Source organism: Asparagus officinalis, chromosome 4 (assembly GCF_001876935.1).
Source record: "Asparagus officinalis chromosome 4, Aspof.V1, whole genome shotgun sequence".
NCBI lineage: Eukaryota > Viridiplantae > Streptophyta > Magnoliopsida > Asparagales > Asparagaceae > Asparagus > Asparagus officinalis.
Genome location: NC_033797.1, coordinates 14,265,146 through 14,336,571, shown reverse-complemented (window position 1 = coordinate 14,336,571; position 71,426 = coordinate 14,265,146). Strand labels below are relative to the sequence as shown.

Sequence of the window (71,426 nt, the reverse complement as noted above, 5' to 3'; positions counted from 1 at the left end):
GAAGATCGACGTTGAGAGGATCGCTAGGGCTTCCCTTGTATCAAATCGACCTTGCTCGTGGACTCGAAGAAGAATTCTAGGGTTTTCGAAATCGAAATCCAGGTGAAGAGAGCGGAGATGAGATTCAGTGATGAGATCGATGATTATATGTTGATCTTGGCCACAGCGATTTTAGGGAGCGGGAAATTTTGGCCATCGTGATTTTTGGGAGCGAAAAATTTTACGAATTTCGTTAAGCGGTCAGGGCCAAAAGTCTTCGACAGTTGAGGGAAATATTTCGTTAAGTGGTTAGGGCCGTGGGCTTTAAAAACTTAAGCTCCAAAAGCCAAGGAACAATTATTAGATCCATGGATAATTATTAGGCCTATAGCAACGTTTTTTTATAAATTGTTGCATTAGGTATTCTAAACCGTTGCGATAGATATCTAACGCAACAGTTAAAACCGCTGCACCTTAACCGCTGCAATAGATCAATTATGTGGTAGTGCTTGCACGTCCTATGTATATGTGATTGTAATAATATAGGATTTGTAAGGGAGCTAGCACTGCAAGGAGTTGCAAATTGCTTGCCAAAATATAATTAGTGTAGTTGCATTTTATTCTTTTAGTTGTCAACTATCATTCCATATTGCTTGTTGATATGTTGGTTGTGCCCTAATTATAGATGTCAATACAATTTGGTGCTATATTCTGTAAAGTTTATATCTCTATCTCACTAGAGAATAGTTCTTTATATATAAAAACCTTATTTTAAACTTTGTGAGACATTACAATAAGAGTTTATTGACCATAGAGTGGTGAGACCGACATTAACATAGCGTTAGTGTGAAAGAAAAATAAACCTAAAAGAGTTAAAAGAAATGTATTTAGAACAAACTTTTAACTAGTGTCAAGGAAAGTAATTATGAGATATAGCTCATGGGGTGATGCCCAACTTAAGATTAGGGGTGATGCCCAATCTTTCGCGCTATAGTCTTAAAGAGCGGTGGTTACTTAATTAAGGTCCAATAAATATTCTCGGTGAATATCTCAGAACCCTCCCACCAATCTTGTACTTACCTGGTTAGTTTAATTGTTGCAAGTATAAATATAAAGCATCTTTAAACTATATCAAGTTTGATTACGGTAAAAGATTTATGAAATCGTCCGTAGCCCTCCATCATTTCAGTTGAATACTACTAAGCTTATAAATACTTTGTTTGTTGGCTATCGTCAAGATAATACTATTCTATGGCTAAGTAGTATTCATCTGTATATAAGATATAATGATAGCTTAAGTTGGTTATGCAACTTTGTTGGCCTTCGTCAAGAGTATGCATAAGTTAAATTTAAGCAGGTCAAGAAATGATTGGTCCAAACTTAACTAGTTTTTTATGATTTGTTGGCTATCGTCAAGGTCATAAAAGACTAGAGGCAAAATCATATCAAGAATTACAAGAATGTAAAAGACAAAAATTGTCTACCAATTATTGAGTATATCGATTTGTTGGCCATCGTCAAGGTTGATACATTCAATGATAATTGGATCTTGATCCCACTTGAAAACAAGGGGTTGTTTTCCGATCACCTCTTATAAAGGTTTTGAGGGACTCAAAAAATAGTGGGAGGCATAACTTAGATAAAAAAAATAAACCAAATCTATTTTATGTATTGAATATCTGCTAAAACATTTTTTCTCTCTCTTTCAGGCCATCATGTCTGGTTTAAAACTCATACTAGAACAGAACAAGTTAACCGGTCCTAACTACAAAGACTGGTTGAGGAATGTTAAAATTACCCTAACTTATGACAAAATAGCATATGTCCTCACAACACCGGAACCCGTTCTAGGCCTAGAACCCACTGTAGTGGACAATGAAATCCGCATAAAGTGGGATAGAGATTGTTTACTTGCTCAATACCTCATAATTTCCTCTATGGATTTGGTCCATCAGAGGCAACATGAGAATATGGATGTCAGATCCATATTTCGTAATACAGAAGAACTGTATAGCGAGCAACCGCAATAAATGAAGTACGCGTCGTCTAGGAATTTGTTCCAGACGAAAATGACTATGGGGTCTTCTGTTGGGGACCATGTCCTCAAAATGATCGTCTATGTCAATGAGCTTGAACTTTTGAACGTAGACCTAGATGCAGATAGATATACAGATATAGTTCTGTAGTCCTTGACACCAGCCTACTCCCGATTCATATCACAGTTCTTGATGATGGATCTGGAGCCCATTCTTCCTGCCCTGCTTAATTTGTTAAGGCAGGAGAAAAGTTCTATGAAAAAGGGACAAACACCAACGTTGGTTATAGGGAATTCTTCTTCCACTTCTAGCCAACTGGTTACCAAGAAAAGGGGAATGAAGAAAAGTACTAAACCAAAGAAAAGTGTTAAGAAGGCTGTCAAGAAGGACAAATGGAAGGTAAAAATGACGACGGTAAAATGCTTCCATTATCATAAGTCAGGACACTGGAAAAGGAACTGACCTGAATTCCTAGCCTCACTCAACAAGAAGAAGCAAGTTGTTGCTTCATCTTCAGGTGCGTTGGTTACTAAGAAGCAAGTTGTTGCTTCATCTTCAGGTGCGTTGGTTACTCAGAATTGTTTTTCTATAAATCCTACATCTTGGGTATTAGATACCGGATCAGGATCTCACATCTGTAATTTGTTACAGGGGCTGAGAAGTTATAGAAAGCTTGGTGCGGGAGAGATGACCCTACAAGTTGGTAATGGTGCAATAGTTGTAGCAGTTGCGGTTGGGGATTTTCGTCTAGCTTTACCAAATGGAAACATTTTGATTTTGAATAGCTACTATTTGTTTGCGTCGAAAATTGTTGTATTCATTGCGATCGAATCTATTACAACTTTAGTCATTACAATAAACTCGAATAAAATAAAAAAAGTTGATCTTTTTATAAGATCTCCTTACACAATAAAAATAAAACAAGTTTATAACTTTATCAAACAAACGCAGGGAGATCGTTTATCGGTCTTCTGCTTGCGTGGGATCTTTGCCTGTGCCGGGGTTTATCCGTGGACCGCCTTTGATCTGGATCCGGTTGATGAAAAATTCGGCAGAGCTTCGTCTTCACCGAGGAAGTATTTGATTTGAAGCATTGAGATCGACCAAGCGATATCAGTGATCTTCTCGAGATTAAGACCAAGCCTAATCTCAAGGGACGGACGGGAACGGGCGTCGGATCTCTCGAACTCTCCTTCTTTATGCCGAAGAACTCGCCAAGATCTGTCAACCCTCGCTGAAATTCGTGCTCCTTTGACTCCACAATCCGGCAACACCTCCTCGTCTTGATAATCAATCCCCTTCCTGAAAGGAGGCCCTAGGTTTGTATTTATAGGGCTTCGGAAACGGTTATTTGGATGAGAACAAGTAATTTGGCCTTATCTTTAGTCAATAACAGCCTAACCACGTTTGTAGATGATATCAAGTCAATTGGGAACCTCTGGAACTGAAAAGATCTCGAGAAAATCGTCAAAACCGTCGAAAAACACATCAGGGGGTCAAAACAGCGCGACGGGTCGATCTGACCCGCGGGGGCGCGGGTCGGCTTCGGCCGACCCGCGCCTCCGCGGGTCGGTTTGGTCCGTACCGCGCGGCATGCTTTTGGGCTTCGCTGACTTTCGTATTTTCCGGTTCTTCCGTGACTTGTATTTTTTTTTCCGTTTTACATATTTGATCGTCTTGTTGACTTGCACGCTTCGTTGCGGGATTAACTGTAGAACGCGCATCGGTTGATACACACGTGTTGATTGACGCACGCATGCTGATTGGCGCGCACGAGCTGACTGTCGAGCGTGTAGGTCACTTGATTCGCCGTTTTGCTTCAGGCGCTTGTCGGCGTCAGATAATCCTCTTAGACTCGGATAACGATGTTCGTCGTCTTCTCTCTGTCTCAAGCTGTGTACGGACACCTATAGGCATTTTTAGACGCCTACAGATACCCCCTCAAAAGTATTCCAGACTCATTCTTTTATAGAGGAGTCTGGAATGCTTTGGATAAGATAGGCCATCTCCTCAATTTCGTAGAGTGACCTTGAACTATCTCAATTCTTAACTTCTTCAGTCTTCAATCTATTCATTGTTTCGTCGAATAGGTGAAGTTCTTCTGGCGCTGCGTTTATCGTCTGACCGCTGTCGAAATCTTGAACTGAGATTGGTGTATAACTTTCTGAACTTAGCTCGTACCATTGAGTTGACTTTGAACTGATCCTCTCCGTCGGGAATTTGTATCTGATTGTAACTGGAATCCTTGGAGTCATCTTTTGCCTTATTTTGGCGAAATTGCTGATGCGTTGAGCCCCAGACTGGATTCTGGTGTCTTTTTCAATCGGTGAAAGACTAAACCGGCAACGCGTGTTAGGTGTTGACTTATCCCTACTCAGGATTCGGGATAAAATGCCCCAGACTAGATTATGGTGTCTTTTTCAATCGGTGAAAGACTAAACCGGCAACGCGTGTTAGGCGTTGACTTATCCCTACTCAGGATTCGGGATAAAATTCCCCGTACCTGTGAGGCACGGATTTTGGGAGTTGAAAAAGTGTTGTCTTCTCTTGGGGCAAAGACGAACCCGAAATGTAGTTGGAAAGGAAACTTGAGGTGGGATCTCCACCCCCAGAATCCGGAAAGATGAAACTAGGAGTGGGATCTCCACTCCGAGAATCGGAAAGATTTAAGTAACCCTAACTTTTATAGGATTGGTTGCTTGATCCAAGAAAAGAGTTCCTTATTTATTGAGGGGAAATTCCAATTTCGACCCTAACTTTTATAGGTTTGGTTGAAAAAGAAAAGATGGAAGTCTTTCGTTTATCGAAAGGGATGACTCGATCTTTGTCCTAACTATCTGCAGGTTTGACTAAGTGAAGTTGGAGACAATCCTAACTTTTATAGGTTTGATTGCTCTTGAAAGTGGACCTCTCGTTCATGGAAGGAATCGAGAGGGGACTTTGGTTGTGGTCCTAACTATAGGAAGGTTTGACTAGGTAGACAGTGAGAGTGAGAGGTTTGAGATGATCTTACCTTTTACAGGCTTGATCGTTCAATTTGAAAGTGGACCTCTCATTCATGGAAGGAATCGAGAGGGGACTTTGGTTGTGGCCCTAACTATAGGAAGGTTTGACCAGGTAGACAGTGAGAGTGGGAGTACAAATCACAGTGGGGGTTTAGTGTTTATCACTTTATTCGTAATTATTGGGTTATCCCTAAGAAAATTACATATAGCATTTTTCTGGGAACTTCCCATTACATGAATCATCCACCCCCACCCAGCTTCCTTTGCGAAACCGGGTCTAACATTGTACTTAGTTGGATGACTGAGAAGCGGTTTATACTCGTATACTCTTTGGAGTATTAGAAGGAGCAGTTTATACTCTTATACTTGTCGGAGTGTTGAGAAGCAGTTTATACTCGTATACTCTTCGGAGTGTTCATTCGACTCAATTGAGCGATATAACGCCGGCTTCAACCAAGGTTTGGATGCTATTCTTAAGAGCGAAGCAAGCCTTGGTAGGATGAAGGATCCTCCTATGGTACGCACAGTACCTCGGATCCGCAGTATTATCAGCTTCCTCCTGATCTGGGATAGGTGGTAGCTTGATCTTGTTATTTTCAAGGAGGGACTCGAAAATAGCCGGAACATCTTCGTCCTTGAAGGAGTACTCTTTTTGGAGTCTCGGATCCGAAGTCTTTTGCTGCCTTCGGGGTTGTTGCGATGTCTGATTAACGTCTACAACCGCTGCATGTGCCTTTCCTTTACCACGGGAGGTGAAGTTTGAGTTCGGAAGATTCGCCGTCGGTTGGCTCCTCTCGGCTTTCTTCCTTCGGAGGAAGCGTTCGGCCCGCTCTCCGCGCGTCTTCAACTCTTTCCAAGTGTTGGACGGTGCGACTCCCATAACTTCTAATATCTCAATAGATAGGTTGTTATGACATGTCTGGAGGATGAAGTCCTCCGTGATCGGATCTCGGCAGTTCATTGCTTTATTCCGAAAGCGCTTGACGAAGTCGTCGACTGTCTCGTCATCTTCTTGTTTCTCATCGAAAAGTGTCCTGATGGATACCTCGTCGTCGTCATCAAAGAAGTTACCAAGGAATGAGTTCTCCATATCGTCCCAGTTGTTAATACTTCCGGGCTTGAGACGGCGGTACCAATCGAAGGCCGGCCCGCGAAGGGTACCAACGAATGACCGAACCATCAAGGCTTCATTGCTGGAGATCATGCCCAAGTGGGACTTGAAGTAGATCAGATGTTGTGTGGGCGAACCCAACCCGTCAAACGGCGTGAAGTTAATCAGGTTGAACTTCGCCGGATACGGGATCGAATCCCATTCTCTTGGATAGGGATATGGAATGCCGGTCCTTTTCACCTCTCGAGTAGACATTAGAGCGTTGATTTTGCTCTCGAGATCTTTCATTTTCTCATCCTCACTCGTGTCGGGCCTCGGACGATTTGAAAGAGGAATAACACGGCCACCCCCGGTATTGTCATTTTTGGTGGAACCACCCCCAGCGTTGTTATCTTTAGTGGAGTCAACCCCAGTGTTTTGGTCAACGGGAGGGTTATCAGGATTGAGGCGTTCATCTACATCTGAATCGCTACCTACTTGGTTAGCAGCGTTGCGACGGCGGGATTCGCCCATTTGATTGGAAAGAGCCCGAATCTGTCGGTCGTGCTCTTCCTTCATCCGCTGCATAGTCATTTCTATTTCGAATTTAAATGCTTGCTTCTGCTTTGCTAGAGCATCCTCAACCATTTTAGTTGCTTCTTCGGTGTTAATCATAAACACTTCACGGGATTGCCCTGGGCTAGATACCGTATTGTCAGAAGCGACTGCAGAGTTAGCATCCGATGCTTCATCGTCCGAGGATAACCCTCTCTGCATTCTTTGGTAGTCCCTGGGTCTAGTGGTCCCTGATCGCAACCGGGTTAGACGATGAGATATAAGCGGGTTAGAGCTAGAAGGTCGAATCGACTTTCCCTTATCAGCCATATTTATTGTGACTTCCGAGAGTTCGTCACCTTGAACAACCGATCTCTTTTTACGGAGACGCTTTGGTTTGGACTTAGTCATTCCGTTGGAGATCCTCTCGGATACGGAGACCCTCTGCGGAGCGGTCTTGGGGTAACTACACGCTGATAATACTACCCTGATTAGTTCGGCGCACGGGTAGTGAGATTTGGTTTCTCGGGCATATCTCTTCCGAGACTCGTTCATACCCCCAGCCCGATAGTACAACTCATCGATCAGATGACCGGAGCAACCTATCGTGTGTTGACATGACTCCCCTGGTATAACGTTGTCATCGTCAGATGAATACGTTTCTTTCAGGGGATTTGCCGCTTTATTAGCATTCTTAAGAGTCACGTGTTTAGAACTACGCTTTTGGGAGCGCAGGATCTCAACAGGCTCTTGGTTTTGGATACACACCCCCAGGCGGGTAAAAACTAGAGTTTTCCCTTTATACGAAGGCTTGAAATTGTTGTGAGGGCATGTGCAACCCCCAGCTCGACGAGTCGTTCGGGGTTCAATCATCGGACCCAAGTATCCTTCGATCAAAACTTTGCCTCGATCCTCGTGCAAAGGACCCAGGCGATCAACTATCCTCACCTTGAATCGGGACAAATCCATGTTGTCGTGGGGCTCCACCAGAGGTAGAACGTCTTCTGTCTCGACCCTGGCGCGGGTCAGATTTAAGTGACCGACGGGTTGGAGGGTCGGATTCAAGTGACCCGCGATTTGGAAGGTCAGATCCAAGTGACCCGCGAAGTGAAGGGTCGGATCCAAGTGACCCGCAAAGTGGAGGGTCGGATCCAAGTGACATGCGATTTGAAAGGTCGGATCCAAGTGACCTGCAAAGTGGAAGGTCGGATCCAAGTAACCTGCGATTTGAAAGGTCGGATCCAAGTGACCTGTAAATTAGCGGGTTGGATTGGAGTGACCTGCAAATTAGCGGGTCGGATTGGAGTGACCTGCGTTTTGGCGGGTCGGATTGGAGCGACCTGTGTTTTGGCAGGTCGGATTGGAGTGACCTGCAAATCGACGGGTCGGATTGGAGTGACCTGCAAATCGGCGGGTCGGATTGGAGTGACCTGCAAATTGGCGGGTCGGATTGAAGTGACCTGCAAATTGGCGGGTCGGATTGGAGTGACCTGCAAATTGGCGGGTCGGATTGGAGTGACCTGCGTTTTGGCGGGTCGTTTTGGATTTTGGCCTCCAAGTTTGATGCAGTCTTGGTTGTTTCTTAGCTATGTCCTTCTTCTGCATCTTTTGTGCTTTTTGCACAAGAATTCGCGTGCGCGCAAGCGCGCGGCGCTTTTGAATTCGCTCCTCCAGAGTTGAACGGATTCTTTTGATTTGGATCCATTCATTTGCTATTGGTTTGGAGGGGAGGACATCTGTCCGCTGTTGGGGTGCTTGGCGTTGCCTAATTTTCAGATCCGCCTCGTAACGGATCCCGTCAATTGACTCCAATGCTCTAGCGAGTTGGCGCGCACAGCGTTGGCGCTGCCTTTGACGAGTTCTCTTTGATAAAATAGGCGTGCCTTCTGTACTCAACTCCTTGATTGAGGAGGAGTTCAGATCCGCAGATCCGGACTCATTGGAGGCCGGAAGGGCTTTGTAAGGTTCAGCTACCGTAACAACGGGGGCGTTGATCTTCCTTCACTTGCGAGAGGCGGAGGATCTGGAGGAGGAGGACGACAGATGTTCATCGAACTTCAGTTGGTCAAACTCGTATTCGACCACTTCTTCAACCGGGATACAGATTCGAGGTTGCGACACGACAGCTCCGGCAGCGAAGCTGTTGGCTCCCACTGTGGTCGCCAGTTTGTTTGCGTCGAAAATTATTGTATTCATTGCGATCGAATCTATTACAACTTTAGTCATTACAATAAACTCGAATAAAATAAAAAAAAGTTGATCTTTTTATAAGATCTCCTTACACAATAAAAATAAAACAAGTTTACAACTTTATCAAACAAACGCAGGGAGATCATTTATCGGTCTTCTGCTTGCGTGGGATCTTTGCCTGTGCCGGGGTTTATCCGTGGACCGCTTTTGATCTGGATCCGGTTGATGAAAAATTCGGCAGAGCTTCGTCTTCACCGAGGAAGTATTTGATTTGAAGCGTTGAGATCGACCAAGCGAAATCAGGGCTCTTCTCGAGATTAAGACCAAGCCTAATCTCAAGGGACGGACGGGAACGGACGTCGGATCTCTCGAACTCTCCTTCTTTATGCCGAAGAACTCACCAAGATCTGTCAATCCTCGCTGAAATTCGTGCTCCTTTGACTCCACAATCCGGCAACACCTCCTCGTCTTGATAATCAATCCCCCTCCTGAAAGGAGGCCCTAGGTTTGTATTTATAGGGCTTCGGAAACGGTTATTTGGATGAGAACAAGTGATTTGGCCTTATCTTTAGTCAATAACAGCCTAACCACGTTTGTAGATGATATCAAGTTAGTTGGGAACCTCTGGAACTGAAAAGATCTCGAGAAAATCGTCAAAACCGTCGAAAAACACATCAGGGGGTCAAAACAGCGCGACGGGTCGAGCTGACCCGCGGGGGCGCGGGTCGGCTTTGGCCGACCCGCCGACCTGCGGGTCGGCCTTGGCCGACCTGCCAAAACGCGGGTCGGCCTTGGCCGACCCGCGCCTCCGCGGGTCGGTTTGGTCCGTACTACGCGGCGCGCTTTTGGGCTTCGCTGACTTTCGTGTTTTCCGGTTCTTCCGTGACTTGTATTTTTTTTCCGTTTTACATATTTGATCGTCTTGTTGACTTGCACGCTTCGTTGCGGGATTAACTTTAGAACGCGCATCGGTTGATACACACGTGTTGATTGACGTACGCATGCTGATTGGCGCGCACGAGCTGACTGTCGAGCGTATAGGTCACTTGATTCGCCATTTTGTTTCAGGCGCTTGTCGGCGTCAGATAATCCTCTTAGACTCGGATAACGATGTTCGTCGTCTTCTCTCTGTCTCAAGCTGTGTACGGACACCTATAAGCATTTTTAGACGCCTACACTATTTTGTACCAACTATGATGTGTAATATAATATCCATATCTTTATTAGATAAAGATGGATATATGTTCAAGTTGGAGAACAATGTTATGAATATCTTATATAATCAAAAGTTGATTGCTTATGGAACATTGTGTAATGGCAAATGGACGTCAAAACTGCATTTCTAAATGGTGATTTAGAAGAGTGTATATATATGTCTCAACCAGAGGGACTTATAGTCAGTGGGTGCAGTGAAAAAGCATGTAGGTTGCTTAAAGCCATTTATGGACTGAAGCAAGCATCACGGAGATGGAACATCTGTTTTGATGATGCTATCAAAGAGTTTGGTTTCATCAAAAATCTAGATGAACCATGTGTGTATAAAAGGATAATTGGGAGTATAGTATCATTTATTATTTTATATGTAGACGATATACTCTTAATCGATAATAACATACCGTCATTACAAGCGGTTAAAATTTAGCTATCAAAAAGATTTTTCATAAAAGATTTGGGTGAAGCATCCTGTATACTGGGTATTCAGATCTATAGTGGGTGAAGCATCCTGTATACTGGGTATTCAGATCTATAGAGATAGATCTAAAAGGATATTAGGATTATCTCAATCTAGATACATTGATACTGGGTATTCAGATCTATAGAGATAGATCTAAAAGGATATTAGGATTATCTCAATCTAGATACATTGACAAAGTGCTAAAGCGATTTAGCATGAAAAATTCCAAGAAATGTTTTGTACCTGTATCTCCTAAAAATTCGCTCTCTAAAAAGATGCCCCCCAGACTGATGAAGAGAGGAAATACATGAGTCTAATTTCTTATGCCTCGGTAGTAGGATCGATCATGTATGTCATGTTATGTACTAGACCGGATATCGTTTATTCACTCAGTTTGGTAAGTATATACCAATCTAATCATGGAGAAGGGCACTAGAAAGTGATCAAAAATATACTTAAGTACCTGAAAAGGACTAAAGAGTTATTTTTGATATACGGTAAAAGTGACCTCCAAATAGAGGCTTTTTCCGACTCTAGCTTTCAGAGCGATATTGATGATAGTAAATATGTTTCAGGATATGTTTTTATCCTCAATAGAGGGGCTGTAAGTTAGAAAATTTCCAAGCAGGACACAGTAGCAGACTCTACTATGAAAACCGAATACATTGCGGCAAATGATGCAGCCAAAGAAGCCGTCTGGATGAGAAAGTTCCTTTTAGAGCTGGAAGTTGTTCCCACCATTAAAGATCCAGTACATTTATACTGTGATAGTAATGCTGCAATAGCTCTGACAAAGGAACCCCGGTCTCACCATAAGTCCAGACACATTCTGAGAAAGTATCACTTGATCAGGGAGATAGTTGATCACCAAGAGATCAAGATTGAAAGAGTTGACATAAAAGATAATATAGCAGATCCATTCACAAAGGCAATTGTTCGTACACAATTTAAAAAACTTGTTGAGCTATTGGGTATTAGATACTACAATGATTGGCCTTAGTGCAACTCGTACACAATTTAAAAAACTTGTTGAGCTATTGGGTATTAGATACTACAATGATTGGCCTTAGTGCAAGTGGAAGTTTGTTAAGATACTACAATGATTGGCCTTAGTGCAAGTGGAAGTTTGTTAGATATAGGTGCCCTGCAGGCAATAATTATACATTGTAATAGGATCTATATGAATATAACATCCTTGTTCAAAATGATAGTATGTTATTTTGGTCAGATTTATCTGGTATTTTAAGACAGATAAATTCCTTAGAATGATACTAGACTATCAGATATTTCGGATATGATCGTAATGAAGAGATCTGATTTGTCACTAACGTATATTCTAAAATGTTCCTAGTCGATGAAGTGTTGAAATAGGACATCATCACTTTGGGAAGACTAGTGTATACTCTATTTCTCCTTTGGTAGAATGATGATCCATCTCTTGGATCATTGATGTGAGACATCAAGATATAGTATACAGGTGACTCATTAGTGAATGAGTTGACTGAATGACTCACTGAGAACATCTAGTTGGTAATTATACTTAACTGTCAAATAAAAGTTCTCAAGTGATATAGTACATAGTAGTCTCTTGACCTGAGGCATGAGTGTAATATCTTACATATCAGTATAGGTGTACTTTGACTTTTACCTAATCACAGTTCTCATTGAGTTGTGCATAACAGTTCTTGTTGGGTGCATCCTGAGACATAAGTAGATATTGAGATGCCAAGATGAGATTCGTCTCTCCCAGTATAAGGGGTTGATGTCATAAGATTGTTTGATATAACTATAGCCAAAAAATCCTTGGCCGAGGTAAATAAGATATACTGAGTGTCAGTTTGATTTTATAGATTATGAGTTTAATATCAACAAACACTAATCGAGCTATTAGGGTTTGACAGTTTTCCATATCCTAGGCTCGATAGTTTGACATGGTTTGACGAAGAGACCGGACTATATAGTATTATCATTGAGTGGTCCTGATATAATTGTGTTAGCATCTTGCAGACACTTATCACAACTTATACCCGGGTAGTCTTCATGTGTATCTACCACCTCTGTTGTACTTGTGGATATCATCCACTGTCGAGTTCTTAAGTTGGGCCCTAGAGTCACACCAAGCGCGTACTTAAATCCTATGAAACAAACTTTATAGAGTGATGCGTATGATTAATACGCATATATGATTTTACCGGATACACATAAACGGTTATGTATATCGGTAAAATCGGAATGCTATGTGCTTAGGAAATGAATTCTAGTATATTTTTTCCATAAAGTTAACTTTTAGTCAACTAGTTGACTTTTTAGTCAATAGTTGACTTTTGGTCAACTCATTGACATTTTTGGTCATATGATGACTTATTAGTCAATTATTGGAAAATTATAAAATATCGTATTTATGAAATACCATATTGATGTGGCATTTTTATTTATGAAATACACACTTTATTATACCTTGATTAATGAGTCATGAGATGAGTAATTAAGGTGGTATGGTTTGGGCACATGGTTTTAGCACATAATTTTGATTCTTCATGACTCTTTGCATGACTCATGAGATGAGTCATTGGATGACTCATGAAAGGAATCATTACATTTAGATGACTCATGAGATGAGTCATGACATATCTCACTCTATATATATGAGATCTCTCTCTTATGGAAAAGTTAATTAAAAATTGGGGAAAAATGTGTCCAGACCCCAAAAGCAGAAACTTCATGTGACGAGACCCCTCATAGTTTCCCCCATGTGGATCAGCCCCTTGAAGTGTGACACTTTGTACTGCAGCCCCTTTTTATCAATTATTACATGCCAGCTAAGCTAAAATCCCCAAATTATCATTATCCTCTCTCCTCAATCTCTCTGACCCAGCACTCATATCATCTCTCTCTCTCTCTCACATCTCCTCTCTCTCTCTCTCTTACCTCTCTCTAAAACTAAGAGCTTTCTCAAGCTCGGCGTCCTGGCCCTCGCCCTCCTCCTCATCGTCGTCGTCGCCTCTGCTCAGGCCCCAAGACTCCCATCGAGTTCGCCACCGCCTCCCCTCCCCTCCTCCGCCCGTCCTCATCACCGTAGATCGCCACCGCTTCCCCGCCGTAGATCGTCGCCGCATAGCTTGAGGAAAACACTCGAAAAGCTCGGGCAATTGAAGACTGTTGAGGAGTGCTGAGAGATGATCCGAATGTATGATGTTAATGGAGACGGTGTTTTATGCTTTGATGAATTTAAGAAGATGATGCTACGAGTAGGTTGGTTTTTGAGATTGATATTTACCGTAAATGATGATGTTGTTGTGACCCGTTGAGATTTGGACATTACTTTTTCTTTTATTTTTTTATTTGAGATGATTTTGATCAATTGAGGGTTCATGTTAACAATATATCTACGTTTTTAATTTCTCACATGACAGTGCATTTATCCTTATGAGCTTCTGTATTTGCAAATTGTGATCGATTCTGTTGTGGATGTTTTTTTGGTTACCAGGCCGAGACGCACAGAGCATTAATCTATTAGCTAGAAGAAGAAAAGAAAAAAAAAGAAAAAAAGAAAAAAAGAAAAAAGAAAGGTAAGGAGAAGTAGAGTAGAAGGGGAATGAAGAGAAATGCCATAATTAAGAAAGAACGAAAAGGTGTATTAATGTATCTCTATGAATGAAATTGCCACGGTGCCGTCGAGCGATATTCAAAGCAATATAACGAGAGATAGAAAATGAGCCCAAATTAAAGGAAGATACCGTGTGATATACAATATAAAGGGCTACACACCGGCGAATACAGTAGTGAAAACGGAGACCGGAGGTGGTCGTAAAACACGCGCGAAGTCGGCACGGCGCTGCTGTTTTCTGCTCGCTGCTGCCGTCGAGCGATGTTTCGGACGTTACCGAGAGAGATAGAGAATGAGTTAGAGCGTGATACAAATTGGAGGTGATAAGCAATATGTAGGGCTACTCACCAAAGAAGAAATTGGCAGAAACGGAGATTGGAGGAGATCAGAAAATACGTGCGAAGTCGGCACAAAACTATAGTTTTCTGCAGTGCAGTTTCTCGCCGTTCGGGTTTGTTCTTCGCTGTTTGGAGATTTTCGCCGCTGTCTGAGCTTGCCAAAGGTGGGAGGAGGTTGCCGGGGTCGTCAGGATGTCTCGGTGGGCTCCGTCGGAGGTGGGAGGAGCTTTTCTTCGTTCCCAAGAGCCTAGAACTAAGATGAATTAGAGTTAGAACTAGCTAGATCTAATATAGATGTGGTCTAGAACTGGCTGTATACAAGCTAGAACTAGGACAATAGAAGCTAAAACTAACGTAGAACCAAGAATTAACAAGTATACATGTAAAAAACCCTTGTTGGGTTTATAACTAGCAAGATAGAAGCTAGAACTGGCTGTATACAAGCTAGAACTAGGGTAATAGAAGGTAGAACTAATGTAGAAGCAAGAATTAACAAGTGTGCATGTAAAAAACCCTTGTTGGGTTTAGAACTAGCAAGATAGAAGCTAGAACTGGCTGTATACAAGCTAGAACTAGGGTAATAGAAGGTAGAACTAACGTAGAAGCAAGAATTAACAAGTGTGCATGTAAAAAACCCTTGTTGGGTTTAGAACTAGCAAGATAGAAACTAGAACTGGCTGTATAGAAGCTAGAACTAGGACAACAGAAGGTAGAACTAGGGTAGAAGCAAGAATTAACAAGTGTGCATGTAAAAAACCCTTGTTGGGTTTAGAACTAGCAAGATAGAAGGTAGAACTGACTGTATACAAGCTAGAACTAGGGTAATAGAAGGTAGAACTAACGTAGAAGTAAGAATTAACAAGTGTGCATGTAAAAAACCCTTGTTGGGTTTAGAACTAGTAAGATAGAAGTTAGAACTGGCTGTATAGAAGCTAGAAATAGGGCAATAGAAGCTAGAACTAGGGTAGAAGCAAGAATTAACAAGTGTGCATGTAAAAAATCCTTGTTGGGTTTAGAACTAGCAAGATAGAAGCTAGAACTGGCTGTCTTGTTGGGTTTAGAACTAGCAAGATAGAAGCTAGAACTGGCTGTATACAAGCTAGAACTAGGGCAATAGAAGCTAGAACTAGGGTAGAAGCAAGAATTAACAAGTGTGCATGTAAAAAACCCTTGTTGGGTTTAGAACTAGTAAGATAGAAGCTAGAACTGGCTGTATACAAGCTAGAACTAGGGCAATAGAAGCTAGAACTAGGGTAGAAGCAAGAATTAACAAGTGTGCATGTAAAAAACCCTTGTTGTGTTTAGAACTAGCAAGATAGAAGCTAGAACTGGCTGTATACAAGCTAGAACTAGGTGTTGGCCTTCTTGTTTTGATGATGTTTAACAAACAATTTATTACTAATGTTGTTTGTCTAGTGTCTGTGCATTCCTATGTATTGTAGACAAACAACGTAGTTGGAGGATGGATGGAATCGAGCCTTAACGATCATATCAAATGGAGGTTGGCGGAATTGTAGAGTGAAGCAACGTCAATTCAAGTTAAAGATCCAAACAATGAAGATCAAGACCAAGCTTGGGTAATCTAGTTTAAGGTTTATATTATGTGTGTTTAATACTCTAAGCTCAATATCATATACACACACAATATTGGATTTTCTCACAAAATGAGCTATTTTGAGAAAACTTTATGATATTATTTTATTGACCATGTTTACTTTATATTCATGTGTTATAATGTTTATGAAAACATTTCATAAAGTTTTAATATGCGTTTAAACTTTTTTTGTCAAAAACATGTTCTTAACAAATTCATATTCATGCATGTTTTTACATAATATGCGTTTAAACTTTTTTTGTCAAAAACATGTTCTTAACAAATTCATATTCATGCATGTTTTTACAAAATAATGAGTTTTCACAAATTCATATTCATGCATGTTTTTACAAAATAATGAGTTTTCACAATTGAGAAATGAAAATTGAAATTTATTTTTTGTAACATGTTTTCTTTCATGTTTATAAACATTTTGCAAAGTTTCATCAAGTTTGGAATTGATTTGTTATGTTTAATGGAATTTACAAAATCATGTTTTTGTTTGTGCCCATGTTCGTGCATGTTTTACAAAATAGATGATTTTTTATAAATGGGAAGTGATATTCAAGAAATTCTTTCTTTGACATGTTTATCTACATGTTTAGAAACTTCCCTCAAAATTTTACTATTTTTGGAGTTGATTTACTATGCCTAATTGATTTTTTAGAAACTTCCCTCAAAATTTTACTATTTTTGGAGTTGATTTACTATGCCTAATTGATTTTACAAAATTGCGTATGTCAGCAGTTTTTCAGAAACTGTAAATCTGTGTTCAAACATTTATTTCTCTCAACTGAGAAATTATTTTTTATAAATTCTTTCTCTAACATGTTATTCTACATGTCTATAACCTTCCCACAAAATATCATACTTTTTTGAGCTGTTTTACTATTTTTAATTGATTTTACAAAACTGAAATGCAGTGCTACAGTACCAGCGGTCGACCGGTGCGGTCGACCGCCAAACTCTCTGGACGTGGTTACTGTAGCACAACGGTTATATTTTCTAGATCTCTTTGTGTTTATAGAGAAGTTTTCTAACTCTTTTCCCTAGCAATTTCATTATTGATTTATCATATATTAATTATTGCTAGTTTGCTATTTGAGTTAGATTTCATTTTACTCATTGTTACACACACCCACATTGAGCTTTTAGTATTTACATACATAGTATAGTTGGGTGGTGAGAGTTTGTAACTTTGGGTTGTGCTTAATTGTGTTCTCATCCATAGTTGAGAACAATCATTTGTTATATTGTGCTTATTGTGAGAATCACTTTGTAATACACTTGTACACCGAGTGAGGAGTGTGTGGTGAGAGTCGGGGATCGTCCCAAGAGGAGTGGCGTCGGTTGACGTGCCTAGGGAGAGGTTGTAACCGAGCACTTGAGGGAGATACGGCTAGGTCCAACACTTAGTGGGTGTAGAGTGGGATTACAATAGTGTGTTGATTGTAAAGTTTTCGGTTAGCTAGAAAACCGAGTGTGAGGTATAAACGATATTCGGGTGAACGTAGAAAACCCGGTTGATAGTGGATTTCTCCCCGGGAGTGGGGAGCGGAGACGTAGGACGGAAGGTCCGAACTCCGTGATCATTTGATTGTGTTTGAGTGTGCTTTGGCGTATTTATTTTTGCATTCATCTTATATCGCCATTTGTGTATTGCTCATTTATTTCATCCACTATCTTGTTTAGATTGTTTACCCCTTGTGTTAGTTTATATATCCTTGCATTATATATTTTTATCATATAGGATATATATCTTGCTGTTTATATTGCTTATCCTAGATAATATATATTGTTGTATTTCATACTTGCTAGGATAACTTATTAATTATTTTTAATTAGCATTTAATTGGATTAGATTAGCATAAGACCCTAATCAACCCCCCCCCCCCTCTAGGGTGCCTAGCTTCTATTACCCTAGTTAATTCTTGCTTCTACGTTAGTTCTAGCTTCTATTACCCTAGTTCTAGCTTGTATACAGTCAGTTCTAGCTTCTATCTTTCTAGTTCTAAACTCAACAAGGATTTTTTACATGCACACTTGTTAATTCTTGCTTCTACGTTAGTTCTAACTTCTATTGCCCTAGTTCTAGCTTGTATACAGTCAGTTCTAGCTTCTATCTTGCTAGTTCTAAACCCAACAAGGGTTTTTTACTTGCACACTTGTTAATTCTTTCTTCTACGTTAGTTCTAGCTTCTATTACCCTAGTTCTATCTTGTATACAGCAAGTTCTAGCTTCTATCTTGCTAGTTCTAAACCCAACAAGGGTTTTTTACATGCACACTTGTTAATTCTTGCTTCTACCCTAGTTCTAGCTTCTATTGCCCTAGTTCTAGCTTCTATACAGCCAGTTCTAGCTTCTATCTTGCTAGTTCTAAACCCAATAAGGGTTTTTTACATGCACACTTGTTATTTCTTGCTTCTACGTTAGTTTTAGCTTCTATTACCCTAGTTCTAGCTTATATACAGCCAGTTCTAGCTTCTATCTTGCTAGTTCTAAACCCAACAAGGGTTTTTTACAAGCACACTTGTTAATTCTTGCTTCTACCCTAGTTCTAACTTCTATTGCCCTAGTTCTAGCTTCTATACAGCCAGTTCTAGCTTCTATCTTGCTAGTTCTAAACCCAACAAGGCTTTTTTACATGCACATTTGTTAATTCTTACTTCTACGTTAGTTCTAGCTTCTATTACCCTAGTGCTAGCTTGTATACAGCCAGTTCTAGCTTCTATCTTGCTAGTTCTAAACCCAACAAGGGTTTTTTACATGCACACTTGTTAATTCTTACTTCTACGTTAGTTCTAGCTTCTATTACCCTAGTTCTAGCTTGTATACAGCCGGTTCTACCTTCTATCTTGCTAGTTCTTAACCCAACAGGGATTTTTTACATGCACACTTATTAATTCTTACTTCTACCCTAGTTCTAGCTTCTATTCCCCTAGTTCTAGCTTGTTTACAGCCAGTTCTAGCTTCTATCTTGCTAGTTCTAAACCCAACAAGGGTTTTTTACATGCACACTTGTTAATTCTTGCTTCTACGTTAGTTCTAGTTTCTATTACCCTAGTTCTAGCTTGTATACAGCCAGTTCTAGCTTCTATCTTGCTAGTTCTAAACCCAACAAGGGTTTTTTATATGCACACTTGTTAATTCTTGCTTCTGTTCTAGTTCTAGCTTCTATTGCCCTAGTTCTAGCTTCTATACAGCCAGTTCTAGCTTCTATCTTGCTAGTTCTAAACCCAACAAGGGTTTTTTACATGCACACTTGTTAATTCTTGCTTCTGTCCTAGTTCTAGCTTCTATTGCCCTAGTTCTAGCTTCTATACAGCCAGTTCTAGCTCTATCTTGCTAGTTCTAAATCCAACAAGGGTTTTTTATATGCACACTTGTTAATTCTTGCTTCTACCCTAGTTCTAGCTTCTATACAGCCATTTCTAGCTTCTATCTTGCTAGTTCTAAACCCAACAAGGGTTTTTTATATGCACACTTGTTAATTCTTGCTTCTACGTTAGTTCTAGCTTCTATTACCCTAGTTCTAGCCTGTATACAGCCAGTTCTAGCTTCTATCTTGCTAGTTCTAAACCCAACAAGGGTTTTTTACATGCACACTTGTTAATTCTTTTTTCTACACTAGTTCTAGCTTCTATTGCCCTTGTTCTAGCTTCTATACAGCCAGTTCTAGCTTCTATCTTGATAGTTCTAAACCCAACAAGGGTTTTTTACATGCACACTTGTTAATTCTTGCTTCTACGTTAGTTCTACATTCTATTACCCTAGTTCTAGCTTGTATACAGTCAGTTATAGCTTCTATCTTGCTAGTTCTAAACCCAACAAGGTTTTTTTACATTCACATTTGTTAATTCTTGCTTCTACGTTAGTTCTAGCTTCTATTACCCTAGTTCTAGCTTGTATACAGCCAGTTCTAGCTTCTATCTTGCTAGTTCTAAACCCAACAAGGGTTTTTTACATGCACACTTGTTAATTCTTGCTTCTACGTTAGTTCTAGCTTCTATTACCATAGTTCTAGCTTGTATAAAGCCAGTTCTAGCTTCTATCTTGCTAGTTCTAAACCTAACAAGGGTTTTTTACATGCATACTTGTTAATTCTTGCTTCTACGTTAGTTCTAGCTTCTATTGTCCTAGTTCTAACTTGTATATAGCCAGTTCTAGCCCACATCTATGTTAGTTCTAGCTAGTTCTAACTCTAATTCATCTTAGTTTTAGGCTCTTGGGAATGGAGAAAAGCTCCTCCCACCTCCGACGGAGCCCACCGAGACACCCCGACGACCCCGGCAACCTCCTCCCACCTCCGGCAAGCCTGGACAGCGGCGAAAATCTCCGAACAGCGAAGAACAAACCCGAACAGCGAGAAATTGCACTGCAGAAAACAATAGTTTTGTGCCTACTTCGCACGCACTTTCTGATCTCCTCCAATCTCCGTTTCCACCGATTTCTTCTTTGGTGAGTAGCCCTATATGTTGCCTATCTCCTCCAATTTGTATCACGCTCTAACTCATTCTCTATCTCTCTCGGTAACGTCTGAAACATCGCTTGACGGTAGCAGCGAGCAGAAAACAGCAGCGCCATGCTGACTTCGCGCGTGTTTTACGGCCACCTCCGGTCTCCGTTTTCACTACTTTCTTCGCCGGTGTGTAGCCCTTTATATTGTCCCTTTATATTGTCTATCACACGGTATCTTCCTTTCATTTGGGCTCATTTTCTATCTCTCGTTATATTACTTCGAATATCGCTCGACGGCACCGTGGCAATTTCATTTATAGAGATACATTAATACACATTTTTGTTCTTTCTTAATTACGGCATTTCTCTTCATTCCCCTTCTACTCTACTTCTCCTTACCTTTCTTTTTTCTATTTTCTTTTTTCTTTTTTTCTTTTTTCCTTTTTTTCTTTTCTTCTTCTAGCTAATAGATTAATGCTCTGTGCGTCTCGACCTGGTAACTAAAAAAACATCCACAACAGAATCGATCATAATTTGCAAATACAGAAGCTCATAAGGATAAATCCACAGTCATGTGAGAAATTAAAAACATAGATATATTGTCAACATGAACCCTCAATTGATCAAAGTCATCTCAAATAAAAAAAGAAAAAGTAATGTCCAAATCTCAACGGGTCACAACAACATCATTATTTACGGTAAATATCAATCTTAAAAACCAACCTACTCGTAGCATCATCTTCTTAAATTCATCAAAACATAAAACACCATCTCCATTAACATCATACATTCGGATCATCTCCCTGCACTCCTCAACAGTCTTCAATTGCCCGAGCTTTTCGAGTGTTTTCCTCAAGCTCTGCGACGGCGATCTACGGCGAGGCAGCAGTGGTGATCTACGGTGACGAGTACCGGCGGAGGAGGGGAGGGGAGGCAGCGACGAACTCGATGGGAGTCTTGGGGGCCTGAGCGGAGGCGGCGACGAGGAGGAGGAGGAGGGCGAGGGCCAGGACGACGAGCTTGAGAAAGCTCTTAGTTTTAGAGAGAGGTGAGAGAGAGAGAGAGAGAGGAGGAGAGAGAGAGAGAGAGAGAGAGAGGAGATGAGAGAGAGAGGAGAGAGGAGATGAGAGAGAGATGATATGAGTGCTGGGTCAGAGAGATTGAGGAGAGAGGATAAGGATAATTTGGGGATTTTAGCTTAGCTGGCATGTAATAATTGACAAAAAGGGGCTGCAGTACAAAGTGTCACACTTCAAGGGGCTGATCCACATGGGGGAAACTATGAGGGGCCTCGTCACATGAAATTTCTGCTTTTGGGGCCTGGACACATTTTTCCCTAAAAATTGACTAAGTGGTTTTTTTTCATAAGAGAATAAAAAAAAGAGCTCTACCTCTTATTAAACTCTAGCAATCTTTGAGTAAGAGGAAGTAGTAGGATTTTAAAATACCCAGAGGTGGATATCTTACCTTGTGTCTTAAGAAGACTCCGATTTTATCAAGCTCACTTGAAGACTTGGAGATCCACTACAAGGAGGTTTACAACAACAAGGAGCAAGAGCTAGGGGTTGTTCGATCTTTCACCGAATCACACTTTGAAAGTAAGCCTTCAAATCTCTTGGTTTCTCTCTTTTTTATAGGGATCATGTTAGATTTAATTAGGATGGTCCTAACTTGTTTTTCATGCTCTCTACATGCTTAGTATTATTATACATATAGTCTTCCGTTGCGTATTTTGCATGTATTTAGCATGAATTTCCAACATGTACTCCATGCACTTCGCTAATCGGAACCTTAGGTTCGCATTTTCTGTTGTGCGTAACAGAAATTTCGGCAGCACCTCCGGTGCGCAAGGTGCACAACAAGAGATTAGATCATAATGAAATTCTCGTTTCTCAAAAGAAACAAGAACCAAAAGCCAGATATCTCATCAAAGTGAGATATCAGCTCTTCCTCTCGTCAGCTCTAGGACTGCGCGTCGAGGGAACCTACAAGCTATTACAAATCACGACAAGAACACAACTTTTACGTGGTTCGGTAAATAGCCTACGTCCACGGGGCAAGGAGGGGGAGATCTACTATTAGAGGGAGAGATACAATTAGGGTTTACAATCTCACAAATAAAAACCCTCTCACAAACTCTCAGATCCCTCACACAAATACTCTCTCAAAGGGGGTGCTAAAAACAAAGAACATCTACAAAAAACTTGCTTTTCCTCCGTGAATAGCCACCAAAAGCACTGCTTTTTGTTCTCTGTCCGCAGCAGCCGCCAAAAGAAAAGACCGGCCCTGCACCTCTTCGTAGTCGCCCAAAGAAAAGAACTCCTGCAGTTGCAAAAAATAATCCCCAGCCTTCCTTCGCACGCCTACCTAGGTCAATTAACTAGGTTTATATATATGCACAAAGGACAAACGGGTGGGCCGGTTATTGTCCAGGAAACAAAAGAAACCCTTAAGCACTCACGTGCTCTTCACAATTCTCCACCTCGGCGAAGTTCTCCCAAAACTGAGCCAACACCAACCAAAACAAATGTCTCACTTGTTGCATCCAGTACGCCACGGCAACAGACTCATGACAACGGACTCCATCCACACAAGTCGAGACCCAAATGGGAGTACGAATACTCACCCAAACGTCGGTATCTACTCACCAAATCGATCTCACCCCCATCAAAATCTAAACCCGGCTGCATCATAAAGACTGCCTACGTATCCTCTTGCCCAAGGAATCAAGCCGAACGTAGTTCACCCCAATGGCCTCCAAAGGCCTCAACACCGAAGAATGTTCAAAAGCTCTAAACAATGACCAAACTTCACTCCTGAAACAACTTTGGTCAACATATCCGCAGGGTTATCCTTCGTGTAGATCTTCTCCAACATGACGTCTCCTTCATCCAAAACGTCACGAACAAAATAGAATCTGACATCGATATGCTTTGTGCGTGCATGATAAAGCTGGTTCTTTGCCAAATAGATAGCTGACATGCTATCACAATATACCCGAAGGGTCTCCTGTGCAATCCCCAAGTTCTCCAATAATCCCTGCAACCACAAAGCCTCCTTCACAGCTTCAGTCAACGCCATATACTCTGCCTCCGTAGTGGAGAGAGCCACTGTAGACTGAAGTGTGCATCTCCAACATACCGGTGCTCCTGCTAGTGTAAACACATATCCGCTAGTGGACCGGCGTTTGTCCAGATCCCCCGCATAATCAGAATCCACGTAACCAATACAATCATGTCCTGTCTTCTCATTCTTCTGAAATACCAAACCAACATCCACGGTACCTTTAATATACCGTAGAATCCACTTCACGGCCTCCCAATGACCCTTCCCGGGGTCATGCATGTACCTAGATACCATGCTCACGGCCTGTGACAAATCTGACCTTGTACACACCATCGCATACATCAAGCTACCCACAACATTGGCATATGGAACTTTAGACATGTATTCCCGGTCCTCAACTGAAACAGGTGACATCTTAGCTGATAGCTTAAAGTGGGGAGCTAATGGAGTACTCACCGCCTTGGCATTACCATCATAACTGAATTTCTTCAGCATTTTCTGTAAGTAACTCCTCTGTGTCAACTTCAACCTCTCCTTCACCCTGTCTCTCTCGATCTCCATACCCAATATCTTCTTTGCTTCTCCAAGATCCTTCATCTCAAATTCAGATGACAGCTCCTTTTTTAACTTTCTAATAGCTGAAGTATTCCTGGAAGCTATGAGCATATCGTCAACATATAATAGCAAATAGATATACTCATCATTCTGTAGCTTGTGCATGTAAACACACGGGTCATATGGGCTCCTCGTGTACCCTCGGCCAATCATAAAGCCGTCGAATCTCTTGTACCATTGTCACGGCGATTGATTCAATCCGTAAAGAGACTTCTTCAGCTTGCATACCAATTCTTCCTTTCCTGCAGCTTTGAACCCCATAGGTTGTGTCATGTAGATCTTCTCTTCTAAATCTCCATGTAGAAAGGCTGTTTTCACATCCATCTGGACCAAATCCAAATCCAGCTGTGCCACCAATGCCAATAAAATACGAATCGACGAATGCTTCTTCTAAATCCCCATGTAGAAAGGCTGTTTTAACATCCATCTGGACCAAATCCAAATCCAGCTGTGCCACCAATGCCAATAAAATATGAATCGACGAATGCTTCACAACATGTGAAAATACCTCATTGTAATCAACGCCCTCTAGCTGTGCATATCCCTTGGCAACCAATCTGGCTTTGAATCTAATTTCCCCAATAGAAGATCCCTCTTTCTTTGCATACACCCACTTGCATCCAATAGCCTTCTTACCTTTCGGTAGCTTTGCAAGTTCCCAAGTGTCGTTCTTATGAAGAGACCGTATCTCTTCTTCCATAGCTTCCCTCCACCTAATCGAATCAGAGCTTGACTCTGCTTCCTTGAATGTAGAAGGAATCAAATCATCAATAACTTCTGCTGATAAAGCATATGCAACCATGACATCGTCATATCTAGCTGGCCGACGAATGTTTCTTCTTGGTCTATTAGTTGCAATAGACTCCTGAACATAACCCTGTTCCTGAGTCCCAACATCCACTGTATCCTCTAAATGCCCGTCTGTCATCTCATCTCCTCCCAGTGTCACCTCTGTAGGAGCCTCAATGGATACAATGTTATCTGGAGTTGGTGGAGTCACATCATCCTCCACCTGCTGCGATATCCCAACTGTCTGGTCTTCCTCCACCTGCTAAGAAACTTGAGGCTTCATCATGTACGCCTCGTCAAATGTGACATCCCTGCTAATAACTATCTTCTTGTCCTGTGGATCCCATAACTTGAAGCCTTTAACTCCATCTCTAAATCCCACAAAGACTGCTTTCCTCGCTCTCGGATTCAATTTACCATCACTGACATGGTAATAAGCAGGGCACCCAAATATCCGAAGCGACTCATAGTCACTAGCTACCGAACCAGACCAACGCTCCAACGGAGTCTTCCCCTGTATCGCAGTGCACGGCAACCTATTCACGAGATGGCTTGCATAAACCAACGCTTCGGCCCAAAAGGATCTTGACAATCCACTCCGCGTCATCATACATCGCACCTTCTCCAGCAAGGTACGGTTCAATCTCTCAGCCACCCCGTTCTGTTGCGGTGTCTCACATACTGTGAAGTATCGCCTAATGCCGTGATCCCGGCAAAACTGTAGAAACGGATCACTCTTATACTCTCCACCGTTATCAGAACGTAGAGTTTTTACCTTTCTACCTGTCTGCAGCTCTACTTTCTTCTTCCACTCCACAAAAATATCCAGGACCTGATGTTTATGCTTCATCGGGTATACCCAATTTCTCCTGGAATAGTCATCAATGAAAGTGACAAAATAGTTGGCCCCACCAAGTGATGTATACTTGGAAGGGCCCCAAACATCTGTGTGAATATAGTCTAATATACCTTGGGTATTGTGAATAGCGGTGTCAAATTTCACTCTTGTCTTCTTCCCAAGTATGCAATGTTCACACAGCTCCATCTTGCAGGTCTTCGCACCCTTCAATAGCCCCTGCTTCGCTAATACCTGCAGGGACTTATCACCAGTGTGTCCCAATCTCATGTGCCATAAGCTGGTAGTATCTTCCTCTGTGGTAATCGATGCTGTCAGACCCCCTGTTACTATCTTGCCCTTCAAGTAGTAAAGATTGTTTTCCCTGACACCTCGCATCACCACCATGGACCCCTTTGTGACCTTCAGAGTAGCATTCTCCAAGATCACCTTATAGCCAGCTGCCTCCAAAGTTCCAAGCGAAATGATATTCTTCGTCAACTGATGAACGAATCTCACTTCCTTCAGCTCCCGAGTCACCCCGTCACACATCCGGATCCGTACTGTACCAATACCACCAATAGGGCATACGTGATCATTACCCATGAGCACGACATCCCCCCTTTCTAACTCCTCAAAGCTGGAGAACCAATCCCTCCTAGGGCAAATATGGTATGTAGCACCAGAATCCATCATCCACTCCGTAGAGTCAGCGTAACAAACTAACGGTATTCACCAAAGCTGAGGTCACCTCCTTGTAGCTAACCGTAGTTCTTCCATTTATCATAGTGAGAACAAACGTTCCAAAATCATCCTCCGGCAACGAACACAATAGTAGCATCGCCTTGTCTTCATCCTCAACCATGATATCTACATTGGCCATATCCGAAATTAGCTTCGTGAAGTTGTTAACATGCTCCCGAATGGAAACTCCCCTCTTCATCTTGAATTGATAAAACTTCTTCTTCAAGTGAAGTCGATTCTCAATGCTCTTCGTCAGATACTTCTCATTGAGTGTTTCCCACATTCTCTTCACCGACGTCTCGTTCATTACGTCATAAATAAGATCCGGCGTCAAGCATGACCGAATAACTCCACAAGCCCTACTATTCATTTTTTTCCAAACCTTGTCCTCCATATCAGCGGGTTTCTCTTGTAACTCAAGAGTCTCCTCCAAATTTTGTGCATCCAAGGCGTCCATCACCTGACACCTCCACAAACCGAAATTGATCTTGTCGTCGAACTTCGGAATATTAATTTTTGTATTATTGATGCTCAGACTTTGTATCGCCTTCGAAAGAGACGATCCCGATGTGCTTGTTTCTCCCCAATGAAAAATACTACAAGCAAGCAAACACCAAGATTTAACGTGGTTCGGCAAATCGTTGTTGTGCGCAGCGGAAATTTCGGCAGCACCTCCGGTGCGCAAGGTGCACAACAAGAGATTAGATCACAATGAAATTCTCGTTTCTCAAAGGAAACAAGAACCAAAAGCCAGATATCTCATCAAAGTGAGATATCAGCTCTTCCTCTCGTCAGCTCTAGGACTGCGCGTCGAGGGAACCTACAAGCTATTACAAATCACGGCAAGAACACAACTTTTACGTGGTTCGGCAAATAGCCTACGTCCACGGAGCAAGGAGGGGGAGATCTACTATTAGAGGGAGAGATACAATTGGGGTTTACAATCTCACAAATAAAAACCCTCTCACAAACTCTCAGATCCCTCACACAAATACTCTCTCAAAGGGGGTGCTAAAAACAAAGAACATCTACAAAAGACTTGCTTTTCCTCCGTGAATAGCCACCAAAAGCACTGCTTTTTGTTCTCTGTCTGCAGCAGCCGCCAAAAGAAAAGACCGGCCCTGCACCTCTTCGCAGCCGCCCAAAGAAAAGAACTCCTGCAGTTGCAAAAAAACAATCCCCAGCCTTCCTTCGCACGCCTACCTAGGTCAATTAACTAGGTTTATATATATGCACAAAGGACAAACGGGTGGGCCGGTTATTGTCCAGGAAACAAAAGAAACCCTCAAGCACTCACGTGGAAACAATCCCTCAAGCACTCACGTGCTCTTCACATTTTCCTGTGCTTTACATAGGAAAATTTGAGTTGGACTTCCAATCTCATACTGTTCTAGTGCAGTCAGAATGGTTTACTCTAAAATCTAAGTTCTCAGTTTCGTGACTTCCTTGTCATGAACACATGTTCATTTTTTTTTTAAAATCAACACGAACTGAATTCCTTTGATTGGCTTTATCCATTTCGGATTAGTCCATTTTCTTAGCGTTATTTTGTTTTGTACTTTAGGCCATGCATTGTCCCATGTGAAAACTGTTACTTGTGATGGATGAAGTGTGCCACTTTCCTTTAGTTAAATATACAGGATTTAGAAGAGATCATCTACATGTAGCTTGCAAACTCTGAGAAAACTGGAATCCCATGAATCACAGAGCAGTGGACAGAATACCGAGCAGAAATTGGGATCGCACGGATCACGACGTAGACATCCGAAACGTGCGCACCCTTTTCTCAACGGAGCGTTCTCCTTATTTTGACTGGCAAACTGTAGGGCGGCTTATGCATGGCTTCTACTTGAGAGTGGCCAGCCGGATAATATCACTCCCTTTCTGAGTTTTACTGATGAAGACTCGAGGAAGTATGAAGGCCACAACTAGTGCAACGTTAGCAGCTTCTGGGGTTCTTCTCTGAAAAATCTCTCTCCAAGACATCTGAAACTTTTTCAAAGTCCAACTAAGTCTGCATTTTCCCGAGGGGTAAAAAAGAAACGTCGGACTGCTCCTCTTCTTGGTCTTCACGTTATCCGTGTGTGTGTCTATATATACGACAGAGGAGCTTATGAGTAATCATCAGTAACAAATTTTCCCTCTCCCCTCCAATTAATCCATTATGTTGCTTGATTGTCAAATAATCTCCAGAAAAATCATTAAACCATCATCCCCAACCCCTCAACACTCGCAAAGTTTGCGACTCTCTTTGCTTGACCAATCTGCACCCCAAATCTACACTCACATAATTCTCTTCTACTCCTTCAATACTACAACTCATCCACTTGATCAGATACCCCTCAAACTTCAAAACTCGCTGTCACAAATCTTAACACACTTCTATCCGTTAGCCGGAAAAATCAAGCAATCTCCCTCCAACACTCTCTATGTGGACTGCAACGACGAAGGAGTCGAATTCGTAGAAGCTAGAACAGAGTCTGACTTAGACTCATTTCTCCTCGACCCTCCAATCGGCGAACTCAACAATCTCCTGCCCATCAAAGTAACTGAATTCAGATGGGTAGATGACCCTCTTCTAGCAATTCAACTCAACATATTCAGAGGCAAAGGCCTTGCAATTGCCATCTCCATGTCTCATCTTATAGCTGATGGCATATCCATCGCCTTGTTCCTCAAATTATGGGCTGATGTAACTCGAGGAATCAACCTGAACATCTCTGAAACCCCGAAATTTGATGCATTTGAAGTCTTTCCGCCACAAAGTAGATTTATAAACCGACCATTGCCAGAATACACTACTAAACACGATAACGTGGTTATCAAGAGATTTGTCATGTCATCACAAGCTATACAGAAGCTGAGAAAAGGCGATCATGACCAAACGCAGGAACCAACGAGAGTAGAGGCCGTGTCAGAGTTGATCATGAGGTGTCTCAAGCGAATGCGGATGGATGCAAATTGTATGATGATAACAGTGAATCTCAGAAAAAAGATGGCGTCGTCGAAATTATCTGATAATTCTTTCGGGAATTTGTGGATAAATGTTGATGCCTCTGGACAGGAGAGAGTAAGGAGTGCAGTGAGGAGGGTAGATGAAGGATATGTGAGGAGAAGGGAGAGGTCAGGATGGGTGAGTGAGGGTGCGCAGATAGTGGTTGGATATTTAGCAGTTGGTGTAGGATAGGGTTCTATAGGAGTGATTTTGGGTAGGGGGAGCCAATTTGGTTGGGGTGTGGGATTAGAGACATGAAGGATGTTTGCATATTGATGGATGCAAAGGATGGGGAGGGGGTTGAGGTTTGGTTGTGGTTGGAGAGGCGGGAAATGGAGATGGTTGAGAGAGATGAGGAGTTGATTCGGTTTGTTTCTGTTGAGGGAGAAATTTTTTGATTCAATTTGGCATGTGTTTGGAGTTGATTCAGTTTGTTTCTGTTAAGGAGAAAATATTTGATGTTAATTGATGCGTATTTATGTCTGTACGAAAAGAATTTGATGTAGTTTTTAATGATGGACTTTTAATGTGAATCATCACTATTTTGGAGAAATACTTGAGATGAGAGATGGTGTGAAAGAAAATTTTATTCTTTTTTTTTTTTTGCTGGCAAAGGAAACCTGGTCACCCAGCTCAATTTTACTCCCTTTGGGAGTCCTGCCAGCGGCCCTTGATCGATTCCCCGTGGTCCCCAATTTCCTGCAAAGAGCTACCCTGGCTATCAGGGGCTCATCCCCACAGTGTGAGCGAACAGGCAGTGGACCACAAGGACGCGACCTGGTGAGCATATAACGGGCTGAGCCTGAGTGACCAGTAAAACCCCGGGATTCTGTCCCCACCCTTAAACCCACAGGAGCCAGGTTCTTTTTGCACTTACAAAATGGTTCGGAAGTAATAAAATATCCGACATATGCATAATAAAGAGGGTGTATATACAATTAACCTTTTCTTCTATTCTCAAGTCAAGTGCATTAGTAATCCTCTTCTCCTCTTCTATGCTCCATTTTTTATGGTACTTATTAATAATCTTCCAGTTTATTTTTTTTTAAATATTATGGCTAATTTTAGCTCTAGAATAGTTTCACAAATAGCATGTGAAAATATTTTGTCAACATTTTTAAACTACTGGAATATATCCGAAAGATGAACGCAACTTCTAGTTTGGGACTGCATTCAATCACCTAAGCTACTCATCTTTAATTAGCACAAAAGGTAAGGAGAACTATATCAAAACTCCAAGTAAATAATAAAAACAATTCTAGCAAGAATCTAATAACAAACAATAAGAAAAGTCATTGTTCATTCTGTTCTATTCTCTTGCGCTTTCTTTTTGCACTTTAACTTTTATTATTCACCTATATTTACTTTTATTTACTTTTTGCTCACGTGGAAAAGTCTAAATTCAATTCAAAATCTAGTATGTCCTCAAACATTGTAATGTGACATCACATGGATATATTTCACAAGATTCTATATGGGCAATTATTGAAACATACACCAAGTCAAAACCATGTTCTATTTTGTAATTATGCATAACTCTGGCAAGAACCCAAGTAGGGGTGAGCATGGTTCGGTTCGGGTCGGTTTTTACCAAAATTTGAACAACCGAACCGAACCACCTATAATTCAAAACCGAACCGAACCATTGCAAATCGGTTCGGTGCGGTTCGGTTCGGTTTGTTCGGTTCTAACTTCATCAAGTATAACTTCATTTCAATTTATCTTTTATATATTCTTATTACCCTATGCCAGCATGTATTTATTTTTTAACTTCACTTCAATTTATTATTCTTGCTCATGTATGTATACTGTTTTTAAGTAAAGTAACTTGTCCTTTTGGATTAAATACTAGAGTCTGACGTTGTAATTTTTTAGTAGCGAGCTTGTTTTGTCTTTGGGTAAACGGGTAGGGTTTGAGGCAAGGGAATATATTCGGTTTGTTCGGGTCGGGTCGGTTTGAAAAATTGTCAACCCGACCCGAACCGTCTTACTCATAAAACCGCTTTTTTCGGGTCGGTTCGGGTCGGTTCGGTCGGTTTTTTCTATTTGAACCGAACCGTGCTCACCCCTAAACCCAAGGTTCTTATCCAAAATTAATCAAGAAAATAATGAGCAAAACCCTGTATAGTTTAACGAAAAATAAAAAAGAAGTCAAATTGTCCATGCTGTCATCAATTAAACCTCAACCCAAACTCCTCCTCCCCCATCAACTTCCCATTTCTTAATGTACCATATTACCTTCAAAACCCAACAACCGCAAAAACAAATCAAAAACCGAAATCAAACAAAACGAAGAAAGATCCCAGTTTTAACCCATCACCCAGTCTCCCCTCTTCTCCTCAAAACCCATGTAATTTAGATCTCTCCACCCAAAATCACACCGACCCAGATGGCGATTTCAGCGAATTCACCATCTTCACCGGCAAAATCCATGGAGGCCATGGCCATGGCCTTGCTGTTCTCGTCGCTGGTGGTGGTTTTGGCTGAAGAGGGAGAAGCCCAGAAAGCTCCATGGAGGATTCACACTCTCTTCTCTGTGGAGTGCCAGAATTACTTTGATTGGCAAACTGTGGGCTTAGTGCACAGTTTCAAGAAAGCCCAGCAGCCTGGGCCCATTACTAGGTTACTGAGTTGTACTGAGGAGGAGAAGAGAAGGTATAAAGGAATGGGCTTGGCTCCAACATTTGAGGTGCCTTCTATGAGCAGGCATCCACGGACTGGAGACTGGTCAGTTTTGACCCTTGTTTTAGGTTTTGAGCTTGTTTTAATTGGGCTTGGTGCTGAATTTTGAGAGAAATGTCGGTTTTTTGTTGGGTATGCTTGAAATGTGTTGCATGCATGAATGACTCCATTGGAGAGTGGTGTTGATTGATCAGAGCAAAGGAATGTGTCTTTCGATTCGCATGTTTAAATTTTTGCTAGATGATTTTCGTCACAGAAGGTAACTGGGCTGCTGGAAAGCTATTTAGGATTAGAAAATGCTATTTATGGAATGGATGTGGTGTTTAATATTAAGAAGCTGAAAAACTTGAACTTTGAAAGAAACATATGCAATTTTTTGTGTGTTAAATTTCTTACATAATACCCACTTAATCACCAGCAGAGTACAAAAAACTCTCAACAGGGGATGGGATAGTTCATTATGTTTCGTTTTTATTCCATAGGCTGCTTCTTTCTTAATATGTTTTTTTTCCCTCTCCTACATTCACTTTATACCCTTTAATTGTGTCCTGATCTGAAAATTAAGAACAATGGACGTGAAGATGAAACATAGGGTACAACCAAACATGGAAACGGGTCAAGGTAATTCTTACTCAGCAGGATATGGGGATATGTTGACATGACACTGTAATATCTGCATATATGTAGGCGTGTATGTATGTGTGCGTATCCATATAGAGTTGGTAACCTTGTTTGGATATGCATTCATAGATATGTGCATGCACTTGAGCATGGAAATTATTTCTAAAATTTACGTATAATGTGAATAAAGCAAGTGCGTGAGAAATGTAGGACAGATGTCTAGGAAGTGCTTAAAAAGGGTTCTAAATTAGAACATGTACGCTATAGTTAAGGACATGTTTAAGAAATGTCTGACAAATATTTGAGGAGTGTCTCACATGTACAAGTTCATAATTCAAATACCTGTGATAAATGGCCTAGATCCCCTATGGTATGATTTATCTTCAGATTTCTTGTCATACTCCATAGGATTGAGCTGAGCCTAGATTTCCCCTCCTTTTAAGTCCTTAATGCAAATGTACAACTAAATTCACAAAAGCTTCACCGTCTCAATACTGAAATGATAGAAGAAGCTGGAGTTTGGACCTGCCGTTTCATCTTAAAGGCGGCCTCCTCTAAATGTCGAGTTTCTGCACAAGAACATAGGAACTTGCTGGCTTTTAGAGAGCCTTAACCTTACAAGGGGTCCTTCCAGAAACTACTGCTGCAGTTCCCTCTAGTGTTGCATATTCCCTCAAGGACTGCTTCTTGGCTCTCATGAACACCCTCAATGTTGTAGTAGGATGATTTCTTTCTTGATCAGATTTCTTCTAATACTTTCCATTATGTTTAGAACTATTTACATCTTGATACTAATTCATTTTGTTTGAAGGTTTGTATGCAATATTTTTGCTCAACTCTTGTACATTTTCCCTGATGTTTTCCTAATGTATCATTGATGTGTTTCTTTTTTTTTTTTTTTGTCTGGATTTCAACACTCAGCCTCTTCATTTTTCCTAAAGGTATTTACACTCCTTGTTGTGTGTATAGTTACCAAACTTGCATATTAAATTTCCTGAGCATGTGCATTTTATCGTAAAACTTATGTTGTATATCTCAGTTCTTCCTTCTCTTTTTCTTGGACTTGCTGTCATGTTCTTGTTATTTTCTAATGACTTCTTCATCAGCCATGATTACCAGCAATTTCCTTTTCGATTTCCTTCAGGTACCCCGCCATCAACAAGCCAGCAGGTGTAGTGCATTGGCTTAAACATAGTAAAGATGCAGAAAATGTTGATTGGGTTGTAATATTGGATGCGGATATGATTATTAGGGGTCCAATCATTCCATGGGAACTTGGAGCAGAGAAAGGAAAGCCTGTAGCTGCATTCTATGGGTATGAATATCCTGTTGACATCAAAATTTTAATATATCTGTTTTAAGGCATCCAACTGGAAAGGAATCATCTTCAAGCATTTAGTAATTACCTTCTCATCCCTTGGGTCTTCAGGATTCAGATACCCGAGGCTTATGATTGTTAATATAGTTTTGACATCTCAGTCAAACTATCATCATCTACTAATCCAAATGCAACTGTGTATTCTATACACTTCTCTAATAGGAGCCTTAGTTTCTCATTTTCCTGTGTTTTATATAGGAAACCTTGAGGTTGACTTCCAATCTCATATCGTTAATAGGTGAACAGAACATAGAGGTTAGAATGGTTTGCTCTAAATTCTCAGTTTTGTGACTTCTTTGGCATAAACATGTGCTCTTTTTAAAAAATAAATAAATTAGATGTTGTTCCAATTAGTCCACTCACATTACCTGAATTCCTTTGATTGGCTCTATCCCTTTCTTATTTTGGTCATATTTTGCTTTAATTTAGGTCATGTATTCTCCCACGTCAAAACTGTTCTCGAGACAGATTGTGTGAATTTCCATCAGTTAATTATCCAGGATTAGAAAACATTTCTATGATCTAGGTTATCCCACATATGCTTACAGCCTCCGAACTAGGATCAGATGATGTTGGTGAAGAACTTGTTTTTTTAACCCGTGCATTTCATAGTTAACATTTAGCACTTCATTTTGCGAACTGTTGAAAGTCTCAGAATTTTGATTTTCTTTATTTATATTTACCATGACTTGCATGCTCAACTTAGGTACTTAGTGGGATGTGACAATATTCTTGCGGGTTTGCACACTAAGCATCCGGAACTCTGTGATAAGGTTGGTGGCCTTTTGGCCATGCACATTGATGACCTCAGGGCTTTAGCACCTATGTGGCTCTCCAAAACAGAGGAGGTGCGAGAGGATCGTGTGCACTGGGGAACAAACATAACTGGTGACATATATGGACAGGGTTGGATTAGTGAGATGTATGGCTATTCATTTGGTGCTGCAGAGGTTAGAAGATAGTATTTCATTATGCTGTCACCTATTTCTTATGTCATTTTAAGATCTCTATAACAAGAATTTATTTTCTTCTCATGGTCTACTTTTTTCAACAGGTAGGCCTTCGTCACAAGATAACTAATGATTTAATGATCTACCCTGGTTATATTCCAAGACCTGGAGTGGAGCCTATACTCATGCACTATGGCTTACCATTTAATGTTGGCAACTGGTCGTTTAGTAAGTTAGAACACCATGAAGATGGCATAGTCTATGAGTGCAACCGTCTTTTTCCAGAACCCCCTTATCCTAGAGAGGTAGGAAGAAGCATTAAGTTTGACATTTTGTTTGTCACTTATGCAACCTTTATTTTGAAGTGTGATTCCTCATAATTTTGCTGACTAACATGTGCAAAATTGCAGGTAGTCATGATGGAAGCTGATCCAAACACAAGACGTGGCTTATTTTTGAGCATCGAGTGCATCAACACTTTAAATGAAGGACTTGTCCTGCACCATGTTTCCATGGGCTGTCCAAAGCCAAAGTGGAACAAATACTTAAGTTTCCTGAAAAGTAAAAAGTTTTCAGAGCTCACTCAGCCTAAGTATTTGGATAGCCATCGAACAAATGGACAGAATATTGAGCAAAAACTGGAATCACAAAGTAGTGGACAGAATATTGAGCAAAAACTGGAATCAGATGAATCACGAAGTAGACATCCAAAAATACATACCCTTTTCTCGACAGAGTGCTCACCATATTTTTGGACAGAATATTGAGCAAAAACTGGAATCACAAAGTAGTGGACAGAATATTGAGCAAAAACTGGAATCACAAAGTAGTGGACAGAATATTGAGCAAAAACTGGAATCACAAAGTAGTGGACAGAATATTGAGCAAAAACTGGAATCACAAAGTAGTGGACAGAATATTGAGCAAAAACTGGAATCACAAAGTAGTGGACAGAATATTGAGCAAAAACTGGAATCAGATGAATCACGAAGTAGACATCCAAAAATACATACCCTTTTCTCGACAGAGTGCTCACCATATTTTGACTGGCAAACTGTAGGGCTTGTACATAGCTTCTATTTGAGTGGCCAGCCGGGTAATATCACTCGCCTTCTGAGTTGTACTGATGAAGACTTGAGGAAATATAAAGGCCATGATTTGGCCCCCACTCATTATGTTCCTTCTATGAGTCGACATCCACTCACTGGAGATTGGTAATTTATTGTTCCCTTCAGTTGCTGATGCAAGCTCTTTAGCATTTCACATATTTGTCACATAGGATATTTTCCTTTATCCAACAACTTTTCGCGTTCTAGGAAAATCTGTCTCAATAAGGCATAACTTTATTTGTAACGTAGGACTTCTATTGTATAGCTAGCTGATTGAGTTCTATACTTCTATGTATATATCCATCCGCTTATGGTGTGGTTTTCTTTTCGTATATGTTTCTACTTATTATTGCTTTCCTTTGTTCCTCTGCTCTTACTCATTTTACTTCTGCAGTTAAACATCATTTTTTAATAATCTCTATTTGCCTTGGCAGGTACCCAGCAATCAATAAACCAGCTGCTGTTCTCCATTGGCTTAATCATGTGGATACAGAAGCGGAGTTCATAGTCATTCTAGATGCTGATATGATACTCCGGGGTCCCATAACACCATGGGAATATGGTGCAGAACGTGGTCATCCTGTTTCAACTCCCTATGGGTAAGACGTGAAAACAATGAATGTTCTTTTTCTATATATACCCCTTTATATCATGTGTATTTACAAAACTACCCATCAAGTCTCAATAGTTGAAACCCCCCCCCCCCCCCAACCCAAAAAAAAGCACAAAAATGTCATCAACTATGGAAAAAATATCCCTCAAATCAACAAATCATAGTAACTATCTGACTATTTCATTGACATTTTTACATTGTAGTTACAAATTAACCTTTCAAAGTTGATTTGTTTTGCATATATGTGTGATTAAGGGGTGCCAAAAAAATGAAACTATTTTATAACTAGGGTTCAAGATGACCAGTGTTGGATAAACCTTTCTTTCTTTTATTAGATACCTAATTGGATGTGACAATGAACTTGCAAAGATCCACACTCGCAACCCGGGAGCTTGTGACAAGGTCGGTGGCGTCATAATTATGCACATTGATGACCTGCGAAAGTTTGCTTTACTGTGGTTGCATAAGACGGAGGAAGTTCGAGCTGACAAAGCTCATTATGGGACTAATTATACTGGGGATATATATTCATCTGGATGGATAAGTGAAATGTATGGTTACTCCTTTGGTGCAGCTGAGGTATGTTTAATTTTCTTATACATGTTTTTTGCTTGGTTGACGTCAAATTATATATGGCATTTTGCATTAACTTCAAAACATAACTTCTAGCATGTATAAACAAAAGTCTGTCAACTTCATCAATTTATGGGACTGATAAAGAAATAAAAATTATACCGCAAGAACTGTACTAAAAGAAAACTCATATCATTAGCTATGCAACGACTCCAAGCTTGCGCAAATGTTCTCCCGGTGAAGAAGATGTGGGTGAGGTAACTCATTATTGATAATTAGTATTTACAAATCTGAAGTTAGAAAGACTTGAATATTGGGCACTTTATAAATATTCGATATAAAGCCACTAGATTTGAAAGTCTTACCCAGTTGAAAATGACACGAATGATCCACCTCTGTAAACAGAGTGAAGATCTTGATTGTAAAAAATCAAAAGAAAAAATGCCAACAGTCTGATATCCAAAGAAATCTCCTTTAAACCCTATAGCAAGAAAAATAATCCTCTAAAAAAAAGAACCTAAATTTAGACAACTCAGAACTATTAGAAATTAGAAATTTATCAGTTCATGTGGGCATAATATCAATAGAACTCCTGAAGTTTATACTGAGGATATAATGATATTTCTAATAGCGATGCCAGTCTTGTAGCTAACATGTGACAAATTCTTCATGCAGTTAAATCTCAGGCATGTCGTAAAAAGCGACATATTAATTTATCCTGGTTATATTCCTGAGCATGGAGTCAAATACCGTGTCTTCCATTATGGCTTGAGATTCGGCGTTGGAAACTGGAGCTTCGATAAAGCTGACTGGAGAAATACTGACATGGTAAATACATGCTGGGCGAAGTTTCCGGAACCTCCTGATCCTTCTATGATCTCTGATACAGATGATGAAAATAACCGACAAAGAGATCTTTTGAGCATTGAATGTGGCAAAGCACTGAACAGAGCTCTCTTTCTCCACCATCAAAGGAAATGCCCCTCTCTGGATTCCCTTACCAAAATGAACACTCCCGAAAGATTTCATCCATCAAGAAAGATATTTGTCCCAATAGATGTATCTAATGCGTCATCTGTTCTTGGATCGAGCAATGAGCATAAGTCCCCAAGGGTTTGGATGATTGGACTCTGGGCTCTCTCTGTGTTAGGTTTCTTGGCTGTTATCTCGATGGGGTTCGCAAGGCAGAGACATGAGGGTCCGAGGATGAAGGCTAGTAGACGCAAAAAGTTTGATGTTGGTTCTTCAGATGCATGATCAGAATCTCTATATGCTGATCTTACTTTGTACAATAGAGGGTAATGATAGACCAACGCTGGATTAAAACTTATGTTTTAGTACGATGAAAACGAAAAAAGTGCCTGAATCAAAGAGCCTAGAACAGTTAGAAGCTGAGTTGAGGGTGACCACAAGATGGTGGATTCTTCACTTGCTGGTCAGACCTTACGTACTATTGGAGAAAGTATACTGAACTTTTTTTTAAGGGGGAAAAAATTGTTACTGGCAGGATTCTAGGAGGAATTAATCATTGACCGAGAAGAATGTGAGAACAGCCAAAATTTTGCAGCTTTTTATGAATTTTCTTGAATTCATGTACTTCTACTGAGGGGAGAGATTTGTGAAGGGATGCATTTCTTTAAAATTAAACATACAACATAGCTCCTGCTTTTATTTACTCCAGTGGGTTATATGTTTCAAACTGTAGATGTTTTAAATCTGTACTTTGTTAAGAGCATCGTGAGTTCATCTGTGGCTGTGGTATTGTCAATATCATAACATCTGCTAAAGAGCTTAACATTCCGTGATATGGGAAAGAACTGCAAGTAACAACCGTTCAAAGCAAAATTATACTCCTCCATTTGTTTTTCAGAACTAAATGGTTTTCTGGATATTTTGGAATGTCTTCTTCTCTTTTTTGCGGTAAACTAGTAAACGGATGTGAGTCTTTTGAACTCAAATTCAGATAAGCCCTCGATCTATTATTTCAACCTATTAAGCCCCCGTGATTTTGGTTTTGATTCTAGTTAGCCCCATTGGTGGTTTAACACCCAAAACACTACCAAAATCAAAATACTGGTTAGGCTAAACTTGGATTATTGCAAAAATAGTCGCATACAACTCACATGAGATATTTATAATCCCTTGATCATAATTGGGGAAGATTACTAGGGGGAAATGGTCTTGTTTATTTTCACTCGTGCAGTCGCAAGTCTGATATCCTCACTTGAGGTAAATTTTCTTTTGTTTTTGGTTATTTTTTACTTAGAATCTCTCTGATTGGCTGTTTGTTAATGAGAATAATTTCAATAAGATAAAAATACCCTTCCTTAGTTATGAAGAACCATCATGGAGCTAAATAGAATCAAAACTAAAACCATAGGGCCTGAATGGATTGAAATAATAGATTAAGGTTGTGGTTAGCAAAACTAACAGCTCACATATTTGATTGTGGTTAGCAAGTCATTTCTAATTTAAATGTTGTAAAACAAATTATCAAACCGCCCTATTACTGATATTGTTCTTAAAAAGTAAAGAGACGTCATAGAGGCAAATTCACGGCAAAGATCAGATTCTATAAAGGATCTTCAAATTGCAAAATTTTCTATTGATTCATACAAAACAACAATAAGGATTACAACAAAGAACACGATGACATACATTGGGCCTGAAAATTATTCCATCTGCATTCTGTTCACCAAGTTTCGCAGCATAAAATTCATGCCTGTGACGATCTCCGAGTAAACTTCTAAAAGCATTTAAACACTTTTTTCTCCGCCTTTGCTCTCATTTGGTTTCCTTCTCTGAGGGTCTCGGCTAAGGCCATGTTTCCTCAGGGTTTTGATATAGTTTCTCATCAGGGTAAACTTGTTGGAGCCCAGATTGTAGAAGTAGTCCCATGTGTAAATCCCAGTCTTGTGCAAGTCATCAAAATCTATTCTGGAAAATAATAACCAAGTTTATAGTAGAAGATAATGAATATAAAAGAGGCGAACAAGTTTTTAGTTCACATCTGGTCACCTGACTCCATAGTTTCCTATTGGTGTTGCTGACATGATACCAACATGTCTTCGTCCAAATATCACCTGGTTCATTGAAGTTAATCTGATCAGGTTGGACATGAAATATTTTCAGCATTATGTCTGTGCGAGTATTTCATTATGATGGACTCTGATACACATAAGTATTTATATATGAGATTAATGGGTATCCTTGTCATAGGAGGGGATTTCCTCCTTGACGGCTCTAAAATCACGTGATTAAGCGACATTGTGGATGATCCGCTCCGTTGAACTTGATCTACATATTCTAAAAACCCAACATACCAAGTTTGGGGTGAACCCGTCGTCGTTTGACCCTTCATCCACTCGTATCAATTTTAACGGTTTTGAATGAATAGAACTTTTCACATGGCTCGATGGAGGGTCAAACGACGACGGATTCACCCCAAACTTGGTGTGTTGGGGTTTTAGAATATGTAGATCAAGTTCAACGGAGCGGATCATCCATAATGTCGCTCAATCATATGATTTTAGAGGCGTCAAGGAGGAAATCCCCTCCTATGACAAGGATACCCATTAATCTCTTTATATATTTCAAATGTTTAGGTAAATTCTAAATAAATTTGAATCACCATCAGTCTACAAAAACCAATCTTAGTCCCATTCATAGATGCAACATCGACATAGTACCAATTTCTTGAAAAAAAATCATAAAACCATCTTTTTACTTGTATAGCCTCCAAATTCTCTTTGTTTTTCAATTCTTTGTGTTTTCACTTGTATCACCCACTTAATAGAAATTAATCTGATCAGGTATGAAAATAGTTTGCAAAAGAAAATAACAAGGATAAACTTTCTATGCAGTAAGCCAACGAAAATATGTAATTAAGTATTACCTTTTCACCACCCACTGACCTAATCTTGCTATCTGCAGCAGGACTATATATTCGAAGAAATTCAGCCGATAGATTAAATACACGACCATCAGAAAATTCCACCATTACCTGAAAATAAATGCATATGTGATTTGTAATACAATATGGATCAAGTTAAATTTAATAGAAGTAATGATGCTTCCTTCTTAAAATTGTCAACTACTTAGTAAAAAGAATTATGAAATTGCATGTAAAACCTCCGAAGGATGTCTTCTGAATAGACAGGAAAGTATTAGGTATACCAAATTTGGAGGTTCCCTACAGATTATATGTATAACAACTAAGATATTACCATATATAGGTTGTCAGATAGCAATTCTTCAAAATCAAGACACATGCATTAGTTTCTAAAATATATAGTATACATACATAAGGTGTATTATTGATATATGAATGACCATAAAAGAGAGAATCTATAGATGATCAATGCAGGACAATAACTCTCAGAAACAGGAGTGACAAGTGTGTCATGCATATTTTTGAGATAACAGAAAGTGCACATATTTATGAATGTGGATGTAAAGATGTCAACTATAGCGTATACTACGCCCACATGCCAAAACTTTTAGTACAGATAATTGTTCAACAAATTACAAAATAATATCTATCAATTGAATGAATGGTACATCATTGTAGGCTGTCTAAAAATCACTGCAGATAGCTAATCCCTACAAAACACTAGTGATAGAGGTCACAATCTGGCGACTTTCATATCAATCAATAAGAGTTACACTTTGACGACTATCACAGCAATTGACGATGGAAGTTACAATCTGATAACTTTCTCAACAACAAAAGAGAATTACGAACTGACGTCTCTCACATCTCAAAGAGCCAAAAGCCAAGATTACAAGATGACAATCCTTGGAACACTCTAACAGAAGAGGTTACAAGATGATAGTCTCTTCAAATCAAAACGCGGAGGTCGTCACCGCGTTTCAAGTTCAAAACGAGGAGGTCGTCACCGCGTTCCAAGCTCAAAACGTGGAGCTCGCCACCGTGTTTCAAGTTCAAAATGCGGAGCTCACTACCGCGTTTTCAATTCTAAACGCGAGGGTCATTTCCAGAACGTGAATCAGGCGTTTGACTGATTCAAACACGTTCTAAACAGCTCCAAAACCACTTTGAACGAAATGAGGGCACTAAGCCACCATTAAGGAGCGATTTAAGGGGTTGGTTACATCCCTTAAACCCCTATAAATAGCTGAGAAATCAGCTAAAAAAAAGGAGAAAATGAGAGAAATTTAGCATCCTTTGGATTATTGGAGCACTATTAAGAGGCTAAGAGCTTTGATCAGAGCTTTTGTTTTGGCTTGTGAACCATTGTCGGTTAAGTTAAAAAGGATTAATTTTCTTTCTGAATTTAACTCTTTTACAGAGTTCTAAAACTCGTTTAGAGTTCTTAAACTCATTAAGAATTTTAAACTTGCATCACAAGTTCTTCCCGACGTCAAATCAAGAGGAATAGACTGACATTCCATGAAGTGAAGTGTTCAGATCGTCAACGGGATACAAGATTCAAACTCTCATCGCTACCAAGAAGAACCCAAGTTTAAACAAAGGTAAGGATCTCTGTCGATTCTTTCTCTCTTTTGTAAATCGGGAAACCGATAAGAGAAAATTATAATTTCTTTTTCTAAGTCGGTTAGAGAGAGATTACATCGAGAGATTGTATTCATTCGTTTCCTAAGTCAGTTGGGGAGATTAATGCAAATCTTATTCTCAATTTTCTCGCAATTTTCCGACAAACAATCATGTTCAAGAATCATGATATTACTATTTTCATTAAGTTTTAGGTTTGAAACAATGAATGACTGTCTGAGCCCATATCACTACAAATTTAAAAGTATACCCTCCAAAGGAGATAGACAGAAAGTGCTTGAAGCAATTGAGAGAAGCATCCTTAACATGATGTTGCTGGCACCAGGGTTATCTTCTAATAATAGAGCTTATGTAACGAAAATGGACTCCATCCTTCATATAAACGACATCATCAGTGCCCTAGTTGTACTCCAAGATGTCCACAGCAAAATGGGATTGGCTACAGAGAACAGTCCAGATAAGTTTGCAAAAGGACTTGACTACTGTAACCAAATTTGTGGTATGCTTTGGTTTATGGTATGGCTACGGGGTAGACTATTTTGAATCATAAACAGTGTGAATGGTGTAGGCTTAATTGGATAAGTTGGGGACTGCCACACTTGGGAGCATGCACTAAGATCATTAAACATTCGGATCATTTGGGAAATCACATATGTATTATCTGTGTGCTTGTCGTGAAAGGCACACATTTCGAATTCAAAGGCATGAAATAATGTTATTGATAATAGAAAGAGCACAGGTGCTAAAATGCAATAGGTAATACTTGACTTATTTGGTTGTAGCTATGCTGAGCAGACCATGCATGCAACTAAGGCACAATACCTAATGATAAATAAGATGGGTGGGTTTAAAGTAAATTAGCTAAATACATCCAATGATAGAGACGAGGAAGGAGTTGAAGTAAATCAGGTAATAACTTACTTAACTTTTTATTCAGTGGAAGGTGTATCGAACAATCCATCTACGCAACTGCGATAAAGTATCTAATGACAAAGAAGGAGGGTTGATGTGAATTAGTTACAAATATACAATGATAGAGAGAAGTGTTCTTTCTGGGGGTTTGGAGATAGAATTGGTGAAAAAGCTTTAGATTTCGAAGTATGTATACCTCTAAACTTTAATCCTTTTCCAAGCATTACCCAAAAATTTACAGAAATCACATACTTTCTCATATTACTTAAATGAATCTCAGTTTGTTTTGGTGAATTTCCAAGTCGATTTGTTTAAGCCAAATAGGCAAAATATACCAAATTGTAAAGCATATAACAACAAACTCCTTTTATCCCAAAAGGGCAAACACAAATTTTATGAGAGAAATCATACAGGTTATTTCCTTTTAAATTCATCACTCATTATATCTAATCCTTGGAATCCATCCCTTCACTCTACAAAAACAAAAATGCAAGCTCAACAACAGGTCGAATTGGGCAAAAGCCAGTTACAGATTAAACTAAAAACCCATGAAATCCGACACTAACCCCTCTTAAATCAAGTGGGTAATCTTCATAATCTTGTAATTTAGTGCTAAAACTAAACTAAGAAATGGGTATGCATAGAAAAGAGATAAAATTTGAAAATGAGAAAAAAAACGAAAAAAAACAGAGAGAAGCTTACAGATTTAGGGGCTTGAAGGGAGAATTTGGTGAGACGAGGAGACTGCGCTGAGGCGTGCAGGCCTCGACCGAGCGCTGCGCCCAGCGCAGACATGATGATGCTCCGCTCGAGCTCGATTTGAGCTTTTGCTTCTCACAAAATTTTGGTTGGGAGCTTTCTTTAGAAAATTAATGGGCTGCTTGTTTGTGAAATGTTGAAGCATGTGGCCCATTTTTATGCTTTTACTTTGCATAGTTTGGGCCTTAACAATGGGCGTGAGGGAGGGTCCCTACGAACGAGAAGGGACAATTATTATGCTCGATATTTATTTGTCCAACTATTCGTCTAAATTCGACTTAAGCATCTCCAATGGTACATCATTCCTCTAAAAATGACGTACGAGGAACTGTAGCACCTTCTATATTAAAAGAATGTTGTTATTGTTGGATTTAATCTAATAAATTTATTTGTGGGCACATATAATTAATCAATGTGTATTGCTATCTTTTAGGATAACCCACTAAAGTGATCAATCAAGTTGGGTTAATGGGTATTTAAATAAGTCATGGGGTTATATGTGCAGATACCAGGTTGTAATTGTGATTTGTTGAGGGGCCAAATTGCAAATTTACAACATCTATAAATAAGGGGTTATGGTCCCTAATCTAGGGTTACATTCTCTATTTCTCTTCACCCCCATCTAGAGAGAAATTCGGCTATAGAGAAACCCTAAGGTTAGAAGATCCAAAACTCATCTCAGGTTTCATCTATGGATTCAGGTATAAGCTTCCGCTCTTTTGATTATTGTTAATCTCTTCGAATTAATCATGGCTTTATGGTTTTAGATCTCAAGTTTTTATTAGATCTAACAAGTGGTATCAGAGCCAGGTTTGATTAATTCTTAGGGATTTAAGTTTTAAAATTGGTTTTTTTTTATCTTAAATCTCTGGTTTTTGGATTAAGATCTGTTCTCGGATGAACAATAATGTTCGGATGAACAGTAACGGCTGCTGAAAAGTTTTCGGGTGAACAGTAACTTTTTGGATTTTTTCTTCGCTTTTTTTCTTGGTCTGGATCACGAAATTTTTTTTCGATTCTGGATCTAGATTTGAAAATAAAAATCAAAGAATTTTTGGGTTTGATCTTCGGTCCCGTGCTCCTCGCCGGCGAAGTTTCGCTGGCGGCCTCGCCCTCGACGGCGGCGGTGGCGTTAGGAAACCCTAGGGTTTCGACCTCTTGGGTGCCGGAGCAATGGCGGCGGCGGTTTCAGTTTGAAACCCTAAGGGTTCATGTGTGAACACATGGAGAAATTTAAGGAGGTGGTTACCTCAAATTTTGGCGAGGCTTGAAAGCTTCAAACGAACCTCGCGTTCGTTCTCAATTTTAACGAACCTCGCGTTCGTTCTTAAGGTGAGCCTCGCGCTCAGGATTAAGGTGAGCCTCGCGCTCAATTTAAACATACTTCGCGTTCGTTCTCAGGTGAGCCTCGCGCTCAATTCAAGCTGAGCCTCGCGCTTAGTTCTCAGGTGAGCCTAGCGCTCAATTCAAGCTGAGCCTCGCGCTTAGTTCTCAGGTGAGCCTCGTGCTCAATTCAAGTTGAGCCTCGCGCTCAGTTCTCAGGTGAGCCTCACGCTCAATTCAAGTTGAGCCTCGCGCTCAGTTATCAGGTGAGCCTCGCACTCAGTTATCAGGTGAGCCTCGCGCTCAATTCTTAGGTGAGCCTCGCGCTCAATTCAAGTCGAACTCTGCGTTCATCCTCAGGCGAGCACTGTGCTCAATCCAAACGAACCTCGCGTTCGTTCTCAACTTGAACCTCGCGTTCATTTTTCAAACGAACCTCGCGTTCGTTCTCAAGTTGAACCTTGTATTCGGTTTCAGTCGAACCTCGCGTTCAATATTCAAACGAACCTCGCGTTCGTTCTCAAGTTGAACATCACGTTCATTTTCAGACGAACCTCGTGTTCGTGCTTAAGTGAGACTCGTACTCAATACAGTCGAACCTCGCGTTCGAAGTCAAGCGAACTTCAATTCAAATATTATGACACTAAGGTATTAAGGTTGTCTCTCACTCCAATTGATTAATTGAAACAAGAAGTTGCCAAAGTAACCTCTCTTGTGTAGATTGTTCATGAGGAATGTGAGATGTTTGTGTGTATGCTTTCGTGTAAATATTTAATCGGCCCAAAGGAAGGTTAATATTTATTTAGACTGTATACACATCTGCGATGATAAGCGTGTGACAATTATAAGGTTTACATGTGAATAATGAATCGATCCAAAGATAGTTTCATTATTTGACATGAGTTATTGTCAATGTTTGATCATTGCAACAAGGTATCACTTACAAGTTAATATTACTGTCCAAAGACTTGATATTAATGTTGTGCCGGTATCTTGGATGGGGATTGTCATTATTTGAATTTTATTGATTATGGTTATTGATGTGAGCATTTGTTGTTTTATTTCAGCTAATGCATCTGCTGCAACAATTTCTGCTAACATCAACTCAATTCCCATGCTAAATGGGACAAACTTCAAGGTTTGGAAAGAGAACATATTAATTGTTCTTGGCTGCATGGATCTTGACTATGCATTAAGAACTGAACAACCCCAACCTCTCAATGCGGATAGCACTCCTGATGCAAAGAAGGAGCATGAGAAGTGGGAGCGTTCAAATCGCATGAGTCTTATGATCATTAAGCGCGGCGTTCCGGAAGCCTTCAGGGGCATAGAATCCGAAGGGATTACTAAGGCTAAAGATTTCCTTGCCGAAATTGAGAAGCGTTTTGTGAAAAACGATAAGGTAGAAACAAGCACGCTCTTAGCTCGCTTGATTTCAATGAAGTATAAGGGCAAAGGAAATATTAGGGAGTACATTATGGAAATGTCTCATATTGCTTCAAAGCTTAAGGCACTTAAACTCGATCTTTGTGACGAGTTATTAGTGCATCTGGTTTTGTTGTCTCTTCCTGCATAATTCAATCAGTTTAAAGTCAGTTATAACTGCCAAAAGGAGAAATGGACTCTAAATGAGCTCATTTCATACTGTGTGCAAGAAGAAGACAGGTTGAAGCAAGATAAGACGAAAAGTGCTCATTTGGCCTATGCCTCTAAGGATAAGGGCAAGAAAAGAAAGAATGATAATGAAGCTACTAAGGGTCCAGTTGAGAAGAAACAACATAAGGATAATCAGGGTTGTTTCTTCTGTAAGAAGCCTGGACATGTAAAGAAGGACTGTACAAAATATCACGCCTGGCGTGATAATAAGGGTACGTTCCTTGCTTTGGTCTGTTCTGAGGTTAATTTAGCTTCAGTACCTAGAAACACTTGGTGGTTAGACTCTGGTGCTACTACTCATATAAGTGTTTCTATGCAGGGTTGCCTGAGCTACCGAAAGCCAAGTGATGTTGAAAGACACATCTTTGTGGGCGATGGTCAATCGGTAGATGTGGAAGCAATTGGGCATTTTAGGTTGCTATTAGGAACTAGTTCTTATTTGGATTTGAAAGATACTTTTATAGTACCGTCTTTTAGACGGAATTTAATTTCTGTTTCTGTATTGGACAAATCAGGTTATTCTTATTCATTTGGAAACAGTCAATTCAGTTTATCTTTTAATTCAAATGTTGTGGGAACCGGTTACTTGAGTACTTATGACAACCTATATTTGCTTGATACAATTACTTCTTATAATGAAACTTTGCATGCGGAATCGCGTGGTACTAAGCGTAAATTAAATAAGGAAAATTCAGCGTCATTATGGCATAAGCGCTTGGGTCATATCTCAAAAGGTAGAATTGAGCGTCTTGTGTCTGATGGCATTTTGGATTCCCTTGATTTTTCGGACTTCGACGTATGTGTTGAATGTATCAAGGGAAAACAGACCAAAGTTAAGAGATTAGGTGCCAACAGATCTTCGGATGTCTTAGAATTGATACATACGGATATTTGTGGGTCATTCCCTACGGAATCCTAGAATGGTCAACAATATTTTATATCATTCATAGACGATTACTCACGTTATGGGTACCTATATCTCATTCATAAAAAATCTGAGTCTCTGGACATGTTCAAAACCTATAAAGCTGAAGTTGAGAATCAACTCAACAGAAGAATTAAAACCGTTAGATCTGATCGTGGTGGTGAGTACTACGGCAGATATGATGGTTCAGGTGAACAACGTCCAGAACCATTTGCTAGATACCTAGAGGAATGTGGTATCGTCCCACAGTACACCATGCCGGGTTCACCTAGCATGAATGGTGTAGCTGAAAGACGAAATAGGACTCTTAAGGATATGGTAAGAAGTATGATCTCTCATTCTTCTTTACCAAAGTCTCTCTGGAAAGAAGAACTTAAGACAGCAGCTTACATTCTGAACAGAGTACCAAGTAAAGCAATTGCTAAAACACCTTATGAGCTTTGGACTGGTCGAAAGCCCGGTTTAAAGCACTTACATATTTGGGGATGTCCAACTGAGGCAAGGCCTTATAGGCAAATAAAAATAAATTGGACTCCAAAACAGTTAGCAGCTACTTTATTGGGTACTTTGAACGCTCTAGTGGCTATAAGTTTTATGATCCCACACTAAGGAATATTTTTGAGACGGGAACAACAACATTCTTTGAGGATGTTGAGTTTGGGGGGAGAAATAAGGTTAGAGACATTGCTTTTGAGGAGGAATTGGCTTCAGACCCAATCCATTCAGTTACTTTTGACAATATTCAGGTTCCTATATCTGTTGTTGCTCAAGAAGTAAATCCGGAACCTGAAGATGACAATGTTAAACAACTCCCTGTTCCAGAAGAACAAACTCAACAACCTCAAGAACCAGTGCCATTAAGGAGATCCACGAGAAAAAGGAGAAATGCTATTCCGGATGATTATATTGTATTTCTCCAAGAACATGAGGAAAGTAATGGAATGTTGGAAGATGATCCAATCAACTTTCTTCAGGCCATGAAAAGTTCTAACTCTCAACAGTGGATTGATGCCATGAATGAAGAGTACAAGTCTATGCAAGACAATAAGGTTTGGGAACTTGTCTCGTTACCAGAAGGTGCAAAACCAATTGGTTGTAAATGGATTTTTAAAACCAAGCGGGATACAAACGGTAATGTGGAGAGGTATAAGGCACGTCTTGTGGCTAAAGGCTATACTCAAAAGGAAGGCATTGATTATACAGAGACTTTCTCTCCGGTTTCATCGAAAGACTCTTTCAGAACAATCATGACACTTGTTGCTCATTATGATCTTGAGTTACATCAGATGGATGTTAAGACTGTATTTCTCAATGGCGACATTGATGAGATGATCTATATGGTGCAACCAGAAAACTTTATGTCAGGAGACCCAAAGAATATGGTCTGCAAATTAAGGAAATCTATCTATGGACTCAAGCAAGCTCCTCGTCAATGGTATCATAAGTTTCAACAAATAGTTATCTCGTTCGGTTTTGAGATGAACATTGTTGATGACTGTGTATATCACAAGTTCAGTGGGAGTAAGTATATTTTTCTGGTTCTGTATGTGGATGACATCTTGCTTGCCACTAATGATATAGGCATGTTGCACGAAACCAAGAGATTTCTATCAAAGAATTTTGAGATGAAAGATCTTGGGGACGCCTCTTTTAAATTAGGGATCCAGATACATCGAGATCGCTCTCGGGATATTCTTAGATTATCACAAAAGAGCTATATCGATAAGGTACTTAAAAGGTTTGGCATGCAAGATTGCAGACCAGGTGACACCCCTGTTGCTAAAGGAGACAAGTTTAGTCTCAATCAGTGCCCTAAAGGTAACCTTGAAATTCAGGAAATGCAGAAGATTCCTTATGCTTCGGCTGTAGGAAGTCTAATGTATGCTCAGGTATGTACGCGTCCGGATATTGCGTACATTGTTGGGATGTTAGGCAGATACTTAAGCAACCCTGGTATGGATCATTGGATAGCAGTCAAAAGGGTTATGAGGTATCTTCAGAAAACAAAAGATTACATGCTCACATACAGAAAATCAGAGAAATTAGAGGTCATTGGGTATTCGGACTCTGATTTTGCTGGATGCCAAGATAGCAGGAAGTCTACATCAGGCTACATTTATATGTTAGCAGGAGGAGCTATATCATGGAAAAGTGTCAAACAAACACTAGTAGCTTCCTCCACTATGGCAGCAGAATTTGTAGCTTTCTATGAGGCATCCAATCAGGGAATATGGCTGCGAAATTTTGTCACGGGACTGCGCATTTTGGAAAATATGGAAAGACCACTAAGGTTATATTGTGACAATAAATCTGCAGTAATGTATTCTAATAACAACATGAGCTCAACTAAATCAAAACATATTGACATTAAGTTCCTGGTTGTGAAAGAAAGGGTACAGAGTGGACAAATATCTATAGAGTACATTGGGACAAACTCCATGATAGCTGGTCCTCTTACTAAGGGATTGTCACCCAAGGTCTTTCATGAGCATACTGCTCATATGGGTGTGGTATTATTTGAGGATATTATGTTTTAGTGGGAGTTTGTAATTGTGATGCTTTATGTTTGGTTGTATTGTCTGATCAGAATAAAGTATTCAGTTAAGACATTCTGTTACATTATGTTTGGTTTTGACCTCACTAAAGTAGGACCAGTTGAAAATAGACATGTACTGATCACATTGCATGTAATTTTCATGTTGTACATCCATGATTGATCTATGTCGTTTGATTGTATTGGTATATGTGACCATTGATGGGTCGAGTCACGATAAATGTGATGAAGGCCGCTTTGATCCTATATTGATATAGTCAATGGACGAGATTGTTCGGAAATACCTTTTCAGTGATAGCAATTTTTGAGCTCATAAGGTTATACACAATTTAAGGAATCATATGGTGTCCAAGTGGGAGATTGTTGGATTTAATCTAATAAATCTATTTGTGGGCACATATGATTAATCAATATGTATTGCTATCTTTTAGGATAACCCACTAAAGTGATCAATTAAGTTGGGTTAATGGGTATTTAAATAAGTCATGGGGTTATATGTGCAGATACCAGGTTGTAATTGTGATTTGTTGAGGGGCCAAATTGTAAATTTACAACATCTATAAATAAGGGGTTATGGTCCCTAATCTAGGGTTATATTCTCTAATTCTCTTCACCCCCATCTAGAGAGAAATTCGGCTATAGAGAAACCCTAAGGTTAGAAGATCCAAAACTCATCTCAGGTTTCATCTATGGATTCAGGTATAAGCTTCCGCTCTTTTGATTATTGTTAATCTCTTCGAATTAATCATGGCTTTATGGTTTTAAATCTCGAGTTTTTATTAGATCTAACAGTTGTAACCCTCTATATTTGAAGGATTTGGGTGAACTGTAGCACCCTCTATATTAAGAGGGTGCTACAGTAACCCTTCGTATTTGAAGGATTTGGGCTCATATAGAGGGATCCCTCTAAAACAATATTCATATATTTTAATTCCAATTTTACACTCCCATCTCATTTATAACTTTTCATAAATACCAGTTGTATCCTTGAATATAATAAACTAATTATTTAACTTAATATAATTTTTAATTTACTCGTCTATTTTAAATAAAAATTATATCATTGAAATTGTCTTGCCCAAACCTTCAAAATAAGACTAATATTTAATACTTTTAATATTAATTTCAAATTTATCATTATGAAATGTTGAAGTATGGAGAATTTAAAATACATCAAGCTTAAAAAAAATTACATTATTCCATTACCATGTCTCTGCCACAAATGTTCAATGAGTGCATCCCGAAGTTCAAAGTGAGCCTCCCGATCTTGGATTTTCCTATGTCGAGCGAGGAATCGTCTTAATCTTTCATCGTCATCCATCTCGTCAGCATTTGAAGGTTAAGTTGAATCAACATTATCTAGTTCTTCTTCACGTTCATCCACCACAATCATATTGTGTAGTATTACACAAGCAGTCATGATGTCATGTAGCACTCGTTTATCCTAAAAACACAATCATATTGTGTAGTATTACACAAGCAGTCATGATGTCATGTAGCACTCGTTTATCCTAAAAACGTGCTGATCCTTTGATGATGGCAAAGCCAAGCAGTCATGATGTCATGTAGCACTCGTTTATCCTAAAAACGTGCTGATCCTTTGATGATGGCAAAGCATACTTGAAGTACGCCAAATGCCCGCTCCATATCCTTTCGATATCCTTCTTGCATGGCTGCAAAGTACTGCTTCTTTGGTCCTTGGGGTTGGGCTATAGTTTGCACAAGAGTGGGCCATTTGGGATATATCCCATCGGCCAAATAGTAACATGTATCATAATCTTTTCCAAAGATAGTGTAATTAGCAGGAGGCGCAATACCATGTGCAAGTTTATCAAATAAATTTGATGATTGTAACACATTAATATCATTGTTGGATCCTGGCAATCCAAAATAAGCATGTCATATCTATAAATCATATGACGCTACTGCTTCTAAAATAATTGGCTTTCCTTGACGTCCTGAGTATTGTCCTGCCCAAGCAGTTGGACAATTTTTTCATTTTCAGTGTATACAATCTGAACTACCTAACATTCCCGGGAACCCTCTCTCTTCACCTTTCTTTAGCAAACATGTAATATCGCCCGTAGTAGGGTGCCTTAGATATTCTTCTCCAAAAACCTCTATAACAGATCGACAAAATCTCTTCAGACATTCTTTTGTTGTCGACTCACCAATCCTAATATATTCTTCGGTTGCATCTACAGATGTTCCATACGCTAGAATACGGTGTGCAGCTATTACTTTTTGCAAGGTAGATAAACCTAATTTACCGGTTGCATCTCTCTTCTGCATGAAGAAGTTGTCATGATCTGCTACTCTATTGACAGTGAGAATGAATAGATTCTTACGACATCTAAATCTTCTACGAAAAATAGACTCTCTCCATATGTGGGAGTCTCAGAAAAGTAATCATTGCAAAGTCTAGAGTTACCTTCTTCTCTTCCACGATTGATCATCACATGGCCAGGAATCGATCCTCTTCGTTTTGTACACTCGTTCGCTTGAAGACAAGCATGCAGTTGTTTTAAGATTTCCTCCTCCTCCTTCGTCTCTGATAGTTCATGCACCCAATCTTTAAAGTAGAAATCAAGGGTTTCACTATTGGAAGAAGAAAATGAGGAGCCCTAAATTTCAGAAGATGGTCCAGCACCAAAGTTCATTTTGGATATGTTAAGAAAGGAGCCAAATATCACTTGAAGAAGATGGTCCAGCACCAAACAATGTGGGTGAGGATCACAACTCTTTATCATTAGAATGTAAAAGATTTTGGCGGAGAACAAAGGAGCCAAAGATCACTTGAAAGTCGTTGGGACTTAATTATGAAAGTCATAAATAAGTTCAAGGGTTGCATTCGACAGATCGAGCGGCTTAATCCAAGTGGTGCTTCTGAATTGGATATAGTAAGTATCTAACTTTAAATTTATCATATTTTGTTATTCTAAAAATTTCTAACTTTTTTTATATTAGATTATTAAAGCTAAAGCTCTGTATGAGCAAGAATCTAAAGATAAGAAAGAGTTTCAATATGAACACATTAGGCATATTCTAAAGGATACTGAGAAGTGGGCTGACCATACACCTTCAAAGATGACCGTGTCTGGAACCATCTCAAATGCCGAAGGATCAGAGTCGAACTCAATGGACTCCATTAATCTGATGGGTGATGAACAATCTCCTGCCAACAACTCATCAAGTCGACTCGTTGGAACAAAGGAGAAAAATGTGAAGAGCAAGATCCTCTCCCCATCTGAGTGTAATGTTGATATTCTTAAGAATATCAAAGAAATGCAGGAAAAACGTGAGCTTGGAAGGGAAACCATGCAACAACTAATGATGATGAAATTAGAAAATGATAAGAAAAGGTTAGATCAACGGGTTGTACAATTAGAACAGCGCGATCAACTCTTGGCTCAACAGCGTGAGCAATTTCATCTTGAGCGTGATCGTGAGGATAGAGAAATACTATCAATTGATTTGAGTAAGATTGTTGATGTAAGGGAACCTGTATTTTTTGAGAGGAAAAAACAACAAATCATTAGAAGAAATAGCGGTGATTTTCAATTTGATAGTTCAACTCATGTTTTAGGAGGAACTGGGTATTGGGGTCCGTCAGGGTATTAGTACGTCACCAGTAGCTATGGAAATGACCTACCGAAATTTTAGATTGTTGTTACCGTATTTTACTTATATAATGTAATTTCTGTATTTCTGAATGTAGTTCCATTGCGACGGGTTATATAGATCCCCACATATTTGTTTTATTAATGAATATTTTTATTTTATTATATTAAAATAAACTAATTTAAAAATGACTCTAAAAATATTCAATATTAATCTCGTTTAAAAGGTTTCGGCGAGACGGTTCTAAAGGTATAATTTTTATACAAAAAATGTTAAGTTTTAATTATTTTATTTACATCATTAGTTTGTTAATGATAGATTAATTAATATAAGGGAAAAATGCTTCCAGCCCCCAAAAGCCAAGGAAATGTGCTTCCCACCCCCCAAGACTTTGTCAATGGGTGTTTTACCCCCAAAAATAAAGATTCTGTTCTCTAAGCCCCCAAAACACAAAACCCAAGAGATTAAAATATGTGCCCAAAACACAAAACCCAAGAGATTAAAATATGTGAAGACCATAATACCCTTCTCTCTCTTTTTTTTATTAAAATATGATGAGAATTATTTTATTATTTTTGTTTTCTCTCTCTTTTTATCATGATGTACTAAGATGATAGTTGAAATGATTAATAAAGATTATTTTATTATTTTTATTTTTTATTATTTTTGTTGTTTGTATTGGGAGATTATTAAAGTCACGGGTTAATTGTTAAGGTTACGATTTAATTGTTAATATTACGGGTCAATTGTGAAGGTTGTGAATCCTCTCTCTCTCTCTCTCTCTCTCTCTCTCTCTCTCTCTCTCTCTATCATGATGTTACTTTGATGATATTGAAATGATTGAAGAGGATTATTATTTTATTATTTTTATTTTTTATTCTTTTTGTATTTTTAGAATATTCGTTGTTAAGGATAATAGTTGGTTGTAAAGGTTATGCATTGATTGTTAAGGTTACGGGTTAGTTGTTAAGGTTACGGTGGAGTTAGTCAATTAGAACTCAAAATTAGAACTGGGATAATTTGTGGGACAATTTTTTATAGTGTTAGTCCATTAGAACTAGAACTAGGATAAAATTATATAGTGTTAGTTAATAAGAATGAGATAAAAAGTAGAATTGGGAAAATTATAAAAAATTATCCCACTTTTATCAAATTTATATAGAAAAGAGAGAGTTCTAGTCTCTCAAATTGTTCCAAGTTTTTAGCGAGAACTACACGATAAAAAACTAGAACTTTTTTATTACATTTTTATGTTTCATATTTTATTTCTCCATCATCTTCAAACCACACCATAAAATTAGATCACATCTCTTCTTACTGTTCCCTACTATAATTTAAATTAATTATACTTTTTATTAAATATTTGATTGTATAATTAATTTAAATTTAAAAACTATAATATTCATGTTTTATTAAAAATTAACTTAAATTGAGAGATGATGGAATGATGTCTGGTAGATGGAATAAGAAATAGAAAAAAAGGAAAAATTCTATGTTTTTAAATTTATATTACAATAATAATTCCAAAAAAATAAAAAAGTTACAAATTATTATTATAAAATAGTTCTTCAATATTAATTAACACTAAAGTAAATAATTAATAATAATAATAATAATTTTTAAAATGTATAAATAGTAGTCTTATCATCAAAATACATGACTTATATTATTATTGATTTCTAAAAATTATCCTTAACTATACTAACAATTGTCCCACTAAAATATCATGTTTTAGAAAATTACTTCCAATTATCCTATTAAAATATCCCACATTAAAAAATTATCCCATAAGAAAAATTGTTCCACTTCTATCAAAAATGTTCTAGCAGACTAACACCCCCTACGGGTTTGTTGTTAAGGTTATGGGTTTGTTATGTAGGTTACGGATTTGTTGTTAAAGTTACGGGTTTAATTGTTAAGGTTACGGGTTTAATTGTTAAGGTTACAGGTTTAATTGTTACGGTTACGGTTTAATTATTAAGGTTACGAGTTTAATTGTTAAGGTTACGAATTTAATTATTAAGGTTACAGGTTTAATTATTAAGGTTACGGGTTTAATTGTTAAGGTTACTGGTTTAATTGTTAAGGCTACCGGTTTAATTGTTAAGGTTACGGTTTAATTATTAAGGTTACCGGTTTAATTGTTAAGGTTACGAGAGAGAGAGAAGGGATCCATAACCTTAACAATTGACCCGTAACCTTAACAATTAAACCCGTAATCTTAACAATTAAACCCGTAACCTTAACAATTGACCCGTAATCTTAACAATTAAACTCGTAACCTTAACAATTGACCCGTAACCTTAACAATTAAACTCGTAACCTTAATAATTAAATTTGTAACCTTAACAATTGACTCGTAACCTTAACAATTAAACTGTAATCTTAACAATTAAACCCATAACCTTAACAATTAAACTCGTAACCTTAATAATTAAACCGTAACCTTAACAATTAATCCGTAACCTTAATAATTAAACATGTAACCTTAACAATTAAACCCGTAACCGTAACAATTAAACCCGTAATCGTAATAATTAAACTCGTAACCTTAACAATTATACCCATAACCTTAATAATTAAACCGTAACCTTAACAATTAAACCGTAATCGTAATAATTAAACTCGTAACCTTAATAATTAAACACGTAACCTTAACAATTAAACCTGTAACCTTAACAATTAAACCCGTAACCTTAACAACAAATCCGTAACCTACACAACAAACCCATAACCTTAATAACAAACCCGTAACCTTAACAACCAACCCGTAACCTTAACAATCAATGCATAACCTTTACAACCAACCATTATCCTTAACAACGAATATTCTAAAAATACAAAAAGAATAAAAAATAATAATAAAATAATAATCCTCTTCAATTATTTCAATATCATCAAAGTAACATCATGATAGATAGATAGATAGATAGATAGAGAGAGAGAGAGGGGGGGGCGGATTCATAACCTTAACAATTGATCCGTAACATTAACAATTAATTCATAACATTAACAATTAACCCGTAATTTTAACAATCTCCCAACACAAACAACGAAAATAATAAAAAATAAAAATAATAAAATAATCCTCATTAATCATTTTAACTATCGTCTTAGTACATCATGATAAAGAGAGAGAAAACAAAAATAATAAAATAATCATCATCATATTTTAATAGAAAAAGAAAAAGAGAGAGAATGGTATTATGGTCTTCACATATTTTAATCTCTTGGGTTTTGTGTTTTGGGGCTCAGAGAACAGAATCTTTATTTTTGGGGGTAAAACACCCATTGACAAAGTCTTGGGGGTGGGAAGCACGTTTCCTTGGCTTTTGGGGGCTGGAAGTATTTTTTCCTTAATATAAATATAGAGGGCACCATTGGAGCAAAAATTTTGCAAACCCTCTATATTTGAGGAACCTTGAAGAATATTCTCTTCAAACCTTCTAAATATAGAGTATACCATTGGAGATGAAGTTCTATCAAGACAAATCTAATAATTTTTATGATTGTACATTAAATTAATCAAATATATACATTTGTTTGTTTATCAAATGTCCATTCAAAGGTTAATAGTCAATATGTTTTTACAATCATGATATTACGTTATGATTTTTCGTACTTATTTATTATAATGAATTCTATGCTTATTTTTGAGAGAACTAAGAGCCTCAATCGATTTTTGAACAAATATTCAAGTTACAGATTTATACTTCTTCACTATGAAATACCAACTTTTAAATTTAAGTTCTATCAAAACATATATGTTTTGCTTAAATAAAGGATATTTTACTTTTTAATGAAATAATAATGCTGTCTTAATCAAGTGATTTCAGTGAACATTTTAAAAGATATTCATATTTGAAAGTGGAACAAGTTTAGATAACAAATTTGAAAATTCGAATTGGAAGTTTTAAATGAATACGAGTATGGACGGGTTAATATATGCTAAACATACTTCCTCCCTTGTGGCCTTATAGGCAAAAATAAATTGTAGTTTAACAATACAATTTCTTTTGCACCAACAAATAAGCATGATTCCGTTAAGCAAAAGAGGAGGATGACATAGAGTCTCCATTGACTGAGAATGAACAGATCGGAGAATAGCTGTTCACTTTGTACACATGTGGAATCTTCTATGTGTTGGAAATTTATTAATTAATTAATATTATAGAATGAAATAAATCCGAAATCAAAATAAATAAGAGATAAGAAAATCAGGCCTGAACGGGAGCAGTCGTGTATTCACTGCCCTAGAAGATTGGGAACCCGCCTATCGCCCTGGCGCAGATGGTTCCCTCCCCCCTAGCGGTAAAACCCCCCGGAAACGGCCGGCCTCTACACTCAGGCGAGAGTGCAGAGCTTCAGCTCAGATGAAGGAAGTTGCCTATAAAATAAAACTAAAATGTAGATGAAAATAATATGTAGGGGAGAGAAGAAAAACAAGAGAAACTTGTTGTATATTTTTCCTTATTATTTTGAGCTCAACATATGGATATATATATAGGGTTGGAAAAGACGTTACAAAACCCGTGATTAATTCTGTAACGTTCGTCATAAATTTTATAACGTTCCCCATAATTATATATCCGTTACACATATTTTAATTGCATGTTTTAATTACAATATTTATTATAATTCATGAAGGCAAAATTGCCTTTTGTTAACAAAATATCTAACAGTCCCCCCCAAAAGGCAATATTGACTGAAGACTCGGAAATCAATAAATAAATCAAGAAATCATAAAACAAATATAGGTTGGGCAACCTTTCGTATCGTGAATTCGGGAGAGGTGGCTTTCGGCTTTGAACCTTTCCTTAGTGAGTTCATCGCCACCTGGGGGACATAATGGACTAGGCCTTGAATTAGGCCCCTTTAATCAGGTATTGATGAAAACACACACAATACGCTTCATCTATTGAGCAAAGCGGGTTGAGCGTTAAAGGCCATGCTCACAATACACCGACTCATGAGAGTTTCTAGGGGTTAGCCCAGCCCCCCCTAACCGCGGCCATCACAGTTCCTCTCACGTAGGTAAGTCCTCAAAGGGTACTACAGCTGTTTATTTAATACCCCCCACAATACACGCGTTGGACTTATTAAGAGTAAAACTCAGCCTAGCCAGCTGTATCATAAGAGCATCGTCATCATAGAGAAGGGGTAGTAGCAAATGCTACATAATGATATATAAATATATCTAGGTCGATGCTCCACACGAGAGTCACTTGTCCAGCTTGTTTCTACCACATTGAACCGACATTGGGACTACGTCTCCAAATAAGGGTTGGGTTGCCGCTGTCAGTGACCTCATCTATGGGCTTAACCCCATCTCCCTCGATGAATCCAGAACCACACTCCTGGATAATCCCTTAGTCAAAGGGTCATCAAGATTCTTTTCACAGACTTTACAAAGTCTAGAATCATAACTTTGCCTAGTTTTTAAAATTATTCTATTATAAGAGGTTACAAATTGGTTGCCTACAAAGGAGACCGTCCAAATTTAAATCGGTTGCCTACAAATGAGACCTTCCAAATTTAAATTGGTTGTCTACAAAAGAGACCTTCTAAATTTATGTTGCCATTTTCTAGTACCACCTCTTATACAAATAATAATAATAATAATATTTGTACATACGTGCTTTAAATTTTACAAGTGCATTCTTGCATAAAACCTTGTAATTAATCATGTAACAAATGCAAGTTATCTAAAAAGACATATGAACATTTATTGCAATATCCATCATAATGCAATAAAAGAGATGGACTTTACATTTGAAGATTTGAAATATAATCCACCATATAAAATAGAATTTTAAAAAATGCACCTCTTTGATTTGGTTCGCTCATATATTGATCATTTATTATTAGGTAATATATGATGCAAGAAGCGTAATTAAATAAATGCATATGAATTATTCTCATAATTCCGGTCCTCTTATTCCAAAAACTCCTAAAGTGAAAAGATTAAAGTTTTACCCTGGTAGTTAGCCAGGTAAGGATAGTAATAGAGGTTGATCAAAGATCAATTAAGTACCTCGTTCCTTGCAGAGCGCGTTACGCAACCCTTAAACCTTGCCTTAGACACCAACTAATCCAAGAAAACTTGAATCGGTTCACTCAATGAGTTTTTGTTCCTTAACAGTATATAGAAACTTTAAATTATTTCCTGTAATCATTTAAAATGCCTAGCAATTATACTGCAAACATATGATGGATAAGGCCGAGGAGGGGTTTACCTATTGATGTTCGAACCTCATGATTTTCATGTCTTGAGAGTAAAAACTCATCTACTGCAGACAACTGCCACTTAAGTTGCTGAACAAATCTGCATTCACTTTTACCACCTTCTGTACTAAGCTTATTAGATGCATAAACACTCCAAAGTATGTAATTATTAATGGAAGGCACCATATTGATAGATTAAAGAAATGAAAGTATTAAACCATGAACAAATTTAAATACTTCAAAGTATATATATATCCAGATTTTGTTCACTTTATTCTTGTCAAAACCATGCATATGAAATTTTTAAAAATAAAAATATACACCGCTGCAAATTTATAGTATGTTTCAAATGCGTGCATATTCACTAGCACAAGGGGATAATGGTAGGTTTTAGAAACCAAATTTTCATAGAACAGTAATTGTATTTTTATGAATAAAAAAATAATAATTCTCTGATGAACAGTGCTATATGTAAGCATTAAGCAGATTTTTTTAAAATAAAATAAACATTAAAACTGTTTTTAAATTAACAATAATGTTTTTTTAATAAATAAATAAACAGTAACATCCTTTAAAAATGAACAAAAACGTTCATTAAAATGAATGAACAGTAACACCATTTTTTAAAGATGAACAGTAACGTTCATTAAAATAAATGAACGGTAACACCTTTTTTTAAAATGAACAGTAAAGTTTTTTTAAACATTAAAAACTGTTTTAAATGAACAGTAATGTTTTTAAATAAAATAAAAAACTGTTTTTTAATGAACAATATTTTTTTTGGAATGAACAGTAACCATCTCGAATGAACAGTAACTTTAAAACTTATTTTTCCGGATTTAAATCAAAAGCTATAAACATCTCAATCTTCTAGATTGTTGAAAATTTATTAATTAATTAATATTATAGAATGAAATAAATCCGAAATCAAAATAAATAAGAGATAAGAAAATCAGGCCTGAACGGGAGCAGTCGTGTATTCACTGCCCTAGAAGATTGAGAACCCGCCTATCGCCCTGGCGCAGATGGTTCCCTCCCCCCTAGCGGTAAAAACCCCCGGAAACGGCCGGCCTCTACACTCGGGCGAGAGTGCAGAGCTTCAGCTCAGATGAAGGAAGTTGCCCATAAAATAAAACTAAAATGTAGATGAAAATAATATGTAGGGGAGAGAAGAAAAACAAGAGAAACTTGTTGTATATTTTTCCTTATTATTTTGAGCTCAACATATGGATATATATATAGGGTTGGAAAAGACGTTACAAAACCCGTAATTAATTCTGTAACGTTCGTCATAAATTTTATAACGTTCCCCATAATTATATATCCGTTACACATATTTTAATTGCATGTTTTAATTACAATATTTATTATAATTCATGAAGGCAAAATTGCCTTTTGTTAACAAAATATCTAACACTATGTACAGGTCAAATGAGCTTGTCAACTTTCATCCACTCTAGTTGTGTATTTTTTTGTGCCCACCTACATCTTTGTCCCTTGGCACCGTCCAATCTACCAAAACAAAAACAATTCATGTGCTCCAAACTATCATACATCTAATTCGACTATTTCCTTGAAAGTTCATGTTCACATATGTTATAAATCCTTTGAAGAATTTATTATGTACTTTAGAGTTGAGCTAGGTAGCGTTCTTCATGATGTTTCTATGTGCTTGAATTTTTCTTTAAAAACTTGGATTTGCATTAGGGGCTGTTTGGTTCGTTTTCTTGATATAGAGAAATGCAATTCCATGTAAAGAAATACAAGTTTTGAGTTTTCCAAACTTTTCTAAGAAATAGATTGTTTTACTTTAGTTCGCACATAAAAAATGGTGGGAAACCAATGTATTTATTTTTCTTGTGTTTGGTTCGCATAAAAAAAAGGAAAACTTTTATAAACAAAGCAGAAAAGGGAAAAAATCTGACGTGGCAGAGTTTTCATCAATTTTACTTCGTTGGGAAAGGAAATCGTGTGGAGAAGAATTGGAAAAAGCAGATTTTTGGTCATAAGTCGACTCATGCACAGGCATAAGTCGACTTATGGTAAGTCGACTTATGTTGGTGCATGAGTCGACTTACGTTCTGCTCTGGATTGTTGGTTTTTTGCTCTGCCAAGTCGACTTATCAGGTCTGATAAGTCGACTTATGATCTCTTCTCCAGTTGCTGTTTTTCGCTCTGCCAAGTCGACTTATGCAGACTGATAAGTCGACTTATGACGGGTTTTTTGGAAAGTTCAGGTTCCTATTTGCAGTCTGTTTGGGTTTCTGTTTTGGTATAAATACCAATACGATTTGAGGGTTTTGTGAGGAGAGTTTTGGGGTTTTGGAGCACAGAAAAAGAGAGATCTTTCTGAGCTATTTGTTAGGGTTATTGGTTGAGAGATTGAGAGATTTGTTGGTAAGATTAGTTGGTTCGTTTGAGCGATTTGTAATCTCAATTTGTACTCTCCTTCTCTATTAGTGAAAACCCACCCCCTTCTTGCCCCGTGGACGTAGGCAATTTGCCGAACCACGTAAAACCTTGGTGTTTGTGTTTTGTTTGGTCTTTCTCTCGGCGTTCGTTGGTTTGGTTTCTCAAAGCATCAGTCACAACAAGTGGTATCAGAGCACGGGCAACGCTTGGGCTATTTGGAGGAGTAGATCGCTTTGGAAGTTCATCTAGGGCTTCGTTTGGTGATAAAGGTGGGATCTTTTTTTGTAAAAATCTCGTCTTTTTCAGTTTGGATCTATTTCTCGTTTGTTTCCGCATTGGTTTGGTGGTGCCTTGAGGATTATGGCCGAGAAAGAAGGAGTTGTGGGCAGTACTTCCGGCGTGAAGACCGTCCAAAGCTTGAATATCCACTCAATGAAGATTGATGTGGAAAAGTTCAATGGCACAAACAATTTTGGACTTTGGCGATGCGAAGTCATGGATGCGCTCAACGCGCAAAATTTGGAAGATACGTTGGAGTTGGACGGGAAACCGGACAACATTGATGAGAAGGTTTGGAAAAAGATGAATCGAACGGCGTGTGGTGTGATTAGGTCTTGTCTCACTCAAGATCTAAAGTATGATGTGATCAATGAGACTTCTGCAAAGAAGATTTGGGAGATCCTTGAGAGCAAGTATTTGACCAAGAGTGTGGAGAATCGCTTGCATTTGAAGAGGAGGCTTTACCGCTTCCAGTTGAAGAAAGGAACCTCCATTGGTGATCACATGAACCACTACACGAAGCTTCTTGCGGATTTGGCGAATGTGGATGTTAAGATTGAAGATGAGGACAAGGCGTTGTTGCTATTGAGTTCCTTGCCTGACGAGGAATATGAGACCTTCGTTCTTACTCTTATTAATGGGAAGGCATCTCTTTCGTATAGTGAGGTCACCGCTGCACTTGTGAATTATCAGCTTCGAAAGAAGGATAAGGAGACTTCGTTTGAGCCGGTAGCGGGGGCGTTGGTCGCAAGAGCAAAGGGTCCAAACCGTAGTGGGAGGTCGCAGTCTAGAGGGGCACATCTTGGAGTTCGTAAGAATCAATGTGCCTTTTGCAAAGAAGATGGACATTGGAAAGCCGATTGCCCAAAGTTAGTTGATCGAGCCGGGAAGAATAAGGGAAAAGCTATTCAAGCTTCAGAGGCGAATGTTGTCAAGGCTAGTGGCAACGATTCAGATTCGGATTCTTCGGGCTACTCGTTATCTGCACTGCCGTCAGTTTGTGTTGCCTACTCTACAGAGTGGATATTGGATTCGGGTGCTACATACCACATTTGCCCTAGGAGGGATTGGTTCTCCAGCTTTCAGGAGTTGGAAAGAGGGGATTTCGTGCTCATGGGGAATGATCACAAATGCTCTATTGGTGGTATTGGTACTGTTCGGATCAGGATGAGTGACGGGGTGATTCGGGAGTTGGTTGGAGTGAGGTTCGTTCCTCAGTTGAAGAAGAACATCATTTCACTTGGAGCTTTGGAGGCAGCTGGCTATAGGGTGACCTTGGCGGATGCACGCTTGAAGGTTACATTTGGGTCCATGATTGTGATGAAGGGCGTCAGAAGAAGAAATTTGTATTATTTGCACGGAAGCACGGTGATTGATAGGGAAATGACGACTTCATCAGATTCGGCTAGACTGTGGCATTGTTTGGTGCTGGGGTATATGATTGGTAATACCGTGCATTGGTTGTTGAGGAGTGCTATGACCTGCAGATTGAAGTCCTGTGAGCACATTAGGATGAGCGAGACCGTGGTGGAGTTTGGCACTTCTATCCATCGAGCGAGGGGTCTTTTTGGAGGTGTTCAGTCAGGCATTTGGGGGCCTTCCAAGGAGGCATCATTGGGAGGTAATCGTATCTTGGTTTCCACAGTTGGTGATTGTTCTAGGCATTATTGGGTCGCGACCAGTTCCCGTTGGTGTAAAGTCCTAGAAGTCAACAACAATTGGAAGAAGTGTATTGGCAGAAAGGTAACTCATTGTTTCAGCTTTGGTAGGGGTCCTTTCTTGCGTTGGTGCCGAGCTCACGGCAATAGGAGACACTTCATTGGTGTGGAGACTTTGGGGCGACGAGATGAGATGACAGTTTCGATGGGTCGTTCCTTTCTGGAGGAGGATCGGCGTTTGATGTCGAGCATTGGCATTGGTGTGCGGGCTTCGACATATTTGGGTCATCTTATGCATAGGTCGCCGACTGCTGCTTTAGGAGTTATTAGATCTGGTGGAGCTGCTTCAGATTTTGGGTCGCGTCGGATATTTGGATACCCAGCATTTGGTCACATCGTGGATGTGAGATTGGATCCGATTGCGCGTTTGGGGTTCGGAGGCTCAGTTGATTATCGTTTGGGAGCTTCTGATTTTGTTCTGAGCAGGTATGTCACTTTTGACTCTCGGCAGGTGGAGAGTGTTGATCAGGTCATTTGGATATCGCAGCAGGTGGAGAGTGATGCTACTCCACGTTGGGTGGAGATTACTCCACATACTCCAGATCATACTGCGTCATTTGGGATTCCAGCTAAGGTGACACAGGTTGGAGATCATTTGGTTTTGGATGCAGATGATGGATTGGTTTTGGATTCAGTTGCAGCTGGTAGATATAGTTTGGATATGGCCATTGGTTTACCTCAGGTGGAGGTGTTTGATTTGTCTCAATTTGGGGTCATTGGGAATACTATCAGTTGCAGATCGTTTGGTGATATTGGAGAAGAGTTGCAGACTTTTCTATTTGATTGAGGGCCTTTGGAGGCCGTTTGGGTGAACTACGTGAAGGCTTGATTCCTTGGGCAAAGGATACGTAGGCAGTCATTTTGATGCAGCCGATTTGGTGAGCGACATCGACATTTGGGGTGAGTGTTCACACTCTCATTTGGGTCTCAGCATGTGAGGCATTTGTTTGGTTGGTGTCGGCTCAGTTTTGGGAAAACTTCGCCGAGGTGGAGAATTGTGGAGAAGAATTGGAAAAAGCAGATTTTTGGTCATAAGTCGACTCATGCACAGGCATAAGTCGACTTATGGTAAGTCGACTTATGTTGGTGCATGAGTCGACTTACGTTCTGCTCTGGATTGTTGGTTTTTTGCTCTGCCAAGTCGACTTATCAGGTCTGATAAGTCGACTTATGATCTCTTCTCCAGTTGCTGTTTTTCGCTCTGCCAAGTCGACTTATGCAGACTGATAAGTCGACTTATGACGGGTTTTTTGGAAAGTTCAGGTTCCTATTTGCAGTCTGTTTGGGTTTCTGTTTTGGTATAAATACCAATACGATTTGAGGGTTTTGTAAAAAAAAGGAAAACTTTTGTAAACAAAGCAGAGAAGGAAAAAAATCTGACGTGGCAGAGTTTTCATCAATTTCACTTGGTTGGGGAAGGAAATCAGAGAGGGAAAAAAAATCTTAGTTGGCACAAATTTCAGCAGAGTTTTCCCTCTTCCATCCGAGCGAACCAAAGCGGCACAAAGAAATGGACGGAAACAAAAAAAGCTGACGTGGAGGGCTAAAAATCTGACGTGGATGGGTTTTCTGAGTTTTCCACCCCTTATAATAGCGAACCAAACAGCCTCTTAGTATAAAATTATGGACTAAAATGGTAATAATAGGACAAGGATTCTATGCATCCTGCCATCCTGGATAGCAAATAACTTCAACAATTGGTTATATTTATTGATAGCATTGGCTTATTCAATGGGCCCATAATTAAAAGAACATTTTATATAATTTATATAATGAATATTATTCATGGAGTCCGCTGAGTGAGGAGATGTATATGATATCTACCCGCAATAATGTACATTTATTCTAGTTTAGGAAAGGAGGAGGGGGAAAAAGATAAAAGAGGAATTTACTCACTAGCGTGTGCTGACAATGGTAAACTAAGAAGTTGGATTAAATAGAATATATTTGATTTATCAAGTATAATTTCACATGAGATCACAAAGCATAAGTCAATTGGTGGTCTGAAAAAAATTGGGACGGCTACATAGATTATCATTGTGTTTACATCTGTTTACTCATGTTGGACACGGTTTGCTTAGAGCCTGAGCCTAATAAACCTCCCCTTAATATTAAATTAAAAAGAGCAATTATTTGAAAGATATTAAAGTAAATAATTGAACCCTGAAAGCAGGACAAAAGCATGGCGTCGTAAACAATAATTGTTGGCAATTGCCTGTAACAGGCCATATCTAAAGGTCCTACAGTCACATGAGAGAATATTATACACTAATAAGCATTTGAAGAAAAAAAAAAGGTTTAGCAAATAATAAATAATTGGTCAAAGTTGTTAACACCACATGAAATAGAATTAAAGAGTGCAATATGATAATGCTCCCAACTCCCAAGAAACAATAGCCTTCGTTTTGGTATGCGTCTCTCGTAATCATGTTATTGAATTAAAAGGAAGAACAAAGAGCCATGATAATTGTATTGTACTTTTAATACTTTGAAATATTATTATAAGAGCAAATTGATTTATTTTATCTCATCATTCATTTCAATACATAGTAAAACGACCTGAGCGAGGTCTCATCAGTCACTTGACGGGTAGCATAAAAAATAGTACAGGTAAATTTTTCTAGAGTAAATTGTAGAAATTTCTACATGTTTATGCTTAGATGGATTATAGAAAATTGTTCTCTATTACCGAGGTGTGACGGAGAATTTTTCTAATGTGTTCAAATCAATCAAAATTTTCTCATGTTATTGAATTCAGAAGAAAACATATTTGTGCTAACTCACATGTTAAAAGGATTTACGTCACATTTGCCTCAAAGGAAGATACAACTCAAACAGTTAAAAAGAGGCTTAACTTCAGAAAAAATGAAAGTTGAAGGTATGAATAACATTGGCGTCAAAATCAAAGAATCTATAGGTATTGATGAAATTAAGGGAATAGGAATTTCTACAGCACATGCTTAACTCCAAATAGGAATTACTTGGTTATTGAAATTTTATATTTCAATTAATATTATTCAATATTAGTCTCATTTTGAAGGTATTATTTCAATTAATATTATTCAATATTAGTCTCATTTTGAAGGTATCGACAAAACATTTCCAACTGTAAAACTTTTATTTAAAAATAATTAGTAGAAATAAACTTATATTGATTTTAAATTAAATATCTAAAAATAATTAGTTAGTTAGAATGATAAAGTGGAAATTTTATGAGGGGGAATAGTGAAATGGAGGGGCTGCATATTTGGAGGATAAAGCTCCAAATATGCAGCCCATCTTCCGATTTTGCAGCCGGACTCCAAAAATTGGAGTCCGATTGGAGCTCAACCGGGCTACATTTTGGAGAAATGCAGCCTGGTTGGAGCTGCTCTTATCCATTGATCCCATCAGAAGCTCTCCTTTTGGTTGATAAAAAAGCTAAACAGACCCATTAGTGGAAGTTGACAGCAACCAGCAAAATACATTGTAAGAGCAACTTCTAATAGATAAGTGTAGATAAAGCGAAATCTTCTAGGTGGAATACTTTCCTCTAGAGAAAGCAAACATCTTTTACTTTAAGCTTAAAAGGCTAGGGTGAGAGTAAAATCAATGTGATAAAAAAGGCAAAGATTCTTCAAAGGATTACATCAAGGCAGGTATAACATCTTTGTCCTTGAAAGCAGTCACCAGGGGACAAACAGAGCGCATAGCTCTCAATGAGGAAACGCCCTTTGTGACTGCATTGGCCAACATCACAAAGACAAGCACAACTCAACAAGAACATAACGATAACAAGGGAAATTGGAATTACGATAAGCTCATGGCCTCATCAAAGGCCCTTCTAACTCACAATGTTCCAAGGTCGAGAGCAATTTGCCTCTTAAAAACTACGTAAAGCGAAACCAAATTCAGAAGAAGAAGAAAACTATTGGCGTAGTTAGTATATAAGGGAAGTTTGTTTAGTCCAAAAAAACATTGAACCGTTAGAACAGGTTGAGAACTAAGAGACGTATGAAGATTCAGATGGGAGAAGTAAAAGAATATAACAAGAGAACTACAAATATCCAATGCGTGAATGTATATTCATCTATCTATCTACAAAAAGAATTGTTTTTCCCTATCTATCTATAATTACAAAAGCTGAGATAAAAACAACATCAACGAGGGGGGGAAAAACAAAAAAAATTCTTCTACTCTTCTGTATACCAAAATGTGATGAATGTAGTATAATCCTCTCACTGAACTACCATGGAAGTAGCCCAGTATTCCTATCAGCAAAAACCTGCAACACCCAATCTCTAAGCCCAGTATCATTAACCTCACAAAATCTCGTCGACCAATTAGGAGGCTCAACAGCCTTCGTCCCTAATCCTGGTGCTCGATCCTTCGATCCCATATTCGATCCCACATTTTACCTCGTTGATAACTACCTACCTGTGGCTGAGATCTAGAGGCGTAGAAGACAAAGCCAGAGAAGAGGAAGACGGGCAGGGAGAGCAGGACAATCCGCTCGTGGAGGAGGACGAACGTGCCGAAGAAGACGAAATCTCGTCGACCAATTAGGAGGCTCAACAGCCTTCGTCCCTAATCCTGGTGCTCGATCCTTCGATCCCACATTCTCCTCATCTTGCCAATCTGCAACATAAGTAGCCACCCTTCTGTAGAACTTCTCTTTGAACACCTCCCACACTTGATACTTATAGTGGTTTACAACCATAACCCTAATATCCATATTCAAATACCTGATCCCTTCTCTCAAATGAAAGTGATGCACAATGTTGATCAATGATGGATTCAATGCCTCGGGCCTAACAATTGATTTGTGTCTTTCTGGTGCAGCCACACGGCAAGTGTACCCTACTGTTACACCATCCGATGGTATTTTCTTTAGTCCAGAAGGACCAAAACTATGACAAGGGGTTCTAATTTCGCCAATCCATGGCTTATTTGAGTAGTTTGCCAACAAATCAGGCAATGTTACATTGCTTGGAAGGTACAAGAACTCATCGACATCAATGAATCCAACCCATTCACAAGAATCACGTGCACGGAGTGCACAGTGTGCGAATCCTGCCTCTTGAGTCTTCACCCATGGCCATTCATGGAGGCTCACTGAACTCATCGAGCTGACAACTTGCTCAATGCCATCATCGCTGTTGTTATCATAGATGAACCATCGCTCAACCCCAATCCGAGCGTGGTATGCAATCCATTCTTGCAAGAATCGAGCTTGGTTACGGACCATTGTGCAAATGCACATATTATGCTTCTTTTTTCTCTTAGGGTTGGATATTGTTAATGGGTGAGCCACAGTAGGTAGCGTGATTGAGCCACGACCTCTAGTTTTAATCGAAACCAAAGGGGGATTTACATTGGATGGTCTGAGAACACTGAGAGGAGTTTTGCAACGAAAAATCTCTTGAGCAGCAGAAACCACCGGAGTAGTGAGTGCATACTTAGGATTGTCAAAACGCCAACCAAACACACATTCATATCGATTAGTATCAGATAAGCGAGCAGACCGGAGATTGAACCCTTTAGCGAAGACAACAGTGGTGTTATCTCGATGATCTATGACTGCAGAGTAAGCCAAACGATCCCAACTGAGAGGCACAACAGGAGGTAAGGATACCGAAGGCGAGAGCGAGAAAGACACTGAGGAGCCAAATGGAGCGAGAGGGCATCGGATGAAGAGGTTAAGTGTAGAAGAGGAGATTGGGGGCAGTTTGAGATTGGGGTTGTGAGATGAATTGGAATTGTAATAGAGGCATTGGAGGTCTGAGCTGAGGGTTTCTAATGGGGGTTTAATGAAGAGGAGTATCAAATCAGGAAATGAGACTGCTTCTTGGATTTTGAGAGAAGGGGGATTTGGGGGGCTTTGAAGAGGCAACGGCTGCTCTGATGAGAGGGCATTCATGGCAGGGGTTTGCCACGTGGACACCAGGACCGGCCTGAAGGACACTGTTCAAAAAAATTAGACAGGAATCAGAGAAAATTGTTAGAGACAGAAGTATGTAGAGTTAGAT

At 39.0% G+C, this 71,426-nt stretch overlaps 6 protein-coding genes across 9 annotated transcripts in view; 3 read left to right on the top strand and 3 right to left on the bottom strand.

Moving 5' to 3' along the window:
* LOC109838224 (BAHD acyltransferase At5g47980-like) lies at nucleotides 28,738-30,012 on the top strand. The gene is given in 2 exon segments (XM_020406681.1): nucleotides 28,738-29,740; nucleotides 29,743-30,012. Coding segments are annotated over 2 exon segments (1,227 nt in total). The 5' UTR covers nucleotides 28,738-28,741; the 3' UTR covers nucleotides 29,971-30,012.
* LOC109836693 (peptidyl serine alpha-galactosyltransferase) lies at nucleotides 31,742-39,298 on the top strand. 2 transcript variants are annotated; one of them, XM_020404673.1, is made up of 9 exons: nucleotides 31,742-32,299; nucleotides 34,020-34,190; nucleotides 34,960-35,203; nucleotides 35,308-35,508; nucleotides 35,614-35,854; nucleotides 35,991-36,417; nucleotides 36,747-36,911; nucleotides 37,261-37,504; nucleotides 38,174-39,298. In XM_020404673.1, the coding sequence occupies exons 1-9, from the start codon at nucleotides 31,962-31,964 to the stop codon at nucleotides 38,753-38,755; spliced, it is 2,613 nt and encodes an 870-aa protein (XP_020260262.1). In that variant the 5' UTR covers nucleotides 31,742-31,961; the 3' UTR covers nucleotides 38,756-39,298. The 2 variants fall into 2 exon arrangements, with proteins under 2 accessions (XP_020260262.1, XP_020260261.1); XM_020404672.1 differs by having other exon boundaries at nucleotides 35,614-35,880; nucleotides 35,978-36,417.
* LOC109836692 lies at nucleotides 40,051-44,824 on the bottom strand. Its single transcript, XM_020404671.1, has 4 exons — nucleotides 44,649-44,824; nucleotides 41,394-41,501; nucleotides 40,517-40,581; nucleotides 40,051-40,435 (listed from the first exon to the last, which is right to left on the bottom strand). The coding sequence occupies exons 1-4, from the start codon at nucleotides 44,739-44,741 to the stop codon at nucleotides 40,255-40,257; spliced, it is 447 nt and encodes a 148-aa protein (XP_020260260.1). The 5' UTR covers nucleotides 44,742-44,824; the 3' UTR covers nucleotides 40,051-40,254.
* LOC109838223 lies at nucleotides 52,503-53,455 on the bottom strand. Its single transcript, XM_020406680.1, has 3 exons — nucleotides 53,335-53,455; nucleotides 52,784-53,040; nucleotides 52,503-52,607 (listed from the first exon to the last, which is right to left on the bottom strand). Exons 1-3 carry the CDS (start codon nucleotides 53,453-53,455, stop codon nucleotides 52,503-52,505), a joined length of 483 nt encoding a protein of 160 aa, XP_020262269.1.
* LOC109838222 lies at nucleotides 53,983-54,784 on the top strand. Its single transcript, XM_020406679.1, has 2 exons — nucleotides 53,983-54,063; nucleotides 54,131-54,784. Exons 1-2 carry the CDS (start codon nucleotides 53,983-53,985, stop codon nucleotides 54,782-54,784), a joined length of 735 nt encoding a protein of 244 aa, XP_020262268.1.
* Nucleotides 69,410-71,426, bottom strand: part of LOC109836691 (glycosyltransferase family 92 protein Os08g0121900-like) — a 2,846-nt gene continuing 829 nt past the window's right edge. The window contains exons 2-3 of one of the 3 annotated variants that reach the window (XM_020404669.1): nucleotides 69,957-71,361; nucleotides 69,410-69,737 (exon numbers count right to left, since the gene is read on the bottom strand). In XM_020404669.1, the coding sequence (XP_020260258.1) occupies nucleotides 69,644-69,737; nucleotides 69,957-71,361 (1,499 nt within the window). In that variant the 3' untranslated portion in view covers nucleotides 69,410-69,643. Of the gene's footprint in view, nucleotides 69,775-69,956; nucleotides 71,362-71,426 lie in introns of all 3 variants that reach the window. The other 2 variants (XM_020404670.1, XM_020404668.1) reach the window with 2 other exon arrangements.

What these genes read in the sequence shown, in the direction of transcription:
- LOC109836693 (XM_020404672.1), top strand. Translation starts at nt 31,962, where the DNA reads ATGGCGATTTCAGCGAATTCACCATCTTCACCGGCAAAATCCATGGAG. An exon ending in AACCCCCTTATCCTAGAGAG is followed by an intron (nt 35,509 to 35,613) that starts GTAGGAAGAAGC and finishes GCAAAATTGCAG; the next exon opens with GTAGTCATGATGGAAGCTGA. An exon ending in GACAGAATATTGAGCAAAAA is followed by an intron (nt 35,881 to 35,977) that starts CTGGAATCAGAT and finishes ATTGAGCAAAAA; the next exon opens with CTGGAATCACAAAGTAGTGG.
- LOC109836692 (XM_020404671.1), bottom strand. Translation starts at nt 44,741, where the DNA reads ATGTCTGCGCTGGGCGCAGCGCTCGGTCGAGGCCTGCACGCCTCAGCG. An exon ending in CCCTTCAAGCCCCTAAATCT is followed by an intron (nt 41,502 to 44,648) that starts GTAAGCTTCTCT and finishes ATTTATTTTCAG; the next exon opens with GTAATGGTGGAATTTTCTGA. An exon ending in ATAGGAAACTATGGAGTCAG is followed by an intron (nt 40,436 to 40,516) that starts GTGACCAGATGT and finishes ATTATTTTCCAG; the next exon opens with AATAGATTTTGATGACTTGC.
- LOC109838223 (XM_020406680.1), bottom strand. Translation starts at nt 53,455, where the DNA reads ATGCAGAAGAGAGATGCAACCGGTAAATTAGGTTTATCTACCTTGCAA. An exon ending in CGAAGAATATATTAGGATTG is followed by an intron (nt 53,041 to 53,334) that starts GTGAGTCGACAA and finishes TTGGATTGCCAG; the next exon opens with GATCCAACAATGATATTAAT. An exon ending in GGGCATTTGGCGTACTTCAA is followed by an intron (nt 52,608 to 52,783) that starts GTATGCTTTGCC and finishes TTGTGTTTTTAG; the next exon opens with GATAAACGAGTGCTACATGA.
- LOC109838222 (XM_020406679.1), top strand. Translation starts at nt 53,983, where the DNA reads ATGAAAGTCATAAATAAGTTCAAGGGTTGCATTCGACAGATCGAGCGG. An exon ending in GTGCTTCTGAATTGGATATA is followed by an intron (nt 54,064 to 54,130) that starts GTAAGTATCTAA and finishes TTTTTATATTAG; the next exon opens with ATTATTAAAGCTAAAGCTCT.